The sequence below is a fragment of the Parasteatoda tepidariorum genome, chromosome X1 (assembly GCF_043381705.1).
Source record: "Parasteatoda tepidariorum isolate YZ-2023 chromosome X1, CAS_Ptep_4.0, whole genome shotgun sequence".
Lineage (NCBI taxonomy): Eukaryota > Metazoa > Arthropoda > Arachnida > Araneae > Theridiidae > Parasteatoda > Parasteatoda tepidariorum.
In genome coordinates, this window is record NC_092214.1 from 25,099,387 (window position 1) to 25,171,475 (window position 72,089).

Genomic DNA, 72,089 nt, shown 5'->3' on the forward strand with positions numbered 1-72,089 from the left:
ATGCAGATAGTGTGCATATTGAAGGATTTAAAAAAATATAATAGTTTTTATCCCTATTCTGTAAAAAAAAGAAAAAATTAATGTATACTAAATTTTATATTAAATAACTATTTCATAATTTAAGGTTTCCAGAAACTTTTGGAATTTTTACGGAAAAGAAAGATATGAAATAGCGATTAACACAAACTAATATTACATGGACATAGGAAAGCTATAAAAAACTTCTTCTTCTTTATCGACACTATGGCCTTGGGGAGGCCAGGTCTGTCTCAATTGGTTGTTTAGTCTAATAAGATTCTGTTTTTCAGTTTTTAAATCATCTTTTTCATATATATATATATATATATATTTTAACTTCAGATCAGCAAGACAAACATATGGGGATAATGCTATAGGCTATGTGCAAGTTAAGCGAGAAAGTGATATCTGCATTGTTAAAGGGAAAATGACTCCTGAGCATAAAATAAAAACCAAAGCATATGCAATAACTTTGACATGTGATGAATCTTCTGGGGTCATAAACTCATTAGTGTGCGATAACTGTGCGGCCAGCGCAGGAGGATGCAAGCACATGATAGCATTTCTTTTCTGGGTTCACCGAAAATGTTCGCTACCATCTCCAACAGAAATAGAATGCTATTGGAAAAAATCTAAACTTTCATCAGTTGGTTCATCCCAAAAATTTATTCATGCTTCTAGTTTAGGTAAAAAAGATATCAAAGATCTTCCCCCAAAGTGTCCTTCTATTTTAGAAGCAATACACTTCGATTTTAAAATATATTTTTAAAAAAACAAACGACGTTCAACTAGGCACGTAAACAAGCGTTAAATCACCAAGGAGAAAAAGTGTAAACAAACGCGAGTCAGGCTCGAATGGCGTCACTTTCTTAAAAGTCACGTGACTTCCTTTTTAAACTGAAAACGAAAGTACACGATTTTTAATTGCTCTTAATTAAAAAAGTAGCATTTTTTGGGAGGTAAAAAGATGTTTTTCAGGACTTTTCCATCATTCTGAATTCATTAAGAACATAAAAAAAATTGACTGAAAAAATTGACTGAACATAAAAAAAATTGACAAAAAAAATTGAAAATATGTAGTATGGGTGATGATTAGGGCTTATGAGTTTCCAATTATGTTTTTCTTCAAAAAAAAAATTCGGATAATTTTTTATTATTTTGTCTGAGATTGACCAAGTTTTAAATTTATAAACTAATTAGGAGGAAAATAGCAGAATCTGGAGAATTCAACAATAAATAAATAAATACATCTAAAAGCATATTTTGCCTTCATGTACGTGAAAACTGTTTTCTTTTTATTATATAATTGAAAAACCACCTTGAGTATTTTTTTTTCTTGTTGCAAAATTTTTACTATTATTATCATTACTATTAATTTTCCAAATAAGTCAATAACCAACCTGATATACAGAAAGAAAAATAGTTAGCATTTTCCTCAAATTTTAATATAAACTTTTGAGATTTATAAAATTCGGCCACATATAATATTACAATGTCTAAGTATACACTGTAAATTTTAAAAACGGGAAAAAGCAGTTTTCTCAGAAAAAAAAAACTGTTCAAAAGAAGATTACAGATTTCATCCGTTTTTAACCGTCACCCGTGAAATGTAAAAAATTCCCGTTTTTTGTACGGACTTAGCCCGTATAATTAATTGATGATTTAAAGTTGTTTTGTTGATAAAAATGGTTTTTCTCTGTTTTACATCCTAGTTGTAGTTCATATACGTCGCACTAGAGCTGCGCAATGGGCTATTGGCGACGGTCTGGGAAACATCACTGAGGATGATCCGAAGGCATGCCATCACAATTTTGATCCTCTGCAAAGCGGGTGGCACCCCCGATTCGGTAGCCCAACTACCTGCACGCGAAGTCGAGCACTTTACGGTAGAACAGTTAAATGATAATCAATACCGCACACCCTCGGTCCCTACGCAGATTGATCCAAGTGGTCCCCCACCCGCACACTGACAGCAGCTAGTGATGCTTGACATCGGTGATCTGCTGGGAACCGTGTCTTAACAATTAGTCCACTGCGGGACTTTACACCCTAATCATAAATCGATTAAAACCGACAGTTCAAACTCTTGTTTTTGTAGTTCAATTTTGCTTACCGTATTATGATATTATTATTTTCAACACTTGCTCTTAATTTTCAGCAATTATTTCGTGACTTTGAACATCTTATAAAGTAGACTGCAAATCGATGCCTGTTAAAATTACAGAGTTTGTTTGCTAAAATGACAGTACTTATCTCCCGTTTCTAAATAATAGTATTTTTCTGTGACATCAACTGACAGTTTCCCCCCCTAAATTTTAAGTTTTTTTGCAGTGTGACACACCATGTTACAAAAGTATAGAAAAATTGGGGGGAGGGGGCAAAGAATGCAAATTGTTGCTGTGTCACAAAACCCTATATATCGTAATGTTGGTGATCCTAACCAGAACTGATCGTTACTACTGATGCTTGTATTTGTAGAAATATAATGAATATCACTCACACTCAATACCAGCTAAACTCCAAATAATAGCCCGTATTTCATTCAAATATTAATCTATAGTTTTGAAAATTGGTCACATATTGCAACAACGTCTATATACATTTTATAAAGTTGCAAAATTATAGACGGTGGATAAGAGGCCTAATTGTAATGCCAAGAAACCCAATATCTTGTAATGTCAATCTATCATCCACTCAATGCAGGCTATTGTAATATATGGCCTTGAGCCCCGATGGCTCGGGGGATAGAGCGTTCGTCTTCCATTGAAGTGAACCGGGTTCGAATCCCAGCGATTGCTGGTCATTGCGAATTCGGCATCCGACTTGCACCGACTACAGTGCTGATGTTAAATATCCGCAGTGGTAGATGGATCATGGGTTAGAGTCTTCGTGTCCTCTGGCTAACTGTGGGAGGTTCTCATGGTCTTCCTTTCCTTGTAACGCAAATGCGGTTAGTTCCATCAAAAAGTCCTCCACGAGGGCAAATTTCTACCAATACTTGATCCAGGAGTTCCCTTGTCTTCTGGATTGGGTTCAAAATTACAAGGCTACGGAGTTGAATATTAAAAATCGTAAACCCCAAAATGGTTCAGCTGTTCAACGACGGTCATAAAATATATGATCCTATACAACACAGATAATAATTGGACCTGTATTACAGCATATATAATACGTGGCACACAATATTGGTTATATCATTTTTTATTTTAAAACCGGAATTGAACAGTTAACTCATTTTCGGAACTATGAGCATTAATGTTTAAAAACCATAAACTTCGAATTTTGAATCCACCCCAGAAGACAAAGGAACTCTCTGATCAAAAATTTCATTTTATAATCGTCTGTACACAGCCAACCATATTTTGAGTTAAAGACTACCAATGTTCAACGCCTTTACCTTGGTTTTTTGAATCCATTACAGAGCACAAGGGAACTCTTGTATCAAGTATCGGGAGAAATTTGCCTTCGTAGAAGACTTTTTGATGGAACTAACCCGCATTTGCGCTACATGGAAAGGGAATCCACGAAAATCTCCCACTGTTACCCCTACCGATAAGGGGACTCTAACCCATGATCTGACCACTGAGGATATTTTATGTCAGCACAGTAGTGGGTGCTAGTCGGGTGTGGAATTAGACCAGCCATCGCTGGTATTCGAACCTGGATCACCTAATTGGATGGCGAGCGACCATGGCCTTAGATCAAGCATTGGAAAAAATCAACTTTCGTGGAGAACTTGTCGATGAAACTAACCCGTTTTGACACGGAGAAGGAAAACTTAAACGCGAAGCCCAACTGCAAGAGCATTCTATCTAAGGATATTCTGAGTAAAAACTGAGGATATTTGACATCATCCCTATCGTTTATGTGACACAAGTGGCTTACATAATGTGTGGTCTTATGTGATATGTGACCCTATATAATAACACTCTTCCTGCACTGCAAGCGATTATATCATGTAGCCCTGTAATATATAACCCTATACAATATGTGACCTATATTGCTAGAAATGTAGCCTTATTTATTATGTGTCTAGATAGATTATGTGTCTAGATAGATTATGTAGCTTTATATAATTAGTGGATTATATAACAAATGATCCTATAAAATATGAGACCCTCTAATATGTGTTCCACAATGCAGGCAACATTGATCATTATATAATGTGGATCAACAAAAGATTATATAGTTATCTATATGACCCTGTGAAGAAAATTTTTGTTGAAAATGATGATTTATTACTAATTATTCTACTTTAGAGTTATATAGGCAAACAAATACTAAAAATCCTAAACTGCTTTAATGAAGAATCAAATATAATAAATATTTTTAATTTTTGAAAATATGGAGCTTCATAAAAACTAAAATTATTCTTCATTTTTAATGAACATATGAATTACTAAAACAAATAAAGTTTGAAAATGGCACGAAGATGGTGGCTGCAGGGTCGAGTCCCACCGCACACCTCCTTCTGTCAAGAAATCAAGGAAATAAGTTTCGCCAAGGAAAGTTTAAGGGATTCATGTATTGGCTATTTATTTATCGCTTAAGCTCCTTTTCTTAGCCTTACGCATACAAATGTGCTGGCCGAAAAGAAAGTGTGAGAAATAGTAAAGAAATTTAATAAAATCAAAACATTTAGAAACCATGTAACGGTTTTCGAATTCCATGCTAATGAGTTAGGCAGATGTAGAGAGAATACCTAAAAATAGATTTTACTCTATACACAAGTCAAGGTTATTGAATAGACAGATTAACGATCATATTTATGATTTTTATTTATTGAGAAAAGCATTGAATGAATGTTAGTTAGTAAGAATTTTAGTTTGATAAAATTTTAGTTTTTAATCGATAGGAAATATGTTCTGCATATATTTGTGCGACCGACCTGTAATATATGCCTGTATATAATAGCCTGTATAATGTGTGGCCCTTTATAATATTTGAGCTATATAATATTTGGCCTATTTAATGTGTGGCCGTGTATAATTTGTCCTAGATAATAGGCTATACTTTCTCAACAATATCAAACTATAATTTTGAAATTTGACCACATATATTGCAGCAACATCTATATTCACCACACAAAGTTGTAGAATTATAAACAAATCAGGGGATTGAACAAGGGGTCTAGTTGTAATGTCAATAAACTGAAGGTTGCCCTCAATTGCTTGGATTTGCTGAATTTTGGAATTGGTTACTTTTTTCTGATGCAGTTACGCTTACCTTATTTACTGTTCGATATAATGGCCTTTATTTTTTCTAATCACTATTCTAATAATTTTGAAATTTGGCTACCTATGTCGTAATAACATTTTTAATTTTAATCGACAGTAGTGTCGCCATCTATGGAAGCATTTGTGTATCATAACGACTTAGCATCTGCAGTCAAGGTTTTAATTTTTTTTCTGCAATTTTTCATTCTAAAAGAAAAATATTTTATTTTATTATTTTTATTCTCATCTGCATGCTTATTTTCCAGAACTAAAAGAGATTGAATTTAGACTTTATGTAAAAATATTTTTTTCCTCTCAGAAATGTGAATTAATATACCTTATATGTGGAAAACTGGTATTTTCCCTAGGTATAAACCTATTGTTTTGAAATTAAGTCACATAAAATTTAATAATATCAAAATATACTAGATTAAGATAGAAAGTGATAAACATGTTAGGGAGTGAAAAATGGGTTAAAATTTTTTGTGTGCTTAAGACACAAATTGATTTAGCGTGTTTTGCATACACTTTATATTTTAGGTATTTTAGAAGAAGTTTGAATTTTTCTAAAAATGTTCTGTAAATATTTATTGATACTTCTTGAAGCTTCAATCATTAGATTAAATTTTATTCAGAATAATCACTTCTTTTTGCATACTGTACATATAATTATAAATTAAAGTCTTAATTCGAGTTAAAGACATTCAAATGAATTGTTTTTCAGTTTTAATTTATGGTTTAGGGCGAGGATAAAAGCGAACCAAAGAGCATTCTTGAAACTCAGGATACTTTGAAATTTATAGCAATAATCTTTTTTTTTTTGCTTTTGAATTTTGAAAGTTTAATCAATCTTTAGCATTATTGAAAATGTTGTTTTCAAAAACACTTTTTTGATTAACATTTCCAACCTTTAATTTTTTTTACTGTCACATATGCTGAAGATCCTTTTCGTAAAAATTAAGCGAAATTTGGATTAAGCTTTTATTACTGTCTTAATTTAGAAATTCGCCACGATATCGTATATATTTTTGTCTCTTGTCTATTTGTATAGATGGCAGCACTAAAGATGTCTATAAAAGCTTGCAATCAAAAAGGAGTTAGTTTTTTTTTTTTTTTTTTAAATATAATAAAGACTTAGAATAACAACTGCCTTCAAGTTTAATTAACACGTGAACAGTTGTTGATATACCAATGTGCTGGATAGCGCTAATTTGACTCTTGATGTCAAAAAAAAAAGCTTCTAATTTCTTAGTAGGATACAATTCGAAGCAAAAACCCTGTAGTGCTGCCATCTATTTAATGCTTTATGCACCACTGGAAAACGAGATAAACATAGGCTCAATAGCATTAGAATTTGCAATTTTTTTCTTCATGTTTTTACACGATACAAAAGTATTAAAAATTCTGATAAATTTTATAAGACATAATTCAATAAAATTAATTATGGTGCATTCATTTTTCTTTTAAATTCATATTCATATATTTTTTTCTGACAATTTCTTCTTATCAAATAATGAGAACTAAATGCTCAAAAAGTGCTCTTTAAAATTACTATTGGTTTGATTCTAACTGATTTTTATACTGATTTGATTAAACTGATTAAGAAAATAGATAATTTCTGCGTTATATTATATATTTTATATTGTACATTTTGAGTAATTAGATGTATTTCAAATTATTTTGATTTTTTGATTTTTGAGTTAAGTAAAATAGATTTTTTGAGTTAAGTAAAATTTTAGTTTATTACCCTCGAAAGAAAAATTGGTCAAAATTGGGTAGACAAATAAGATAATAAAAAATAAGGTATAAATAGTATTCCGTGTTTACAAACAATCCACCATTATTTACAGAAACGTTCCTATACTTTAAGGTCCCATTAAAAATAAATTTATAAACTGTATTTATTGAAAAAAAAATTATGAAAAAAATGGAACATTAAAATCCACAGCAGAGCTAGAAAGAAACGATGTAAAAAAAAATTCATAATACTACATCATTTATGAAAAAAAGTCAGTTTATTTGTCATCAGTTGTCATCAGTTTATTTTTAGTTTATTTCATTAGAGATACTTGATTCAATATGCTATTCTTATTCAAATCTATCCCACTAATCCTATCTAATTCTCTAAAAAATGGTGCACTTTACTTCAAAACACTTTGATAGAATTTGTTTATGTTATGCTACATACCAACTTGAAAAACATAATATGTAATAAAATGCGTTTAAGTTTGAATTGAGTCGCAGTACTGAGTAATCACTATAAAGGACTGGAGTTTAATCTTTAGTGATGGATTAAAGTCGATCCATCTTTACATCGATGGGTACCATCTCGGCTGACGAGCAAAAGTCACCGGTGCTCAATCATGATTCAATACCGTTATCTTGCTGTTGGTTTTCAGATTGTGGAGTTTTAACCTCCATATTGGCCTACCAGGCTGTTGCGGGAATGCTTTAGTTTCAGTTATTTCATGTAAACTTTTGAAAATTGTAATAGAAATATGATTCAGACTTTAGACACAGAAAATGCTTTTACATGGTTCTACAGGGTTCAAATGGTTATTATTGACCAGAAAAAGTGCTTCAGTTGTATCAGTGATAAGTTTTTAACAACTTTATAATTTATTTAACTAAATCTACACAAGGACATTCGAATGTAATTAATTTTCATTTAAATTGCTTTTTGACCAGTTTGTAGTAAAATCCTTTCTTGTTCAGCAATTCGTTATGAGTTCCTTTCTCTACAACTTTTCCATGATCTATTACAGCAATGCAATCAGCTCCTTGTATAGTGGATAATCTGTGAGCAATAACAATGCATGTTCTGCCAGCTCGTGCTTGATCAAGTGCTTCTTGAACGATCTGGAATTGAAATAAAATATTTTGAAAAGAAAAAAACTCGAATAGGTTTTTTGTAAAATTTTTTAATTCCTATATTAATGATGGCTTGCTATTATTATTTTTAATTTCAAAACTTTAAATAAAGCAAAGGAAATTCTTTCTCAGTAATACGAGGTGTGTTATGAATATGAATTTTTAATCTTTTTTAATTCAAGAAGAACATAAACGGAATATTGTCTCCTACGAAGTAGCTCACTTGGGAAGCAATACAGCATCGGTGAGGTTCCTCTACTCCTAATGCTAGTGCTGGAACTCTGATACTGGAATAGACTTAATCTGGAACGTTACAGCTTTTTAAATGTTTTGCAGTGTCCCAAAATGACAACTCTTGAGATGAATTTTGAATCTTTGAAAAAGTCAAAAGGAGTTAAGTCAGGTGAGTAAAAAGGTTAATAATTCCACAGGAATCAGTTTATTGGCCTAAAATTCATTTATTGACATTACTGAAGGATAAAACGCTGTCTTCGTAGGGCTGCTGAGCTTTTGAAAAAGTTACCATTTCACTGAGCCGGAGTCTGAAGCAAAAACTGATAGCACTCACGTTTAAAACCTACTACAAAAACTGATTTCACAATAAAGATGACTTCGGACAACCAGGTTGACAGCTCGCTCATTTTGCGATGTTGTTGGCATGGCGGGTACTAGCTAAAACCAGCCACCAAGCAATCAACGTGACCACCAAAACCAAACCACTATCTTCACTTAAATATAAATAGAGCAATCTGTGTCCAAGTGATTAGCCTCTTAATCCTCAAGATAAATATGATTTAATTAAAAAAAAACATATCTTGAAATATAAATTGATTGATTGTTGGAAATATGCCAGTACTGAACCTAATGGGATAATGCCGAGTATGTATTTAAATAATGAAGAAATCGTTTACCTTCAAAACGGAAAAAAATAATTTATATCATTAAATTAATACGATTCTTTTACTACATTGAGAAACATGATGGGGATTTAAAATTAAGGGAAGTAATTTTAAATTTATTATATTTGTAACTTTAGAAAAGATAAAAAGTTAATCAGATTTAGAAACAGGAATAAAACTTTTATCGCGTAAAACATTATCGTCTGCTCTTTCTTTACAGTCGAGGCACTGTATCTAACCATACTGGAATTTTGACTTGGCCTAATATATAGCTTATACCATTTTTTATTACCAGATACTGTCTTACTGACAAGATTCCATTTTCATCCGACAAGGCCTTATAACGGGAAAAAGGAGCTGTGAATAAAATGATAAATTTTGAACTTATCAAAGACAAATTTTCATGCATTTAAAAACTACAGATTGTATTTAGAAGTGTAAGAATGGAAAATTTTCTTATTAAATTTTTCGAAACATTGGTTGTAAAATAATGAGCGTATACACTGTCTTTCATTAATTACTAAATTACATGGCGATTGTCCGCAACTAGTTTCATTTCTGATAAATGTCAGTAGTAGTTCAGTCATAAATACTGCGTCCAGACTTATAATAATAAACATATATTTATAATAAACATCAATTCCCGGTGCAGGGTTTCTTTTGGTACACTTTTTTGAGCTTGAGTGGCTGCTTGTTGGATTTCTGATGTACTTTTTATTACTAAGCTTTTACTCTTATGCCTTTTTTCTTAGACTTATTTAAGAATGAGTCTTCTACCCCAATAGTTCAAGAACCGGCACATTTCAAAATACTTTTTAAAGTCACGGAAAGACATTCTGCCAGTTTTAAAAATAATTCCGCAACATTTCCAAAATGGTAGAACGCCGTTTTGTTGTTGCTAAATAACCCCAAAAAATTTATTCTTTATTTTTACCTTTTCACTTTCCGTATCGAGAGCGGATGTTGCTTCATCCAGCAGAAGTATCTTTGGATTTCTAACTATTGCTCTAGCTATTGCAACACGTTGTTTTTGTCCACCTGACAGCTGCGTTCCTCTTTCTCCAACCATTGTTTGATATCCCTGAAAAATATATCGTATTATATGAATAATAATATGGATAAATATGGAGCAAAAATTATGCTATTGCGTACCTTCCTTTTAGTAAACAGTAAAAAGCTGAATTTCAGCTGGGAGAGTGAGAGGTGAGAAACTTAATAACAGCTATTTGGAAATTGTTTCCGATGTTTTTTTCAACGCCGAATCATATGAGACAAAATTAAGACGATGAAACTAATAGTTTAGAAGTTATAAGGGTTTTGTGAATAAAAAGTATAATGATTGATTAGTATCTATTTAAGTATATGACATTACTATCCAGATAAATGAGGAAATTTTTCTTATGAATATTTAGTCTAAATAGAATGAGGCCAAATAAGAGTTGACAGAACAAATATTAGGTTGTTAAAAAAGTCCTTCAACACCCTTGGAGCATCCCTTGCTGAAAGATATCGTTTATAGCAATAATGAAAGAAAACCCGAAGTTCAGTTTTACCCATAGTCATTTAGAGATTATAGATGAAAGTTTAAATTAAGAACACGAAAGGAACAGCAACACGAAATGAAAATTCCTAAAAGTTGAAATTTTCGTGTTGCAACACTAAAAGTTCAAGTGTTGCAGGAGTTTTTAACAACCTAATACTTTAAAAGCTATTAATTTTATTCAAATATCCTTCAATTCAAAAACAGAACATAAAAACCCTTTCGACTTTTGAACTTTTCAATGCTAATTGCTTGCAGTTGGTTTGATTCAACTCAGTGTAAAAAACAAATAGGAAATAATACTTCACTTGCCTAGATAGTAATGTAAAATGTGTAAATAGGTACGAGTCAAACATTGAATTTATAGTAAAATCTTTACCACTTCTAATCTTTTAGTCCTATCGTCTCGTATTTAGTATAATTTTATTTTTATGAAAAATACATTGAAAACAAACATTATTTGTATAAAATGATACTGATAATAATACTAAACTACTGTTATTAACCTTATTCGCAAATAACAGTAGTTTAGTTTATTCCCCCTTCTACTGCCCCTGAATTCTGACTGACATTGTCAACTTTTTTCCACGTACTATGAGGAGGATACTCAGCAGTTTAGGGTAAATATGGTTTAAATAGATATTTATAATTACTTACTTTAGGAAGTTGTTTTATAAAATCGTGGATGTTAGCAATTCGAGCAGCCTTCTCAATATCAGCCTGATTGACTTTGCCTTCTATTCCATAAATAATATTATCCTTTATTGAACAATTAAATAAAGTTGGTTCTTGACTTACAAGAGACATCTGGCTTCGTAGATATTTCAGATTCATAATTTTTATGTCAAATTCATCAATCATCTGAAATATTAAATACCGCATTGTTGAAATTATTTCACATGAGAAATGTTTAACATTTGGTAGATTCTTTTTTAAAAAATATTTTGAAATTCTACTTTATTATTTAGCCTTAAGGCTCAAATTGTTTTTAAATTTTTTTGTAAGTATTGAAATCCTAAATTATAATTATAAATTAAATGAACTCGTTTGTTAGATAGATTATGTAAAAGTTCAAAACCTTTTAAACTTTCTTTTGAGTATAGATTAATCACGGATTTTTTCCCTTCTCTTTTTGTCCAATCTGTATAACTCTATAATGAATCAAATGTTTAGATGATCCATAACATGTATTATGTTCTAAATTTAATTTTTCGTTGACTGCTTAGACTTTGGTTTTTCAAAATAAAGTATCAAATTTTTTTTAAATTTAAATTTTATTTTATTCTTCTTTTTAAGTGTTAAAAATGGAATATCGTGATAGTTTAATTCAGAAAAAATATATGAAAAAGGAAGAATTCATTAATCATAATCGTCAAACACCAAAGAGGATAATTTTTTATTAAAGGTGAGAAGTAACCCAACCAGGCCAAAAAATACAAAATAATTTTGTGCGAAAATCAAATTTTCATAAATTTCTAAAAAATCTATTAATATTAATTTTACTGTATACGCACTCAAACTATCAGTAAAAATATAAACACTCAAAAAAATTTTCTACAACAGCCTAATGCATTTTTATTTAATCATATTTATCCTTACTATCTAGTACCGTTTTATATATATATGAAATAATCCCCTTTTTTTATTTCATCGAACTTTTTATGCGTCAACTTTTAAAAAGCTGGAAAAACTGAACAAAACTATATACTTAGAAAGACTGAAGGGGCCAGTCTGGTCCTTCCCAAATTGTTTGTTCGTAGATCAATTAAGCATCCAAAAATTTAAAATACAATCACTAATTTTAGAAAAAATAATAAAAAAATAGATTTTAGAGACTCGGTCATCCATCAAAATTCCATGGCATATTATGCGATTTGATTAACGAAAATATTTGATAAAACAGAACACTAACTTTTCATTTATACTTATACATTAGTTTTTAAGTTAATTGAGTTTCCTTTTCTCTATAAACTGTAATTGGAGATGTTTGAAATACTCTTGCTTTTAAAAGAAACTGGGGTACCTTTTATCTACTAAAGGTTACCCTACACTCAAACCTACTTCGGGTTATGGGGTACCTACCAAACTACCAAAGGGGCCACTCTGGCCTTCCCAATCATTCTAGGAATAAAAGTTCTATATATACTTTCCCATAAGGCTAGCACATGATTAAATAGGCACATAAATTGATTCAAATTATGAAAAATCAGAAATGCTCAATATTTTCTGCGAATTATTTTTTTTTCTAAATTACAGAGCTATAAAAAATTAGAAGGGCCAAAATTGTTAAGCATAAAGTTGCTGAAGTGAATTTTTTCTATTAGATCTGTTTCATCTTTCGCTTCGATTATATTTTTAGAAAACAAATAATGGATAAATATATATAAAAAAAATAATAAATTTAAAAAAATGCAGAAAATACATTATTAAAAACTTACAACTTTTCCTGTTTCTGGATCATAAAATCTTTCAAGAAGAGAAATAATTGTACTTTTGCCACATCCACTTGTTCCAACTAATGCTAACGTTTTTCCTGGATCAACAGTTAAATTGATTCCTCTGAGAATAAGAATATTCCTCCGACTTGGATAACGAAACGAAACATTTATTAATTTTACTTTACCTTTAATTTCCTGTAAATATAGAAATTTTTAAAATTAGTTTTGTTTTTAATGTAATAGGAAACAACATACTGTGAAATTTAAGAGTTTTAGCATCAGTTAACGTTAAAAAAAATGTGAAAAAAGTAATATAAACCACAAATTTAGTAGCGAACTCAGTTACTGCAGATTTCATTACAGAAAAACGGATTTAAAGCAGAAAAGTGAAAAAATAAACAGAAAAAAATATTGTTTAAATTGTTTATTTGAAGTGAGTTTGAGGAGTGTAAATATTTAATTCATGGCAATCCAAAATTAACAGAGATAAACTATAAAATTATCTGCATAAAAATTGTTTTTAAATTATTGTATCCCTAAAATAAGCTTAACCTATCTAAAATATTGAGGTAATATAAATTTTGCAATGTTTTCTGAAGCTTATTCATTTTTCGTAAAAGTCAATACATGCTTATACATCGAAAGCTTAAATGTAAATAAAACTTACAGGTTTAATTCCTCCTTTGCTATCACTATCAATAGGTGGCTCTAAACTCATCAAATGAAAAATTAGCCCTGCAGATAACTTAGCTTTAGCATAATCTGGGAGATAAGAGAACCACTGTCCAACTGAAACAGCACTAAAAGCCATGGCAAAGAATACTCTAAAAATAATAGAAATGGATAATATGTTATAATTTGTATGAAAAATGTGTTTTAATGTTGCAGAAGGGTGATGAAAAGAATCAAGTGGATGTAAACCGTCCATAGATATGGGGTTACGAGTCATGTTGTGAGAGACTCTGTAAGATAGTGGTCAGTTGAGTTTTGTCCAAATTAAACAAACATATGCCATTCATTTTGAGCCATTGCACTGTAAAAAATTACTGTTCTTTTCTCAGATTTTCTCTGTATATTTGATGGTTTAAAGCAGTTATGTTGACAAAGTAGTTTTTTTCTGTTTCTCATTCTAAACATAAAAGGGATTAAATCCGTCAGCTCGAATTCCAGTTTTTGCCATGCAGTTTCGCTTACTGTACGATAATTCTACCTTTTTTCAAATCATTTTACTATTATTTTCTTTATTTGCTCTTATTTTTCAGCAATTAGTTTATAGTTTTGAACATCGTGTAAGTAAAATTGCGATTTTATTTTATTATTAAATTGATACTCAACCTTATAAGTTCCCTGTAACAAATAGTTTTTTCCTTACCGAGAGTGAACAACACAATAAAATTTTCAAAAGAAAAAAAAAAGGGGGGGGGGGATATTGTATTTTTCGATATTTTATCCCTTTAAGAACAATGTATCAAAATACTGAAATGATTTTCGTAATAAAGTCAAAGTTACAGTATAATTTTTGGAGCTCGTTGAGGCGATGCAGGACGCGTTGTAACATGTTCAGTGAACTTGTGCGTTCAGTTTATAAATGGATTTTCTCACTTTTATGAGAAAATTTTAGTAAAATACTGTCATTTTAGCTATTTAATTTAAATAATTTGTTCAAACTGTCTAAAAAGGAGATAAAATGGTACTTTTAATATAAATTGTTGAAATTGTTACTTATTCAGCTGAAATCATTTTTAATGAATGTTGCAAATGTTTATTGACAGTTATATAGCAATTAGAATTAAATGTAGGGCCAGCAGCCATAGAATAGGCTCGACCACACAATTTCAACTGTTACTCTAAAAACATTTGAGCCATCATATGAAAATCGATTGGGAAGAAGAAGAAGAAGCCACATTAGTACTTGTTAAAGTAACAGTACGTCTGCTTAGAAACAGAAGCCTTTTTTGAAATAACAGTGCTCTCTGTGAAATAAACTGTTCTATACTGGCATAGCAGCAGGCAGTTTATTTTTCGTAAATTTAACAGATTTTTTTTTACAGTGTGAGTATCTTCAAGGATCAAACCTATGGGGTCACCGATGTGCTCATAAAGTGCGAAGCTGGTGGATGCACCAGAGGATCTTGTGGTGTAATCAAAGTACTCGGTTCAAGTACCAAAGTTACAGTGCACCTGCCTAACCTGTAAACTTCTGTACCACGCTTGAAGTATAACGAACTAAACTTAATTCGAATTCATGAAATGTATATATACCATTGCAAAAGTTCATTCTCTTTTGTGCTTTGTTTTGAACTTTTTTTTTTTGTTAGACGTCTTTGATCTTGTATTACTACAATCCTGGATGCTTATGATTTTGTTGTTTAAATTTCATTAAAGTTAAGTTTAAATTTAGCACTTCTCCTTTTTCATCTTTTACGATTGATCTATTTAAAATTCGGGCTAAAATACATGAAACCAATCTAGCCAAAACATCATAGCGAAAATCGTCGTCGCCTCAGCAGAACATCAAAAGCACACAAGGCATGGTTGAACGCGTCTGGGAATAATTTTTACGCTCTGTTATATAATATTGAAAAAGTTATCACTTTAATGTGAGATTCTTAAGTTAAGTGAAAGCGAATAGTGATAAAGTATCGTAAAAATTACTTGTGATTTTATTGTTTTTTTTGTGTGAATAAAAGTGTTGATTCTCGGAAATGGATAAGCTAGTAACACAATTTGCACCCATTTTTAAAACTATAACTATGACACGTCAGAAACGAAAACGGTCAGATGCCTATATTTCTTTACGAAACTAAAAAGAAAAAAAATATGACCGAAATTGTAATGAATCGTGATATAACATCATAAGAAGACACAGCTTAGCGTTCAATTATGTTGATATAAAAAAAAAGCGAAACATAAATTACAAACAAAATGTTGACTAATTCAAATTTTCATGTTAGTCAGATTAACGAGATTCTACTGTATAGCTTATTTAAATTCATAATGGACCGGGATAGCCAGGTCGGTAGGGAGCTGGGCCCATGTCCGAGATTTCGTGGGCTCGAACCCCGCCGGCCGAAGACCGTGTAGTAAAGTGATTGATGCACGTTAAAACTGTCGCAAAAGTCCTCCATGTTCCCATAACAAATCAATACCACTGAGGGTACCGGATTGGAGATCGATCGTTCTCTGATTCAGGTCAAAATTACGGTCTGTGGATGAATGAATGGGTCCGGCCTATAAAACGGGTGCGACGTATGGTGTGACAGAAGTCGAATTCTTGGTCATAGATGGCGCCACTGAAAAGCAAGAAACGCACACTCTGCCTTAAATTTGCCTGGGTTCACCAAACAGGTTTGCCCTTTGTGGCAAGTAGCATTAGAAACAACAACAACAAATTCATAATACCTGTAAACATTAACTGGAACCATGGCATTTCGGGCAACCAAATATGCACCGAATCGAAATGCTGCAGCATAGGTGAAAAACATTATTGCTTGTGAAAACGCATAACAAAGAGCATATACATTCGCATTCTTCTTGTTTTCTCTGAAAATAAATTAACATTACAGTTCATTAGGAATGTCACAATTGGAGAAGTATAATTTTTGAAATATTGTATACGTTTATTACACAAATTTATTACACTCGTAATAGAGATCGTATTTTCATTATTGGGACTACTCTTCAGTAATTTAATTTGAAAATATTTTGTAAGGGGCCCAGAAAATTTGGTGGGCCTTGGGTCTGAATTTGCCTTGATCGGTCCCTGGAACTATATCCAATTTTTCTCTTAATTAAACATCATGATCTCCAAATCTATAAACAACTTCTACTCTACCAACATAATGCACAACACTGTTTATTTTTTTTTTAATCTATTTTTTTTAAAAACTTGACTAGTACAAAATTGTTAACACTTTTTGAGTCAGTGTGCCCAAGAAGTTTAAATTTATTTCGATCATTCTGATATAATTGAGTAAAAGTTAACATAAAAATGGGTAAAAAACGGTATCATTTATAACATATTATCATCAGTTGAAATATATAATAAGTTAATAAAAGAGAAATAAGAAAATTTGTAAGTTGCTTTTGCAACTTAAAAAACTACGTTTACGAACTTCTTCTAAAGTATTCACAGTTTGAGTAAGCAACGGCACATGGAAGTGTACAGCAGCGTTGTCAGGTTACAATATCTCACATAAGAGATAAAAAGTTATTCAAGATGTTTACACTAGCCTCACTCTCAGCTTTTTCGAATTATAAATCCTTTCGATTCGGCCAGTGCTTCAAACTAGAACAGAGCCTACTCTTTTGTCCATAAAAATACACTGTTAAAAATTGTAAATCTTGTGGAACCATAGTATGACGCCCGGTGACTGAGTGGTAGCGCTTCGCGGTCCTGTGCCACAGGTCCTGGGTTCGATCCTCGGGCCGGGCAAGGTTGACTCAACCTTTCATCCCTTTAGTGGGTCAATAAATGAGTACCAAGCATTCTTGGGAACTTAACACTGGGGGGTTTCGCGTTCGGCTGACCTCCTGACAGGAACATCTGCTCCCACACCCCAGAGCCCAAGGTCAAGAAAACTGAGATGGGCGCAGTAGGCCCTGGCCCTCTATGGGCTGTCGCGTCACTGAGTTTAGTTTTAGGAACCATAGTATAATTTAAATTTGTGACAACAATATAAGATGAGAAAATGAAGCATATTACAGTATACTCCAGATGTCTCAAAGGTGGAGGAAAGCTAAAAACTTTTCGAGACAACGAGTTTCCGAGATAACAAGTTCAGAACTAAATATGTTCTAAAAAGTTGAAAAATATATCATAAAATAGTACTCTAAAAAGTAAAGTGATGAAACATAAGAATAACTATTATTAAATATGTATGTAATGATGATAGTTGACTAGTGTAATTGCAACAATATTAATTACATTTTTAAAAGTAAGAAAAAAATAATTATGCATTAAATAGAAAATAATTGGTTTACAATGAACTTGCATTGTGATTTTTGCAAAGAAAATTATTTTCCATTTTGAAAAAAAAATTCGACATAGCAAGATTTTGAGAAGAATCCCTTCGACATAGAATTTCAGATTTATATTAGGTGGATACGTAATGCCAAGGGGAAAAATATTTTTTTGACATAATTTTCAAGATATCGAAGTTCGAGATATCAAGAGTATACTGTACTTTGTACTCCAATCTTCTTCTCTCTTAAGTTCACGATACTATAGTTCAGAGAGTGGAAAAAAGAGCAACAGTAAAAAATGAAAGTATTGTGAGTTTACGTAAGAATAAAAACTATGTTGTGTCTCCAAACATCGAAATTTATAATTTTGTATACATGAATTCGCATTGATTTAATTGTATATTTATCAATTAAAGTCTTAACAGGATGTATATATTGCATTATTCAAGAAATTCATTTTAAAAGGCGTATTAGTATGCATACACACCTGGACTAAAGACATAAATGAAAATAACCAATTAGCGGGTAAAGCAAGCTCTAATTGCGGGGAGTTAATCTGGGGATTGGTGAGGGCAACGAGCAGGGGTGGCCCCGCTAATTTAGATAATAATATTATTAAATTGTGCAATTGTACCTCACATACAATAAAAATTTTCACATCATATTGAGAGTTGTTTCTACAAAACTTCAAGAGAAACTTTGCATATGAATTATTTTTTGAAGTATTTTTTATTTTTTTACATTCAAATAAATATTTAATTCAATGGCTGGAATCAAATCGGTTATAAGAAATTCATATAATTGTTGAGCAGTGGTTTCTTTTATCGAGCTTTTCTTCCGAAATTCTATGATTCAATATAAATAGAAACTTAATTGAGTCTAATTTCTCCTTAAGTTTCTAATAAATTTTTGCAATATAATGTTCAAGTTTGAGCCAATTTTTAAGACAGTGTACTGTCAGGCGAATATCTTCCGAACACTTTAGAAGTTTAGGAACTTATAAAACCAGACAAACTAAAATAAATATAGAGGCAAAGATGAGAGATTAAAATAAATATGAAGATTTCCTTAATTTTTAGAATATAATACTTATTTCTTAGAAACTCTTTTTTAGGCCAGTTCCCAGTTAAAAGTAATAACTTAACGTGAAAATAATTTTGGTCTTATAAAGGACTTGCTATATTCCCCCCCCCCATCTCAGTTTTAAACGGCCATCTAGAATTTACTAATGGGAAGAAGGGGTTCTTTCTTAAGAAATATAACTTTATATGATTGACTGTCGATAATTAACTATAGTGTTCGGAGAAATATTATTCCAAGACGTCTAATAACTGAACTTACTTGAATGGAACCAAAAGTTTCTCTACATATCTTTCGTAAAATGTTTTCTCTAGAGTTAAACTTTGAACAGTTTTGATATTTTCGATGGCTTCACATGCGACCTGAAAAGTATATACATAATTTCATGTAAAATAAATTTCATTCATGTAAATTAAATGTTATTCAATGTAATGTAATGGTCAATTGAATGTTAATTTATGTGCGCTTACTTATTTAATTATGTGTCATTTCAGTAATATACTTAGATTTAAGCTAGTTCTGGAAGTTGCTTAAATGAAGGCAGCATTTTTTTCTTAAGAAATATAACTTATCGACACTTAATAAAAGCAAGTTTATAGATGCAAAATGAACTTAAAATTACTTTTGTGAATCATGAAAAGATGCTTTAAAAATGACAAACATATCTATATAATTTTGTTTCTATGTGCTTGTAGTGTAGCGATACGTAACTTACGTAACGCATTTCGAAGTGATACGCAAGGTAAGAATTCGCAATTACAATCCTTACTAATTTTTTTAAACTAAGAAAGAAAATTCTACTTTTTTATCTATTTTTACAAAAAGTTTTACAATGAAACATGTGTATGAATTTCTGTATATGGGTGATTCTTTGGAAACATGACAATTCGGAACAAAAAATTTCGTCAAATTTAAAGTCTTCAAAACAATCTAAATTTATTTAGTTACATTTATTGATATCTTTCAGATTGCAGTGTTGTTTATAAACATTTGCTCAAGAAAAAAATAAAATGGAAATTCACCAATTTTTTGAATGCCAGGAAAATTACATATTAGCTTAGAAGTTAAAAAAAACAGTGATTTTAAGCTAATAGTAAGTAACTCAACTTAAGCCTTTGCATTAGATGGACCGTGAATTGCTTAAATTAATTCTTTTATCCACTGTAGAAAAAATCAAAAATGTTTTTGATGCTGATATGTACAGAACAAAATTGTGTATAATAATCAATCATTAAATAAAAAAAATAACTTCGATTACATTCAAGCATATTACAAACTTACATGAACTTGGTATTAGGTTAATATTTGCTTTCCCTTTACATTCGAATGTTTAAAAAATTTTCTGATAACTGTTTCAATGTCCCGGTATTCATAAGCCAGGAAAATTACAGCCAGGATAATGATAATTTGCCATTATATAGCATTTAATTTTACTTTAATTTAACATTTCGACCTAAGATGTTTACATTCCGCAGAAAGCAACAGGATTTATTGAAATTACTCAGGTAAATCAAGTAAAATAGTTTATGTTATTAATGATTTCAAGTAGACAGGAAAATGACAACATAAAAACCTACTCACCTTGAAACATTTTTTGAAATAGATTTTGAACCAGAAAGTTGGTACTTTATTCTTGCAATAAGATATGCTCAGATAGGATGGAATTCTAATCATTCTTTTAACATAAGATATTGATTGCTGGCGCTATCTATTTTGGTTATAAATCACTAAATAAAAGTAGCCAGGAAAATGACAGACTTTTCTTGTGACTAACAAATTATTGACAGAAAAAAATTATTTTCCACAAAGTTTTTATAAATAATACCCTCCGCATATATTCTAGAAATGCTTACAACGGTTGAGATAAAAAAATTAGATATTGAAAGATTTATGGAATGTTTTGAAGCTAGTTATTATTGGAAATATTGTTTGTGACATACCAGGAAAATAACATTTTGAAATTCAATTAAATTTTTTAAATAGATAAAACAGCCAATGCTAGTAAATGTCATTTTAAAATACTAACAGCAATGCTACTTATTAAAATTTTAAAGAATAGTTCTTTTCGTAGTATAGTATTAGATCTTGGAGCAAGAGACTGTAAATTGTCATATTTCGTGAGAATCAGTCGTATTCCAGAATAATAAGTAAATCTTTTTCACTGTGGGTCAAACGTAACTGATTCAAATATGCTTCATTTATTTTGTCACCCTTTAAAATAAGTAGTGATAGAGTTGGAAACAGTTGGAACGAAGCTATGATTTAATCTGATTGCTATTTGCTTCGAAAAATCTGGGATAACTCTGAGGAACAAATTTTTTGTTGCATTTATTCAAATACTTGATCTTTCTTGATTCTTGTGTGGGGATTCCAAATCTGAAATTTTATTTGCTCCTCAAGCTGCATTTTTTAAATGAGATTTTTAGTTTGTAGTTTTTAGATTTTTAGTTTTTTAAATGAGTTTTTTTTCTATTATACATGTTTAAAAATGTTATAAATAACAGGAGTCACGTAAATATTGAGACAAACCTCTAGGCTAGTTAATGCAGATAATCAGGATTAAAAATACATAAGATCATATGCCTTGAAATGTCATCGCATGTGGTTAGGGACGCTTGCCTATTATAACCTATTTAGACACACACAAGGAAACAGTACATAATAGGGAAGCGGCCCCAGTGCAGTCGGACGATATTTCCGGGATTGGGTTAATATGCAATTTAAATCCTAATGATGTGCTCTAACTCCCCTAAAAGTTTATCGGTACATTTATGCGACCCCTTGTTATATATAACGTTTTTAACTTTGTACATTACAACAAAATATACAGAAAAAATGCCATTTAAAGAAAAAAAACAAAAAAAAAACACCGTAGCTTGGGGAGAGAAACTAATTGCAGATTTGAAATCAGAGATACGAAAGTAGCTATAGTAGCTAAGTAGCTAAGATCTCTAAAATCTCATGCATGAAAAAAAAACAATATATATATATATANTATATATATATATTCATATATTCTCTAGTGTAACAACGGAGATAAACATTAAATTTCAACCAAATTTAAAATTACGCTTACAACATATATAGATCTTTTTGATCAATATATTAATTTAAGAAACAAAAATATTTTGATTTAACAAAACAAATATATACTGATGTATAAAAATATATTGATTTATTATATATTTTCATATCAATATATTTTTATATCAATATATTTTTATATCAATATATAAAAATATATTGATTTAACAAAAGGAAACTAAACTATACTTTGTGAGAAAATTAGTCTTTAAAAAAATATGTGATGTGCCACTTACATTTCCAGCATCAGCCATCAGTTCAGCATCTCTTTTTTGATTTCCTTTTAGTGTTTTCATTTGAAGCACCCCAGAGAGTAGTAAAAGAGGAACTGCAAGCATTAATGCAAGAGCTAGTTTCCATCCGAATATAAAAGCTATGACAATACTTGATAGTAACGTTACTATTGCAGATAATACTGATCCAATTCTAATACCACCAGCCTAAAATTGTTTGCTTCTGTGAGTTTTTGTACATAAAATAGATGTAAGGCTCAGTTTTAGTACTGTTTTTAAGAAGGAATTATTTTAAATGCTTACACTTTTAACCATAGGAACATCTGTCGAAAGTCTCGTAGAAATTTTCCCAGTAGAATGTTTGGCATCATCAAACCATCCAATATCTTGCCTGAGAATGTTTATAAACGTCTTAGTCCTCAATCTTTTAGTTAATTTTTCCCCAGCATAACAGAATCCTATTGTCTTCATAAATAGAAGTGGAGTTGTTATTATTCATTTTTAAGTTACAAATGAAATTTTTGAAAAAATTAAAAAAAAAATTTTTTTGCTTTTTTTTTACTTTTTGTTTTCTTTTAAATTAAATTTGTTACTAGACAATATATAAAAATATAAAGAGAAAATGATAATCTTGAAGCAGTTCTGAATAGATTCCCTGTAATGCCATCAATAATTGGAGAAGTTTTTATTTTAAAAGCAGAGCTTTTTTTCTAAAAGTTCTAGAATTATGTATGAGGAAAATTCAACATTTTTCCGCTTTGAGGAATCTTAGTTCTTACATTGTATTTTGAAGATCCAGATTATTACTATTATTATATTTTTTTTTTTGTGTTTGAGTTTACTTTGGGAGGAATATTTTCTTATATTTGTTTCTGGAGAAAAAATTATCATGAAATGTTTTTTTAACTCAATCTAATTGATTCAAATTTGTCACTCTTACACAACAACTGTTTAAGTAAATTTTTAGAAATTGAAAAAAAACTTTTTAATTATTTAAATTTAAAACGCAAGAAAATTTCTTTATATTTTCAGTTCTTCATAAATGCCCATCAAGTCGCAAAACAAAAATATATAAATAAATAAAACAATAATTCACCTCTAATTATGCCTCTAATATATAGTCGCTAATTTCCTTAATAAGTTTAATTATAAACAATAGAGCGCAAAAATACGACGAAAAAGTTAGCTAACAAAAAAGCTGTGCTGTCAAGTTAAAAAGTCCTGCAAATCAAAAGATAGTTTAAAATTTCATATTGAAGTTGTGTACTTAAGATAAATATTAGGCAAGAAAGTGTTAAAAAACAATAGACAAGAAACCCTCAAAATTACATATTTATTATATTGATTATTTTTTTTTTCAAGGTGTTTAAAAGCACAAAATAAGGGACTTTTAAATTTAGCTATTGTGATGCCACAATTGGCATTACATATTTCCTAGCTTTTAAAATATCTTTAATTACTTAAACTTATTTTTTTAATCATTCTTAGTTGAATTATATTTAAATTAAATCAACGATTTAATCTTTATAAAAGCGAACATAAAATGTTTTATTCTTTTCTTATCGATCAATGTAACTGCTAACTTTATATTTCAATTATAACGCAGACTCATTAATTCACTGTCACACCTAATCGAAAACAAAAATCTATTTATAACTCTTTCTTTTTAAATTTCTTACCACAAATATGCTTCAGTTACATAGTTATATTAATTTTCACAGTCTTGTTGGCGATTCACGATCGCCAAAATAGTTTCAAAGTTAATATTGATTATGGGTGGTTGGCTTTATTTTGGCTATGTTATATTTCAATAATTTGCCAACCTTGGATCTCTTCTCCATGCTCCTGTGTCCGTTGGGAACAAATTCCTTGACTTTCAATTTCAAATTTGTGGCGACTGGGGGTGCCCTTTTGGGCCTCCCAGTCCCAACCGTTGAATATCATTTTTAATTAAAAATTCTCGCAGTGGAGAATGAATCTTGATCCCTTTAAGGGATTTCTTTTCTTTGTTATTTTTATATTTTAAATATGGCCGTTTTTTAATACACTAACATTTGCTTAATAAATCAAACTTTTACTTAAATGAATTTATTAATTTTTTTAGACAATTATCATTTTATTACATCCAAATAAAGATGTTTAGGTAACGGCCAAAAGCAAATGATGATTCTTCAACTGTCAGTATAATATTAGTATTGGCGATCAACACCATCATAGCTATTTACTACATTATTTATTATATTATTTGTTTATCATATTATTTATTTATTATGCTATTTATTTATTATATTATTTGTTTAATATATTATTCATTCATTATATTATTCTTTAACTTTCTTCTTGAACTCAAATTCTCTTTTCCTAGAAATAAAAATGTCACGCAAAAAATCCATTAATTAAACATTTATAAAATAGTTGAATAGAATTAAAATAAAATATAGTGACAGTGGCTTACCCTAAATGTATAACCTAAGCATGCTACTATAGCAAGCACTAAAAACATCATGGACCAAAAGAATGCTGATTGTCTTAAAGCTTCTCCAGTCATAGTAAAAGTCTATAAGATGAATATTTTTATTGAATAAAAATAAATTGCAAAAAGTTGCTTTTAAACTATAAGGCTTAATTTACTTACATTGAAAATTTCACTATAGAATATTGCATAGGCCGGCATTACAATACCAGTTATCACTGCTGCGAATAAACCAAACACTATTTCCATCCACTCTTGTTTGCTTTTTCTGAGAATTTCCCATCCTGTAGGAATTTCAATATTTTCCTGCAAAATTTGTAGTTTAACTTAACGCAACATTTTTTTTAATATTATTACGGAACTATTTAAAATTAGATTATTTATTTCACGTCATATTGAAGCATTCGGGCTACAATTTATCCTATATTTTGTCCTACTTCAATTAAGATTTACTCTTTCTAATCTATTCCAGTTACTAATCTTACTGGAAAATTTTTTAATCTCAATTGTATCGTTCAAAAAATACAGTGTGTTACAATACAATATGCAATCTGTTGTGTAAAATTTTTCTCATAAAAAAACATTTGATCTTATTCTAAACATTTTATTTATGTTAAAATGTTTTTAAAAAATTGTGTTTATTATACGTTTTATTCTATATTTTGGAAAGTTTTATAACATCAATTACGGTATATTAAAACAGAATATAGTAATATTATAATTCTGTAATACGTTTAAAGCAAGACTCGTTAAAATACTTTTTGACGATATTTACTTATAGATATTCGGTACTTATAATATCTGCATGAAATTTTTCTGAAGTAAGCATAACAGATATGAAAATAAATAAATAAAAAGGAAACTAATAGTTATAAAATTTTATTAGGAATAAATATATTTATAAAATATTTTATGTTTGTTCAATCACTTAATTTGACTTTAATTACGAATTGCAGACTAAAAGTTTTTATGTACACGCATTCAAGGTTTTATCTTTATATTTTTAAATATTTGTTTTATTGTTTTTCCATGATGGAGTATGATAATAATCTAGTTCGAAGTTTAAATTCCTTAATTTTCAAATGAAAACGGAGCTTATCAATTTTGTGTTATGGCATCTAACCATTTTCTTATAAAATATCTAAAAAATTCAACTACATTGATTATATTGAGATACATCTAAAATAAGAATTGAAAAATAAAAATAGAAATTTTCTGTTTTTTAATTTAATTACATCTAACTAAACGAAATAATAATTTTATAAAGGATTTCTTATAAAATATTTTTACCAATAATTAAGTTTATGAAAAAGTTAGCAGACATAAGAATCATTCGAAATCATAACAGTGTTACAAATTAACTGAAATTCTTACTTCTTTAACTTCGCTTTCAAGTCGACTAAGTAATCTAAAACTTTCTGGAATAGCCCGTACTGAACTAGAACGTTTCTTAGCCAATCTCATCGAATATTCAGCGGCACTTTTACTTTCTGAAAGACAATGGAAAACTTTTACTTCGTGCATTCCCTAATTAAAATGTAATCTTAAGATAAAGTATCAGATGACTCATAAAGCTTGTTCTAGATTTTAAAAAAAATTAAATATTTTTATCATTTTTATATTGCCCAACTGAAATTTTAAATTACCGTGCGGAAATAGGCATAACATATTTCCTAACATTTAAAAACCAAATTATTATCTTATTTAATATTTTTTTAATAAATAAAAATCATTAATATAATCTGAAATCTTTTTATACCACAACCTTGAATTGAGTGCGGTATAAAATCCTTTTTTAGAGATTTCCTCTATATCTGCCTAACACATTAGCATTAGAATTCGAAAACCGTTAAATGGTTGTTAATGTTTTCATTTAATAAAATTCGCTAAAATTTCATTAATATTATTTCTCACGCTTTTTTTCCGCCAACACAATTGAATGCGTAAGGCTAAGAAAAAGAGCTTTGGCGATAGATTAAAATCGACTAATTGCCAATACATGGATTCCTTAGCTTTCCTTGGCGAAAACTGTGCTAACATATGTCTTACACTTGCATTTTTGATTTCTTGGTGGACGGAGTTGACCTGTGAGGAACAGCCCGGTAGCCACACCCTCCGGGCAAGTTTCTAAATTTATTAATTTATATGTACACAAAAGTGAATCATTTTTTTACTTTAGAGCTCTATATGATTCCATATTTCAGAAATAAAATATTTTTATTATTATCAAACTAAAGCAGTTCCTATTGTTTATTATCTACATCACTCTGGCATAATATATGGAGAACTGAAAATGCATCAATCAGCATCTTCTCCAATTAATGGTAAATCATCAACTTCTTCGATCAACAAACATTTTCGTAACGTATATAATATGTTTCATCCATACACGGAGAAAAATATTAGTTTAAAACTACCGTACCGTATGGTAATGACATTTCTGGCAAAAAAATATATAGACAATTCTGGTTAATAAAACCAAAATATCCAGAATTAAAATCATTCATTTGATAATTTTTCAGTTCATATGGTAACGGTTTACCAGAAATTTTGGTTTTCAAAATTACAGTTCTTATAACCGCCCGTTTAGTAAAAAATATAAAACTGAAAAGTAAATTTCACCAAATAGTTTTTATAACATGCTCTAAGATATAACGATAATATTACCAAATTTACCATATTTTATCGCATAATATAAAATATCATTTTATTCTTAATTTTACCAAAATTATTCCAAAAGCGTTTCGGTAAATTTTACCGAGTTTTTTTGTGTTACTATTGAGCCAAAAACACTATAAAGTTTATCATATTCTGGTAGTTTTGATCATACTTTTTTCCCTTAGTGTAGATAGCGTATTTTTTATAATTGTCTCTCAATGCCTAGTTCATTTTTTAAACCCTTTTTGCATAAAATTTGCGCGATTTTTCCCAAAGGAATGTCGTAAAGATTTTAACAACAGGCTGTACAGAAAAAATTTTACTTGGTCAATTCTTTTGTCTAAATTCAGCGCGGCAAAGTCGTGGAATTTTCAGCGATGTGCGATTTTCTAAGTCCCGAAGCAAATAATGTTTGTTGCCTGGAATTCATATTTTTCGTATGTTATTTTCAAATAAAGAATTTTTTTTTTTATAAATTCTTTTTTGAAAGATTGCTATTGGCTTTATAATAGGTATATAATTGTCTACAGATTTATATTTTATACTTTATAATTGGCTTTATAATAGGTTTTAAAGGAAGCTACAGATTTAAATTTAGATTGATCATTTTGATATTTGAAAGGAGCACATAGACTCAAGGTCAAGCAATGTTTTTCAAGGCTGCCATGCCATAAACTGCCATGCCATAAAAATCATGTGATTTTGATCCAGGTAAAATGACAGTGCTTGAGCAAACCCTCAGCTTTATTCTAGTCGTGTTAGCGACGTTTTAAACTGCGCAAACAGAGCTAGGACTAGACAAATTTAATTTCTATCATAGAATTAAATTTTTAGCAAATTTAGTTATCTAGCTATGGAGAATCATCAAAAGTGTATTTGATGGAAGAAAATCCTTTTTGGATATTTGAAATCAACGTAAAACTTATATTTCAAATTGGTTTAAAATGATACAAAATACAAATGATATTTTGGTACAAAACAGAAAAATAAAAAAAAAATGAATGCCTGTGTAATTACTGCCAGTTTGTTCAACACGAAATTTTCGATTATTTTGCTAGAAATTGTGTAAATGCTTTCAAATATTTACCTAATCCTACAATTGAAGAATTAGAAATTGAAAGTTCGACAAAAAGAAATTAAAAAATTAAAAAAAAAAAAAAAAGCGAAATGTACCTTGCTCCGAAGAATGAATCTCGCCTTCGTCAGCAAATACTTGATTAATGACTAACTGATAGTATATACCATGTTTTTCCATTAATTCTTCGTGTGTTCCTTGCTCTTTTATTTCACCATTTTCCATAGCACAAATAACATCAGCATTTTTTATTGTTGACAACCTGTGAGCAATAACAACTGTTGTTCTTCCTTGCTGGGCCTATCAGTGAGCAAAAGTTTATGATATTTATTTTAAAAATAAAAATGAATTTTTAAGCAAATTACTAGTTTTGAATTTCATTTCTGAATAAAAATTAAATAGCGTGCTATGAACTATAGAAATCAGTAAAAATAAATTTCCCAAAGAGGAGTTATTTGAGTTTATCTATTATTGTAGTAAATATTATTTTTAATAGAAAACTCACATTTAAAAAAAAAATTCAATTGAAAATAACTTTTTTAAGTCGAAGTACTAATCTGCATTCAATACATTCAACAAAACTATTTTTATTACTAGTGAATTTTGCATTTAACTAACTTAAAAGTCCGTGCTAGTATTTTATTGGTAGGCAATTAAAATAACCAAAACCAAAAGAAAAATGTGCAACAATGAGTAATCTTAGTTATAATAATAATAAGAAGAATAATGATAATAATAATAATAATGTTATAATAATGTAATTGAAACAAAGAATTAAAAAGATTTGGTTAAAGCAACAAAATCCAAAATTATATATTTTCCGTAATTTTTACATTAATATCAAAACACAGTTTTAGCGAAAAATACTTTTAGTGTATTAATAATATACAGGTCCTTTATTTTGGCATCAAAATATTATTTTATTTAGTTTCTAAGAATAAATATTTAGCTTTAACTGCATAGAAAGTATGAGCAATAATATAAGGCTTTGTTTTGCTCATCTAATCGGAAATAAAAACAAAGAAGGGGAAGGAGAAATAAAATTGTGTTCTACTAACGAAAAATATAAAAAAACATTACTTTTTGGCATGTTGATGTTTTAGTAGAAAAATTGATAAGAATATTTTACTTATTAAGAAAGCATTCACGGAATTTATTTTCTTTAAACTGCCGAAAATGAATGCATTCAGTTTAAAATCTAGCAGCAATTGTTTCAATTAAAAAAAACTGGAGATTGAACTTTTATAGCAACCATTTTATGTTTCTTTCAGTATATATCTTATATTATTTCACTAAAATTTTCTGATCAAAAAAAAAAATTCCGTTTTTCTTTAAGCCATTTTAAATGCAGAGAAAATCTATAAATTTTATCTACAAATTTAAAACTACATTACTTTTCATTACTTTAATTAAAAACTTTAAAATGTGTTTATTCTAAAGCTAGTTGTGTATACACTATCTAGCCATTAATGACCGGACACCCCTTGAACGGCAGGTGGACTCGTCCTGGTGGAATAAATACGGAACCTGTGGTGGGGGAAAGACCACTCTCAAGCAGGCGACGGCCATACGAGCGTTAACAGTGAAAATGAGTGGACGACGAGAGCTGAATGAGGCGGAAAGGGGCATGATCATAGGCGCCCACCGATTTGGTCATTCCATACGTGCCATCTCCGACAAGTTTCAGGTACCACAGTCAACAGTTGGTGACGTCGTGTTGAAATGGGAACGAGAGGGAGTGAAAAACCGCAGTCCCGACCCGGCAAGCCCAAAATAATGTCCGACAGGGATCGACGATCTCTTCGACGTGTAGTGAAGGCAAACCGACAAATGTCGTTGGACACTGTCGCTACCAACTTCCGGGCTGCATCTGGCAGTGTTGCCAGTGCACGTACCATTCGTCGGGAGCTGATTGCACAAGGATTCCATGGACGAGCAGCAGCACATAAGCCAAACATCTCTCCATCAAACGCCCGCCACCGATTTCAGTGGTGCAGAGCACGTCGCCAGTGGACAGTAGAGCAATGGAAAAGCGTTATGTGGAGTGATGAGTCACGCTACATGTTGTGGCACTCTGATGGACGGGTGTGGACCTGGCGAATGCCCGGAGAACGGTACCTACCGGAGTGCATTGTCCCCACTGTGAAGTTCGGCGGTGGAGGAATTATGGTGTGGTCCTGTTTCTCATGGTTTGGCCTTGGACCCTTGGTGTTAGTGCGTGGAACCCTGAACGCAGAAGGGTATAGAGACATCCTGGACAATTCGGCGCTTCCCACCCTGTGGCAACAGTTCGGTAATGGCCCGTTTGTGTTTCAACACGATAACGCTGCCATTCATAAAGCACATGCCATCACGGACTGGTTTGATGAAATGGGGGTGCAAGAGCTTGACTGGCCATCCCAAAGTCCCGACATCAATCCAATTGAGCATCTCTGGGATGAGTTGGAGCGCCGGTTGAGGGCCAGACCACAACGCCCCAAAACCACCACTCAACTCTTCGCCATGTTACAGGAGGAATGGCGGGCAATACCTGCCGCCGTGTACCAACACCTAGTGGATAGCCTTCCTAGAAGGGTTAAAGCTGTGATTTAGGCGCGTGGCGGCCCTACGCCCTACTGACTTGATACTAGCACCTCATGTATCCGAAATGAGGGGTGTCCGGTCATTAATGGCCAGATAGTGTATACTATAAAAATATTTGCAATAGAAGAATGTGCAGTCTTTTGTTACTTTATCTAGAGCTTGTTGAACGATTGCTTCACTTTCTGCATCCAACGCTGAAGTAGCTTCATCTAAAAGAAGTATTCTTGGATCGCGGACTAACGCACGAGCAATTGCTATTCGTTGTTTTTGTCCACCTGATAGCTGAGCACCTCTTTCACCAACATAAGTGTCATAGCCCTTAAAAATAAATTGACATGAAAAAATTAGAAAGTCAAAAACTTATCGATCACTACAATTATAAATCATTCTTAAATATTTCTTGTTGTTGTCGTCGTCATCCTCTAAGGCAGAGGGGAGCGATTGTTCTTTTTATCTAGTGGCGCCATCTATGACTGAGAATTCGACTTCCGCCACGCTCACACGCCACACCAGTTCATAGGATGAATCCATTAGTGCATCCATTTATTCATCCACAGATAGTAATTTTTACCTGGATCAGAGAACGATCAATCTCCAATTCAGTACCCCCAATAGTATTGATTGTTTATGGGATCATGGAGGACCTTGTGACTCGATAGATTTATCGTACACCAGTCACCATTTCCTACACGGGGAGTCTTCGACCTACTGGATTCGAATCCCCGTTCTCACAAATGGGAGTTCAGCGTTTGCCAACCAGGCTATCCCGGTCTTAAATATTTCTTAAAATATGAATATAAAACAGTGAATGTTGTTTATTACTCCACTGAAGTAATTATTGAATACTTAAAAAATAAAGAACATCCAAAACATATTTCTCATTATGTTATAGTATTATTAACATAATTAGGTAGAACGATAACAGCAGAAGAAAAAAATTCTCTAAGTATTCTCCACATAAAATGGGAAAAAATCAAATCATTCATTTATGTCTTTTATTTGCAGAAAAAGATCACTCATACAATTATGAATGAAGAAACAATAGTATTTAAACTTACAATAAATTTTGAAAGGCTTCGTTTATTGCATTTCAATGTTTGTACTTGTATTTTACGTTGCCTGGAAAATGCCAATAAAAAATTAAATTTTTTAGTAAAAAGTGAGCCAGTATTTCTGAAAAAATCCCATTTAATGCTGCAGACCTAATTGCTGCGGGATTTTAAATTTAATCTTGCATTATCTGTGAATTAAAATCCCTAAATGCTTTGAACTTAAAATAGTAATAAAACTACAAAACTGTAAATAGAAAAAGTGCTTATTCAATTGAACAAAGTGCCAAAACGGAAATTTAGCTTCGTACGCAAAATTAATTTTATTTTTATTAACTCGTTCACTGAGTCTACTTTATTTTTTTAATCGTCGTTGAACAGAACAGCTGACCCAATTTTGTGTTTACAACAACCAATGTTAAACTTCGTAACCTTGTAATTTTGAACCTAATCCAGAGGAGAAGGGAGCTCCTGGATCAAGTATTGGGAGAAATTTGCTTTCGCGGTGAACTTTTTGGTGGAACTAACCCGCATTTGCGTTACATGGAGAGGAAAACCACGAAAATCTCCCAGGGTTAGCCTGATGGCAAGGGGACTCTAACTCATGATCCGCCGAGGATTTATACAGAAGATAATACTGATCATTATATATAGAGGATAATGACTGGTGATAATAACTGAGGATGATATACTGAGGATATTTTACGTCAGCACTGTGGTCAGTGCGAGCCGAGAGCAGAATTCGTATTGAGCAGTCAATGCTGGGATTCGAACCTGGGTTATCTCCTTAGGAGGCAATTCCCTGAATCCTCGCAACTCTAGAGAGTTAATTATGACAAATTGCTTATTATGAAACAAGCTGTTTTCTGTAGTCTTACAATGTCTGTTTCACAAATTAATAAAAATTTTGAACTGCCTAAAGATAATTGGGAAACAAATTGTAAATTCGCGCATTTTTAACCATTCTATAAAAAATAATTTTTGAAAAGAACACGATGTTGAAGGTTTAGATGGAAAGTTTAGATGCTGAAAAGCAGAACATGCAAAAACTATTATTCATTTTTAGTAGTATTGGAAAAAAAAATTATCTCAACTGCAACTTTCAAGGGCAGCAAAGCAAAAATAGATTAACAAAAAAATTACACTTACTTTTGGAAGTTGAATAATGAAATCGTGAGCATTAGCCATCTTTGCAGCAGCAACGACTTCAGAAAAAGAAACACCCTGGTGACCATATTCAATATTTTCAAAAATGGATCCGTCAAAAAGTATAGGTTCTTGACTAACTAATCCAATTTTTGACCGTAACCAATGAACATTTAAGGATTGGAGATCATAATTACCCAAAGTTATCTATATAAAATAAATGTAAACTAATACAACATCGAAAAATCATTTCAGAGAAGGTAATGATATAAAAATGAAATGTGCATGCTTAAATTAATAAATGAGAACACATGCATGTTAATATTTAACTCAAACGCATTGCTTTCTAAGCCTAAGAACACAATTAATTAATATAAACTACTACAAACAATAAAAATAATATTTCTTAGAAATTTATAAATAGAAATTATAATACTAGAAGCTTTTAAAAATGTATTTCGTTTAAGTTAATAGAAAATACATACCATTCCGTGATTCGGATCATAAAATCGTAATATCAAATTCACAATTGTTGACTTTCCACTTCCACTTGCTCCACATAAAGCAATAGTTTGACCTTCCTTTACTGTAAGGCTAAAGTTTTTTAACACCTGCAGAACATTTGAATGCTTGTTATTTAGTCAAAATGTAATTTTTAAGAGATTTTTAAGGATTAAGATATTTTTCGAAATAAATTGATGTTTACATATGAAATATAGTGAACTTTTTTCATTTATTTTATAATTTTTTAAAAATAGCAAACTACTTATTTTTTGCCTCACTCGAGCTTTTCAGAACAGCAGAATGAGTTTAAAATCAATTTCCAGGGGTTTAAATGTCACAATAATTGCACAAGCATATTTTTTTTAATCTGAAACACTTTAAATTGCAAGTAAATGAGAAGTTTTACCACATATTTCTATTTTCATTCCTTTTTCCCAGTAGTCATATGAAAATATTTAATGCTTTTTCCAATATAATAATTAGAAGGCTGTGGAAGGAAAAGGAAAAGCTAAATATGCTTTTAATTATTGATATTTAATTTCCCCCAAAAATTTATATTTGTCACCATTAGCATTATTCAAATCGGTTTTCGTTTGTTTAAATTAAATTAAGAGAACATTTTTAACAATATTTTTATTAATAAATTTATATTTCGTGAAAAATGCAAACTGAAATCCAAGAATGTAATACAAAAAAATAAAAATAATAGTAATAAAATTACAATAAAATAAATAATAAAGTAATATACAAATGCAAAACATTGTAAGAATGAGTGCGAAGTGTCCTCCCTTATATTACCGATATGAATGATTTAACCTAACAAGTTTTGCGCAAAAAATACCTACTAATAATTTTAATTACCTAATAATGTTAAAGTTCTTAAAAATCAAAAAAGAATTTGGATATGTTCAAATAATTGACACATAACTTTAATGTGGCATATGTTTGGAATAAATTTCACATTACAAATAATAATTACAAATAATTAAAGAATTCATACGGAGACCCCCCCCTCATATTTGCGACTTGTATACTCTGAATCTAGCCTGTTTTGGTATAAAAATTTCTTTTTTCTTTTTTACTTTTTAATTATAAGTTCGGGATACATCCGAGTATTTCAAACGCATTGAAGCTAAATGTTTAATAGTAGTTAAAATTCAAATGATTTCAACATTGCAAAAAATTATATATATATATAAAATGCATAAAAAGTTTCTCCCTTATGTTACCGATATATATGCTCTAAACTTAGTATATTTTGGATTAAAAAGTTTCATCTTAAAACTTTTCTTTAATTATTTCTTGACACGAGTAGGTATTTCAAAACAAACTGACATACATTTTTTAATACGAAACAAATTTCAAATGAATTTGAGATTCCTAAAAATTAAGTGTTCTAATATCATTCAATATGTATGCCCTGAAAGTACCATATTTTGGACAAAACATGTTCGTCTCAGAACTTTTCAATCGATATTGTTTGACTTATAAAGGCATTTAAAAGCAACTTGACGCTTACTTTTCATAATGAAAGAAGTTTCAATAGAATTCTACATATTAGGAATTTTAAAAAAATTGCAAAGTGTCCTTTCTTGGGCATGATTTATCCTTGGATTAGACAAAACAAGCTTTTTTAGAAAATGTTCAATAAATATTTCTTAACATATATGGGCATTTTAAAACAAATTGACATTTATTCTTTCATATGAATTAAGTTTCAAATGAATTTTGTATTGCAAATTGTCCTTCCTTATATTAGTGTTGTGTATGATTAGAATGCACCAAATTTTGAACTAAACAATTACTTCTTAAAAATTTTCAATAAATAATTTGCTGACAATTTTGCTGTTTAAGTTTTTTGTGAAGAAAAATGTAGCATATTTAAAAATTTATCAAGTGATAAATTAGGATCATAATTTATTTTATTCATTATTATCATTTTTATAATCTAATGAAACTTAGCCCATATTCTCACCTTTTTCTATTTATATACATAATTCAACTTATTTATATTAATATATATCTATTCTATTCTATTCTTATATTTCCACAATATATTTCTATTAATGCAGCCTATTATACATTATTATGATGCTACATGATACTCTATCATTAAAAGTTTGTTAAGAGCAATAAACACTTAGAAAACGAAGATCAAAAACTTAACCTAAAATCCAAGATGGCGAGTGCTTGTAAATTATACATACTTACTTTAACTCCTTTCCTTGTCGGATAGTTAAAATGCACGTCATGAAATTCTATGTCTGCTGTATAAGCATCTGGCTTTATTCCTTCTTTTGAATATGGGTCAATTTTGGGTACCTATAAAATATTTTGATTAAGCAATTAAAGAAAAAATAAATTTTAAAATTGATTTTTTACATTAATGAATAAGAGTGAAATATATAGTAGAAGATGTCATGATATTGACAACGTAACAATTAAGTGAAATTGATTGCTTGAAATATTTTTAAACTATAATTGATGACATTTAGAAAAAAATTTAAATGCATGATATAAAGCTGTAAGGAAATGGAATTATACTTTAGAAAATAAATAATCTGGACAAAAATAGAAAAATGATGAAATAAAAATCTTTTATTGGGTTCACCGGGAAATTCTCTACAAGAAAGTATACACCCTATTATGCAATGATGCAACAGGTGCCTTCATAACAAAGTTGTAAGGATTTACTCATGTGTATGTCAGATGTGTCGATGGATCTGTCACTAGTTTGAATGCATGCATGCATTGCTCTTCTTGTGCTATATATGTTGTCTCCTTGATCTAGAACATTACAATTGAGTTAGAAAGAGCTGGGATGGCTCAGGGGATAGAGCGTTCGCCTTCCAATGAAGTGAACCGGGTTCGAATCCCAGTGATGGCTGGTCGATCCGAATCCCACACCAGGCTTGCACCGACCACAGTGTTGATGTAAAATATCCTCAGTGGTAGACGGATCATGAGATAGAGTGCCCTTGCCGTCATGCTAACGGAGAGAGATTTTCGTGGTTTTCCTCTCCATGTAACGCTATTGAGGATTAGTTCCATCAAAAAGTTCTTAACGAAAGCAAATTTCTCCCAATACTTGATCCAGAAGTTCCCTTGTCTTATGGATTGGGTTCAAAAATACAAAGTTACAGAGTTGAACAATTGTAGTCGCAAACCCTAAATTGGGTCGGTTGTTTAACGACGGTTATAAAATATAAGAAATAAAATTAAGTTATAAGGTTTCTACCACTTTCTATTAATAAAGACCAGTTTGCATTGTTGTAAAATGAAGCTTGTACTTTCGCAGTCAGAATTTTCCGGTAGACCAAATATTATTGATATATATATTAATTATATACAAGGTATATTTGTTAGAATTAAAACGTTAGTTTACGTTAAGAAATAGGCAATATAGAAAATATTCAAATTCAGCTTTTAATAAATGTATTTATTTTTTGTTAACATAGTTATCTTATATTTAATCTTATAGTTAACAAATATTTTCTGACTTCAATTAAGATAGACGTAGTATTATATTAATCTTATGGTACAAGCTGTTAGTTTAATTCAATTATAAAGTTCTAATAAAATAAAGCAACACACTGTTTCAATGATATCAAATATTTTTTCACCCGAGCCTTTTGCAGTTGCAACACTAGTTAAATGTGGCATGGCATTTCCAAGAGAAAAAGATCCTATCATAACAGCAAAGAAAACCTAAAAATATAATTTTATTAACAACAACCGATGTCAAATTTTACATACGAAATATGTTATTCTTATTAAGAATAGTAATTTTTATCAAAAAAATAATAAAACGTATGTTGAATAAAGAATTGATGTCTGAAACGCTTAAAATTAAAATTTTCATCACATATGGCTTACCAGAACAGAGCTTTGAATGAAAAGAAAAAAAAAGTAAATGGAATCTGAATTTTCTAAATGAAAGTTTAGTTTTACAAATTATTTTTAGATAACAACGTATGTTACTTTTAGTTATTAAGTATTTTAATGTATATAAATTTGCGCCCTACACATAATATAAGATTGTAAGAATATATGACTTTTTTATTAGTGTAATACACCCAATTTGTAAAACAATGTAACTTTTCATTGCTTTCATTTAAAACAATTATATGGTTTATAGTCCATTTGCTTTATGAAGAAAAATGTTTATTTTTTTAAAACTTTTTTCGGTTTGATGGGTTGAAAACTATGTGAATTGCAATTTTGTTATATTTTTTAAGAATTTATTGCACTTTCCTTTATATTTCGTTTTTCTGTTCATTTCAATTCTTCATAAATAATTTTTTTAAATTTTTTCCTCATATTTATTAGGTAAATAAACAAAAAAATATTAAATTTTATGATTGGAAAATGGCAAAATTTCCTCCAGCGTCAACAAACAAACTATAAATGAAAAGTCTTTATTAATAGGACTTTTTTCATTAGCCCATTATTAAAAAAGTAGTTCTTAAACAAGCAACAGTGCCACTATAAAAAATTTAAGAAATCCATCTTAAACGGAAATGAGAATTTAGAAGAATACCGTTAAATTTTTAATAATTAAAAGCAGAATAAAGTCAGGCTATTAATTTTATTTTGTGACCATAATTTGTAAATAATAAATATAAAAATTTGTTTAATATAGATAATTACTGTGTTAAATACGACTAGTTTTAAATACGTCTTTAAAGAAAATAGTAAGCATATATTACAGCATAAAAAGTTGATAATTAGAAAACCTACACATGAAGTGTTTAAGTAGTTTCTGAGTAGTCTCCAGTTCTGAGTAGTTTCCATTCATTAAATTAAGAAAAATTACAATGAGGAAAAGGTAAGGTCGAAACTTCATGAATATAGAAAAATTTACCCTGTTTCTGGGAACACTTAATGCACAGTAATTTTTACCGAAGTGCTTTGCTAATGACTGTTTGTAAAACTGACAATATAATATGGTTTTATTACTATGATTTTTGGTAGCATGATTTTGGAATTGTGGTAATTTAATCATGATACCGTAGAGCACCGGAAAAAAACCATTTATTTATTAAATTTATTTTTCAGGTTTATATTTTTCTAATTGTAGGGTAATAAAAACTATAATTTTGAAGACCAGAATTTTGGGTAAGTCGTTACCATAAGTATGGAAAAATTTCCAAATGAATGGTTTAAATTCCGTATATTTTGGTTTTGCTACCAGAATTATGTTTTTTTTTTTACTTACTTGTCTTTTTTTACCAGAAATGTCATAATCATACAATTACGGTAGTTTTGTCGTTTCCCCCCCCGAGTAGTTTCAGATATCAATGTATTTTAAAAGAAACATTTAAAATAAATGACTAATTTTTTTCATTTTTTTCTTGACAAGACATAAAAATTTATTTAACAAAAACAGAATCAAAATAGAAATAAACGGAAACAGAATTCCGATATTTTTGGCTTATAGCCTTCGGATATCTCACGTTTAGCGAAGTTAATGAAATTACTGCTCATTTTCAAAATTAAAGAAGCTTTAATTGTGAATGCTTTTTTTAAAAATTATACTCACAGAGAAAACATCTCCTGCTGTCATGCTATTGTCAAGAACCAACTTGGCACCATACCTATGAATTTACAGTCAAATAAAAAGAATGTTAAACATTTTTCTCTAGAATCTAAAAAGTTTTCAAGATATTTCTGGAATTTCAAATACTTCAATAATTATGAAATTTTAGAATGTTTCATCTCATAAGTTGAATAAGCAAAAATTAAAATGTTTTATTACTAAAAGGGATTTCTCTTACATTAGTAGAAGTAATTAAAATGTGGAAAATGAGGAGGCAAAGAAAGATAATTTGAGAGCAGCAAATGAATTACCGTTTAACAAGCGAATTAGGAATTATTTTTATGAGTTTTAATTAGATAAATTTAAGTATTGGTTTAATATTTTACACTCTGATTTTGACACCTTCATAAATGTGATTAGAAATACAGGGCATTCGAAAAAAATATTTAAAAATAATAACTTTAAGCTATGCAATAATTCTTTATAATATATATATATATATATATATATATAGCGATTAACTGTCTCTATTAGAGATGGGTAAGTACCAATTTCTACCAATAATACCTATTAATTAAGTACCAATTTCTTTTGGTGTCAGTTATAGGTTAATACTGATACAACTGAGACATCCATTACAAGAACCAAATACTTAGAATATCAGATATATATCAAGCTTAATTTATAAGAGGGATAAAAAGTTAAAAAGTAAAAATTTTTTTAACATTATTTTCGGTTGTTGATTTGTATGGAATACGAAATCACAAACATTTTTAACATATTTAACATGTTTACACGTCCAGTATACCAGTCAGGTCAACGTGAAATGTTATGATAATTGAAACATGGTACTCTTATATTATCTACAAAATTTTCTTTTTTTATCAGTCCTAAAAACGTATATTTCCCTTAACTATATTTTTACCATAAAAGTTTTTTATGAGCGTTTAAAAAAATAAATTATTTCTTTTAATGATTACTTTTATAACAAGATAGTAAAAATACAAATAATGAAGTAGAAATAGTAAAATGCGACTCACCAAAATGCGAGAGCGTAGGATCCATATAAAACTAAAAATGTAAATCCAAATGCGGATCCTACGTATTTATACTTTTTCAATGCAATATTCATACCATCCAGTAAAGCATCATGGTATCTACAAAAAAAAAATCCGCACTTTATACACTGATGAAAATAATTTTCCATGCACTACAACCAACCTAAACAGCGATTATTTTAATAACGGTTTTACATTTCTGTTTACTTCAAAGAAATGGATTTCATAAATAAGTATAATTTGTGTAAAACAATAAGTATTAAATACCCATTATCATACCTAGTAATGCTTTTACTTATACCTTGCTACTTTTTAGAGTTAGTATACTTTTGTTGTTTTTGCTTTACATTTTTAGGGACAAAGTACAAGTGTTTTTAACGAACAGAAAAACGTAAATTTATAATAAAGAATACATTAGTTTTTTTCTGGAGTTTTTTCTTTTTTTTTCCAAATGTCTGAAAAAAAGATTTTTGAGATAATTTTTTTAAAATTTATAAATTTAGTGTATACTATATTCTTCAACAGCTAACTTTCTTTCCATGAATCACCAATGAAAAAAGGGTGACTTTTTTGAGAAATTTTCTGACATTGAGTGATTGATTATTCGAGTTGTATCTGTACTATCTTTTCCTTTGGAACACTCATAATCTATTTCCTAAGAATCAGCTGTGATATATGATGTAAATACCTGCGATGTTGAAAGGGAATAGTTCAGTACAAAAGGTTTTAAAGTCACGTTCTGTATTTCTTTTTTATAAGGGCCACGCGTTTTTTTTTCTTGGAAAATAGTTAAGTTCACGTTATAAAACCGATGCGTTGTCAGACTTCGAAAGTCTCGGAAGATTTCTTTGTGATTTCTGGGTATACATAAAGGCTTATATTTCGCTTTTATATTCGTCTATATTATTCAAACTTTGCCACATTTATTATTTTAAAATACTTGAGAACGAGAGTAAAGTGTAAAATTCTAAGCAAATTAGTTTGGGTAAAAAAAGGGCCGAATTGTAATGTCCATCTTTTTTTTTGTCCCTTGCATTTGCATGAAGCATTTGCATTTACATTTACATTTTACTTTAATATTAACCAATTATCAAGGGGACCGGAAAGTAATGTCTTTTCGGTGAATTTGATATTTGCTATCAAGAGTTCATTTTTAATTAATAATGTACTCATTCTTGCTAGCAACAACCTTTCAATGCCGGATTCAAAATGAATCGGAAAAAAAAAATGAATTGCTTTTTAAGACTAACGAATATTTAATTCTCCGAAACGAATTACTTTCCGGTCCCCCTAATATCATCAAACTTGGCGACATTTATTATTGCAACATACCTAAGCATGAGGCCAAGCCGCTGATTTACAGAAGAATTAGTTGGAGCACAAGGGGCTTAATTGTACTGCCAATGTTCCCTTTATAATAGCAGGATATAGCTCATGTTTAATTGTAGATAATGGACCTAATATTCTCTTGATATTAGCCTATAATTTTGAAACATAGTCATACATGTTGTTGCAAAGTATTAAACTACCGCACCAAGCCCTAAATTTATAAACGAATTACGGGCCAAATAATGGGGCTTAACGGGATGCGCCCTATGCAAATCCTCGGAAATGACTCAGAAGCTTGATTCCCGTAAAACAGCCAAATCACCACGTAACCCGTGGTATTTCATGAATCAGCCTAACTCCTAATCCCGAGAATGCAGGTTTGAATCCCTGGGTGCACTGTCGTAGTATATGTGAATAAAAGGGCTAGTTATTTTTTTTCTTCTTTTTTTTATTAGAGAATAAAAAATCTTCTTTATTCCTTTTTGTTTTACCCCGTATGGTATTTTTTAAAGTTTTGGCTTAAATTATGCTCTCAATATAAATTTTTATACCTTCTTTATTAAACTACAATTTTGAAACTTGATGAGTGATAATATGTTTTGCTCCAAGCAAATTCGCAAAATGACGTAGAAGCTTTATTTCCGTTAAGCAGAATTTTAATTTATAAATTAGTTTTCTGTTTACTTCATAGATGGCAGCTTTTTCTTACTTCAATCTCATTAAAACGTTAATGTAAATGAGCCTACTTACATAATTTACACGCCTGTAACATAGCAAATATAATAAAAGTGATATAATTGTCTTTCTAAGATCACTTTTTCATTTTTTAGACAATGTACAAAGAGTTTATAATGTATTTTTTTTAAACATGATTTTACTTAAAAGGTTTTGAATTATTTTTGATTTCGATAATAATGAATGTAGTACCTTTTAATTTCCCTGTCTTGACCATTAAATGCAGTTACAGTTCTGATGCTGGACAAAACTTCTTCAGCTATACCGCCAGCTATAGCATATTTTTTCTGTTCTCGAGATGAGGAGGTGGAAACCATCTATATTTTTAAATAAAGGAACAAAAATATTTAATTAACTTAAGAATAAATGATATAAACTAATGTTTTAAAAAGAAATTTTTCTAAAATATGAATAAAATTTAAAATAAATTGTAAAAAAAAAATCTTTAGAGAGTTAGCTGCTTGATGGAATTAAAGCGTAATAGTAGTAGTTGTTTACCTTTCCAATGAAGGCTGACGATAATGCCAATAATGGGGTTAGGGACATAATGACTAATGTTAATTGCCATCCTTTTATGAACCCGACAATGAAACCAGCTACAAATGTTGATGCGTATTGAATTAACATACTGAATTTGTCACCAATACCTTCTCGCACACGTTCTAAATCACTAAAAAAAGACAAAAAACATCGTCTTATATATGCTTATGTATAAACATGTTTTCTTTATCAAAGTAACAACTAAATAAAAAGTAAAATCAAAGGGAAATGAAATAGGTTACATTTTTATAAAAACGTATAATATGAGGAATTGTTGATAAAATGCACAGCTCAGTCTTATTGGATATCCGTTTGAAAGGATTATTAACCTATATAAATATTATTAGAAATTATCATGAAGACACTGCTAATTAGCTTAATACGGAGTGACCCGTAGGTAGTTTTAAACATCTTTATTATCTCAAGAGTTTATTTATTATTACATTATTTTTTATAAATGCCAGCCCATGGACTATTAGATCATTAGTCAACGGGCTCTCCAATATTTATCAACAATGCAATCAAGGTTTGAAAAATCTTAAAATTTTTATTTTTACTAATACATATAAAGAAAATTTATGAACGTACACATTATTAATTTGTCGAAAAAGGACATTAACAACATTATATCATCACTTTTGAAACAGCGTATTAAGTATTATAAAAAAATAGCATTAGGTATTATTAACAAGAAAAAAGCGATTGTTGAAACAAAAGTTGAATCAATTTAAACTTTTATATTTAATATTTTCTTATGCAGTGTGATGGGAGTAATTTTCTTTAACAAAAATGAACCGGAGCAGAGAATAAGGAAGTATGAGCTAAGATTACTTTATAAATTCTTAAAAATTGTTTCATTATTATTACTTAATGCTTACTGATTTTTTTTCAAAAGCATTTTCTCATCAAATATAATCTATTTCTTTTTTTACTTCCATCTTTTGTGCCGTTATCGGTACGAATTTTAGCTAAATTTGACTTGTGATCAGTAGGAAGTTTATGATATTTTAAATAAAGTATTTGCATGTTCATTTTGAATTTTTACATGTCCCGGGTGTGTTGGACAATTTGATATCCGTAATCTAGGTCTAATTAACATCAATCAGAATGGAAGACACGTTATGATTAGCAGCAGTCTTTGTTTGTCTAGAATTATACGAAACACAATTAGATCAGATACAACAAAAATTCTCTTCTCTGTTTCTTCTGTTTTTAAATTTTGCTCAGACAAATACCAAAATATCATTTCAGAAATTAGAATTAGGATGATATTGATTTAAATGTTATTTTCAAATGATATTTACTCCATTGCCGTACTTACTCATTTAATTTTGCTGTTAAATCTCCACTTTGATGGCTGTCAAACCATGCTATTTCATGTCGTAAAACTTGGTAGAAATATTTCTGCCTCATCTCATATACTTGTCTTTCACATGCCATCATCCATAATAAAATCTAAAAGAACCATGGTTGTATTTTTTTTCTAGATAATTTGTCATTAAAAAATATTAAAAAATGGAATTATTAAAAAAGTAATGCATAATTACCTGAGTTACAGAGGCAATAAACACAGCTATTCCAATATATACATAGTATAATGAATACATAGTCATCATTTCTTCAAAGACTAAAGCTTGTGACTTTTCATATGCACTTGATTCCATGAACGAGTCTAAGCATAAAAAAAAAACATTTTTGAAGGTAAACATTTTATTTTAATTATAGTGATTTTATTAGTTACATTTAATGTGTATATTAATAAATAATTTTTTTTAATTACTTATGCAAAAAATTATCAACTAAGCAGCCTTTAACGCACTCATTGTTACTCTGTAGTTATTATGAAGGTTATCATAATCTATAATTATGATTCATTAAGTGAAAACACAACGAGGCTTGCATAAAAGACACTTAACTTATGAATATGTTAAAAAATTGAGTAGTTAAAACAACCCTCATGCATAGCCGAGGTTCGCTCTGAACAAAACATAAAATACTACAAAATAATTAAGTGTTATTACACAGTATATTATTTTTTAAAATAAAAATATATATTATCCGACTACACTGTTAGTAATTTTAAATCTTGTTGAACCATTCAATTATTCATAGTTAAACCTTACTAATATGTAAGTTAATCTGTTTCCAATTTGATGCCATGGTACAATCGGTTTAAATTGAGCACGAATATGGAAAATTTTGCACTTTATGATGTTTGCAACAAATTTCCATGGATTATAGTTCACTGTCCATAGGTGTTCAAAGATCAAGAAATTTTTTTGAGAGTGTGTCAAAAAACTTTCATATGTATACACGAAGGATAGATAGAGAGATTTATATATTACCTGAGTTATTTGAAAATGATTTGTTCACATATGAAGTTGAAAATGATGTAGGTGATTGTGTTAAAAACGTATTTGTCATCGATCCAAACACTATGGCCAGCAATGGCCATCCTGCTCCATTGATAACAGCAGAAAGTGAGCCAAGTATCATGAAGAAGATGTCAAGTGGCTTACTGTACCGAAACTGAAAATAAAAATTAAAATTATCATAATAATTCAAGAACCTCAGCACGTTAAGAATCCAAGAATAAAATAAATCTAGAAGTAATTGTTCGAAAAAGACTTGGTTACCGAAGTACATTCATAATTTATGTTGTGACATATTTTAGTTAATATTTAATAGCTGGATTTAAAATATAATATTATTGTGCGATGTTTCTATGTTTAATTATAAAACATGAAAGTAAACCAGAGCTTCCTGAACTTTTCCAATATTTGAATTCATTTCATGCAATGTTCATGTTTGCAACATTTCTTAGTTCGAAACTGAAATTGCTGGTTGAAAAAAGTATGCGTTGTTCAATTTTTAAGTTTAATCTACACACTTAATGATTTCGTATTTGCATCAACAATAAAATGTAAATAATTTTCACAAATAGTGTCAAAAAATAGTAAATTTAAAAATGTATCTCCAGTTTGTGACATCAATTTTAAGAATAAAGAAGAGAAAATTAAAATTTAAGTTTAATAAATAATTTTATATAATTTTAATTTATTTAAGGAATTTTAATTTATCAAGGCAAGATGACAGTTAGATTAAATATTCAAGAAATAGTTTTGAAAAAAGTAGCCATTGTGACTAGTTTTCCCTAATTTATTATTTTTCTAAAAAGGCTTTAAAAAATTTCTTAAAATGTTTCTTTTCAATACTTTTGAAGGCCCATAAAATTACAATAAAATAGTTTATTTTATTTTTGTAACGTTTAATAAAGGTTAAATGAATATGATAAATACATGGTAAGAATGAAAGGCTCAGTCAATAAACTGAAATTTTACTAACACCCGAAACTTGTTAACTTTACTAGCACCCGAAAAAGAAATAACCTAATACGTTTTGGATTGAAAAACAATTTAGGAATTAGTATCTAGTTGACAGACTCAGAATGTGTAAAATATTTATACTATTTTATTATAAATCTTACTTTTAAAATTTAGATACAGAAAGGAATTAACGTTAAACTATTCGTACAGAGCAGCGGTGGTTCAGGAGAAATAGAGTCCTCGCTTCCTAATGACCCAGGTTCGATACACGTTCTAGGTTGCATCAACCACAGTGAAGACATAAAATAACGCTTGTAGTAGATGGATCATGGGTTAGATTCCTTTCGTCCTCAGGATAATCATGGATGGTTTTCGTAATTTTCCTATCCATGTAACTTGAATGCGGATAAGTCCCATCAAAAAATTCTCTACGAAGACCAAGTGCTTGATCCAGGATTTCCCGTGTCTTCTGGATTTGGTTCAAAATTACAAGGTTACAGAGTGGAACATTGATAGCCGTAGAGCAACAAAAAAAAAGAAGAAAAAAAAGAAAAGAAAATGGGTTGGCTGTTCAATGCCATTTCGGATAAATATCTATTTATAATTATCCAGATTGCATAAAAATAAATAAGAATATTTAAATTCATGTTAAACAGTTTCCGAAACGTATTATAAAAATTATTCAGAACCAAGTTATATTTTTCGTTTTTAACAAATTATTGTCTTTAACAATTATTATTATTATTTTTGAAAGCAAAAGTCTCAATTTCTTACCAATTGCCATATAGAAATCTTAGCTTCTGAGGATTTCTTTCCTTTTTTGGTTTTAGATTTCTTTCTGTAAAAAAATTCTTCATTAAGAATGACAAAACAGAAAACTTGAATACTAAAAACCGCCATGTAATTACAAGTATTTTTAATTCAAATCAAAATGTGATGGTTTATAATGTGTTATGCATTTTGGTACATACGTCTACTTTTTTTTTTTTTTTAAATTTCAATGTCACTAAAACAAGCAACTGCAAAAGTTTTATAAATCGTAAATTGATAAAAAGTAATAAGAGTGAGATAAAATAGTATACATTCCAATAAAATATTTAAAAAAGTTTTAACACCTGAAAATCGGATATTTGCCATTTTTCCGATGGGAATCTTTCCTTGAAGGAATTTTGGACCGTTTTGTTAAATATAATTTCAGTCCAGTTATACGATACACCCTTTTACAACAAAACCAAATTCTTTTTGATGCTATGAATAATTGTTTATCTTTAAATGGTTAAGTTATTTTATCTAACGACTCAAAGAAAAGGGTTAGCTTTCAAAACGAATGATCAGGTTAGAATTATAGCCGTAGAATTGTGCCATTACCTATTTCCTAGATTTTAAATTTCCTTTATTACAAAAATTTATAATTATTTTAAATTCTTCCTTATCCCGTCCTATTAAATTAAATCCACCATTTAATTTTTATCCCATTTCATAAAAAGCGAATATAAATACTTTTATTTATTTTTTAATAATAAATGTAGTGGCTAACTTAATATTTTAAAATTAAGTGCATAACTAATTGTGATTCAATGTCACGACAAAACAAAAGCAAAACCTATTTTTTTATCTTACTTTAAGCTGTTTTTCTTTAATCATAAAAATGCTTCAGTTACAGGGCTATATTAAATTCTGCCTTTTTGTTGATTAATTTGTGATTATTTAAAATGTAATGATATTAAGGCAGAGTTGGCTTTATTTTTGGCAGTATCATTTCTTTAAGATTATTAAGATTATTTCTTTTATATTTTGGAAAACTTTACTCTATGAATGCATGTAGCGTAACTGTAAGTAAGATATCTTAAATTGAAAAATGGCTTAAATAACTCCAAATAACTGTATCCATTTTACCGCAAAATCCATTTTTACCGTAAAATATATTATACCGTGACTTTTACAATAATATTTATTTAATTAGAGTGATTCAGTGATTTTACGGTAATTATTACAGTAAAAATAACGATATATCAGCTTTTTGTTCAGTAACATGTTCCGGCAAAAATGTACTTTACTGTAAAATTTACCGGAACTCTGAGTGTCAATACTTTTTACAGTTATTTGATTGAGAATTCTTTACAGTTTATGCAAAATACTCATGAATTTGCAGGTGGCTTAAATTGAATGATGGCTTAAGTAATTTAAACGATACCAATTAATTTTTCTTCTACTTATGATCACGTGCTCAAGTGCATGCCTAAAGTTACCTATTTTTCACATGATCACTTCCTGCATAGTTGTTTTTCAAATTCATTTTTATTTTTATTTAAAACATTGATTTTAGCTTTCGATAATACATATTTGGACAAAATTAATTTTTTTTACATTAAATAAACAGCATTACCTTTTCTTTTCTTCCGATGTATATATAGTTCCATAATTCTTGTAATTATCATCTTGAAACACAAGATTTTGGGATTCTTCTTTAACGCCCATTAAAGCAAAAAATATGTAAACATTTCTTGACGGTAAACTTTTCTTAACTTTAATAGAAATCAAACTAATATTGAAGAACAATCAGTGCTTATCATATTTTTTAACAATACAAAAGATTGTCTATCTGATTCTTGCTTGTATTCCTTTACGTAAAAGAATTTATTAAGCATTCCCTTTCGTATCTAATCTCTTATATTGTTTAAGAAAAAAGATAATTTTTTTATTATTGTAATAGTTTGTGCGTTAATTTATCTTTAAAGTGCTTAATTATGTCTTAAGATGTGATTATTAAAATGTTGGATAGTCAACTGATTACTTTACTATCTGTGATAAAAAGATTTATTGTGAAAGAAATTATTCTAAATCGGTAAATAATGACTGTCATTTTTTAATCGCGTTCAGTCTTTCAGTTCACTAGGAATGAAAAGCGTTTATATTAAACGGAACTCGTAATAGAGTTAAAAAATTAATTTTGTTCATCCACATTTATAGTAACCGGGTTTTTAATGTAACAATTTGCATACGAGTATAATAACGTAACAGTATAATAACCGTAAGGGGACACCAAAAAGTTCGGTCATTTTTACCGAAGCTGATATTGATAAAATTAACAATAAAATATGATGTTTTAATATGCGATAAATTTTTGTAATTTTATCATGATATCTTAGAGCATGGCCTAAAAATTCATTTGTTCGGTAAAATTTACTTTTCAGTTTTCTATTTTTTACTAAATGTGTGGTAATAAGAACTACAATTTTGAAAACTTGAATTTCCAATGAACCGTTGCCGAATGAAAGGAAAAATTAACAAATAAATGGTTTAAATACAGTTTATTTATTTATTTTTTTAACCAAAATTGAGATTTTTTTTTACCAGAAATCTAATTTCCATTTAGTATGGTAATTTTTCACGGAAGTTTTCATATTGTACGTCCCTTACGTACTGTTGAAAACTTTTAAGACACCTTGTAATCTCCGTAAAATTTTGTTTACGTTACTATTGAAGTAAGTTTGTTCATGTTACTATTGAAACAAATCCTAGGGTGACCATGAAACGTCATTCAAAGTGCAGGGTCTAAATGATGTTTTAAAAAAGCATATCACAATGAAATTGACAATTAAGTTAAAGTTACAAGTTTGAATACTACTACTGTCTGATACGGTTGATGAATAAACGGTTCTATGAAGGATAGTCTTATCGTATTATGAATAGTTTCAAAATTCTGAAGAAGAAAAATTTAATATTAGCGATAAATATTTAACATTAGTGATAAATATTTTATTCAAGGTTGTCTTAGTTTATCTACATTGTTTTGTTATTTTATATACAATTTTAGTGCACATGCTCTCTCTTTCTGATATAATTATTGTAAAACAAGGTAGGTTAATAAACTTTTGAATGTTTGTTTTTAACACTGTCTTATAAAAGTTTACAAATCACAAATTTTGTGCAAAGAATGTGCTAAAAAAGAGAATTACTGTAGAATGTCGGCAGCTACTCAAAAAATATATTATGCGTCACATGAGGGTTGATTAACAAGAAAAAGAGCTTGATTAGCTCTTATGACTGCTGAAAATGAGGGAGAAGAAACATCTTATGGATCTGGTATGGATACATTATAGTTAGTTGCGAAATGTTATATATTTATATGAATTATTGATCAAAAAATTTTTACGCGTAATTTACTCGGAACTGTGCTTCTCTTGTTCACTGTATCATTAACTGGTGCAATTTTCAACCAATTTACTTCACACCGACGGGACCTTGTAGGGATAAGGGAACTGACCTTGCATCAGAAAGGCTCTGGGAATATCCATGCCTGATTTGAACTCAGAACCTTTCTGATGCAAGACCAGTTTTCCGACCCCTACGCAGGCAGGTCGGCATAGACAGCAACATAACAATGAACAAACAACCGTCATGTTGCAAAGCACAAAAAAATGTATAAGTATAAAAAAATTACATATTTAAAAGACAATTTTGTCAAGACCTTAAAAATAGCTAAAAAGACAGCAGAATTTTTTCCCCAGTTGCCCGCCCATATACTTTCAATACTCGGACAATTTAAATCAATTTTCTTTTTAAAAATTTTTTTTGTAGAAAAGAAAATGTACATCTCTTTAAGAGAACTTCAATTTAGTTCAGTTTCAATTGTTTTTTTAAAACTAAAGTCATTGAATAAATTTTTTTTAAATGATTTTTCAATATTCATTTATATTTGTTTGTGTAAAAACAGTCATTCATAACTATGATATACTTTTGATAGTGATTGCCTGAAAGATTAAGCATATAATCTGGTTGTTATTAAACTCAGTTAAAAGTTTCCGATGATTTTTTTAAAGCTCTAAATTTCTTAAGCAAGTTCGATAACTTTTCAAAAAAACTGCCTTAGCTAAGTTTTCTCAAAAATGTAAACTTTTTAAGCATGGAATTGTAATTAGGAAAATAAGTTATTGTGATATACGGGTGGTTTGTTTTGAACCCTAAATTTAAACACTAATCCTAGTTTAAAAAAATAAATAAACAAATAAACGAAAAAACAAAAACAAAAAAACGTTTTTTAAGAAGTCACTCAAATGATTCTCCAAACATGTAAGAATAATAATGAAACTGAAAGTCAGAATATAATTGGTATTGTTTAATCAAGAAGATATTTTTCATATTGAATTTGGCGGGCTTTCGGCATTTTATGTAAAGCAACATTTTCAAATTTTTCAAGATCCTGTAAATAATGAGTTATTCTTATATATTGTTCGGCATCAAATGGAGAATCCTGAATTTTTTAAAGTACTTATATGGAAACGATACTTAAAAATAGTTTGAGGCAAAAATGTCGCCTTTGGAAAAAGTAAAGTGATCATTACTCACTCAAGTCTTTATTTATCGGTTATTCATCAGTTTTAGAAACCTTTGTTTGTGATTTTGCTCTTGCATATTTAATAACTCTGTGATTTTAAAAGTGATTAGTGGCATTTTGTTTTTCATTATTTGTGACAAATTTTATAAATAATAGAAGCATTCGTTTTTCATAACAAGTTTATTTAAAATTCAAAGTAAAAAAATGAGATAAATAATATTTACAGGAATAAATATACATTTCTCAAAATATCTGCATTATTTATGCATGTAGTTTAGTTAATGTTGATGCTGATTTTATTTTATATTTTTATTTAATGTTATGTTGATAATGTTTTTATTTTACCTCATGCTTATGCTGATTTTGCTTAATGCATTTATATTTTTCATTATTTGTTTCAAATTTCATAAATAATAGAAACATTCATTTTTGATGACAAGTTTATTTAAAATTCAAAGTAAAAAATGATATAAATAATATTTACAAGAATAAATATACATTTCTCAAAATATCGACGTTATTTATATTGTTTTTTAATAAGCTTGTAGTAGAATCCTTTTTTATTCACAAGTTCTTTGTGAGTTCCAATTTCTACGACTTTTCCGTGGTCAATCACAGCTATACAATCAGCTCCTTGGACTGTAGATAATCTATGGGCTATAACAATGCAAGTTCTTCCTTCACGTGCTTTATCAAGAGCTAGTTGAACAATCTAAACAGAAACAATTGTACAGAATGTATCATAAAAATAGAATCAACAATAACAAATTTACAACGAAAAATATTCGAATTTTTTTCCTTTATTTTTATTCATTTTATTCAAGTGCAAAAAGCCGAAAGTCTGGGATTCAGAAAACCTGAAAATGTAAATGAAAAGAGGCGACTACAAAGCATTCTGCACGATTTTAAATTTATTTAATAAATGTATTAATGCTTAAAGATTCCTTCTAATCTTACAGAAAAATAAAATATGGTTTTAACAGAAAAATAAGACGAATGGTTATTTTAATACTAATTTTATTGCAGAGCATATTTGAAATTTAACAGCATAGTAAACAACCATTTCGTAAGACGCAAAAGAAGAAATTTTAATAATTGGCAAACCAAGATTGAGGAATCAGCGTTGCAATAATTACTACAAGTGAAGCAAGATGGGAAAAGGATAGTACATTCATCCGAAGAGCCAATTATTTGCAAATACTAGTTTTTAACACGCGGTGTTGCGTAACCACCACACTTATTATATATTTTAAGAATCCAATTCAAAGTTTAAAAAAAAAGCCTCATAAATTAATATTTTAGTGAGAAGAAAAGGCAAAAACATTGTCTAAATCTGACGAATCATTGGATTAATCATAGTTTAGTGAATGATGATGGCAAGATAGAAAACATTAAAACATGTTTGATTGCTGAAGGAAACTAAAAGTGATTATTAGAAACCTTTCATATTTCCTCTCAGCAATTTTATTTGCTATTATATCAAGAATCTAGCCTTTCTCAATAGCAATTCATCAGATTTTCATCGCCTTTTTAAGTTTTTACTAATTAAAGTATTAATTCACTACCACCAGTATGTATAGTTTTCGACCGCGCTTTTGTACCCCTCTTAAATTACCCCTCTTAATTTCGTATTACAAAAATACATAGTAATAGTGGTAATTGTGTAACACTCAGTATATTTAGAATTTAACGAGAAACAATAAATTCTTAAAGTAAGCACATCGCAGTATTGGTAAAACAATTGAGCCAGCTGACAAAGTTGTAAAATGATACAAAAAAAAAAATGTAGAATGTACATGATACAAAGTTGTAAAATGTACATGATACAAAATCCATAATTTCCAATTTATAAGGAAAAAAAAATTTCTTGTTGCTTTGGTACTTCTTCCTTGTATTTACCCTACATCTCTTTGTCACATTTTTAGACGAATTTGTACTAAAAAAGAGGGTAACTTTGCTTTGAAAGGAATCTTTTCAACTCAGTTTAAATGGAAGTAACATTTTTAAACTGAAGTGACCTTATATAAATACCAATCAATCTCTTTACGCATCGACTCTCGGTGAATTTGAATGTTTGAAATATATTAATTCTTTTAATATATGTCTTTAAACTAATTCAGACTTTGAACTATTTCAGTATATTGAAAATATGATTCAAAATTTCTCACCTTTTCACTTTCAGTATCTAAAGCTGATGTTGCTTCATCAAGCAATAGTATCTTTGGATTCCTAACTATAGCACGTGCTATAGCTACACGTTGCTTTTGTCCACCAGACAGTTGTGTTCCTCTTTCTCCCACCATTGTCTGATATCCCTGTTTGGAATTAATTATCGATATCAATATTTGTATCATACACAGATTTTATAAGTAAAAAAAGTTTTAGATAATGCAAATTTACTAACCAAAGGCAGACCTATTATGAATTCATGAACATTAGCAATTCGAGCAGCATTTTCAATTTCAACTTGACTGACTTTATCTTCAATTCCATAAACTATGTTATCTCGTATTGAACAATTAAACAAAGTTGGCTCTTGACTTACTAATGACATTTGACTTCGGAGGTATTTCAGATTTATAGTCTTGATATCAAAATCATCTACTAACTGAAATAGTTAATTAATTAAGATAAGTATAAATATAATTACTTAAAAGGTATGAATAAAAATTAATGTTTAGATCTACATGCTTTAAAAATTCTTTTAGTGCAACCATCTAATTTTTTTGACTCACGAATGTAGAATATTTATGCAGACAACTAAATTGCAGGAAAGATTTTGGAGAATATAGCTAACATTTATAATGAAGCGTTTGATTGTTTTAAAGTTATGATGAAATCCTATACAAAGTATACAGGGTGCAATGTACACGTCTCTCTAAAAATGTATTTTTAGAATCCTTATAAAAAGTATTCCCTTTCGAAATTGCAAAATGATACCTAGGTGAGAAAAAAAAACAAAAGAGCTACAATAATCTGTCGAAAACTTTGAAATGTTCACATTTCAACTAATTCCTGTTTCCTCTGGTAATTAAAGCAGTTTGAGGTTTTCAGTCCCAGCTTCGTCAGTAGTGATTCGTTGGACTTTGTACGCAATTTTTCCCTTCTCGTAAATATTGATTCGCGGCCCTTAACGCCTATACTTTCACTTCAATTTTGATAAAGGTTCTAAAAACCAATATTAAAGGTTGACATTAAGGAACACCCTGTATAATATATTTCGGGGTAGAAATAGTATGCTATGTTATGTTTAGCTAAGTTTCAGCTCCTGTGTTTCAAATAAGCTTTCTGTATAGTTATTTAATACTATATTCAACATTGATGTTTAAAGCGCTATAAATACAAGGAAAATAAAATGTTTATTTTTAAACAAATACTATATTTTCGATTGTATGAGTAGTCAATTTTTTTAATTTTTGAAAATAACAAAATTTATTCTATATAAATGTATGATATCGAAATTCCGTCAACTTAAAGAGAAAGAAGAAGAAAAAAATCGAAAGTTTTTTCATTATCATTGCTAGTTTATTAAAAAATTATTTATATCTTATATATCATTAAAACATAATTTAAAACATATATCAAATTCAAGAGGAAAAAATGTGTTTTTTATTGCACGATTATAAGTAAAGTATAAAACATGAAGGTACTACAGTTTTCTGTACAATATTAAACATGAGTAAAAAAAAGCAATCTACAAACGGCATTTAAATAAATTGGAAGCTTGGTTTCATGAAACAGTTTGTAAAGTCTGAATAAATTACGAAAGAAAAAAAATTAACCTTACCACTTTCCCTGTTTCCGGGTCATAAAATCGCTCCAAAAGAGATATGAGTGTACTTTTTCCACAGCCGCTAGTTCCAACTAAAGCAAGAGTTTGTCCAGGTTCAACAGTTAAATTTATACCACGAAGAATAAGAATATTTTTTCGACTTGGATAACGAAAGAAAACATCTTTAAATGTAACCTTCCCTTTAATTTCCTAAAAACAAATCATATAAATGAGTTACAATATTCATAGGCGTTAACCATTGTTATTTTAAAATTTTTGTCTTATAGTATAATAGAGAAATATTAATTCTACACGTTTCTGACCAGTAGCTCGTTAACTCACCTTTTTATGCCCAACCATTGTTGACCAATGACGAGTCAGATCGTCATTGCACTTGCAATGTCAAGTTAACTCGTCCTCGGTCAACAAGTTAACTCGTCCTCGGTTTGGACATGAAATCATTATTCAGAATGTTTTACTTTACTTACATATTTAATTACGAAATAAGAGCCGGTGACAAGACATAGTTTTTGTGTAAAATTGTCAATTAACAAAGTCTTAATTATCAGAAGTTTCTGAAAAAAATTTAGTTTTCTCAATATTTGCTTAAGATAATACTATTTTTTGTTTAGTTTTCCACAACAGCTCTACAATGTTAGATATTTTTATGCATGATATTGTACAAGGTATCCTCAATAATATCACACCGCCAAATTTAAACCATATCATCGCACAAATTAAACCATTTTATCTCATCATTTCAAATTAAACATCTTGTGCATGTCACATTAGGGTTCAAATTGAACAGAATCATGGTTCAATCAACATATTATTTATAATTTTGCACGGTGTTATGATTCTAGGTAGAGATATTGTGGTTCACATTTGCGCCAATTTTTCTGAAATGCAAAATTCATTTACTTTATTTGTTTTTATAGTTTTTATTACGTCAAACAACATATTGTTTTGAACGAAATTTTAGTTTACTCAAGTTTGATCTTTTAAATAATAAGTTAAGTTAATAAAACTTCCAATCATTAAAAATTCAAAGTCTAACTCAGTATTTAATTTTTAAATATGGATAAAACATGTTAAAGGAAATTGAAACTGACTTTGTTTATATCTAGTTGCACTACTAGAAATTATACTTAAATTATTTTCAGTATTGAGAATATTATACTAAGTAAATTCATCGTAATTATTATATAACTGCATTATAATTTCATTGAATTAGGTGCTATAGTTTTCGTAATGCATATTTTAGTTTCTGTTTTGAAATATTTTCCCAATTATTTTTATTTCGAAGTTTTATTAATATTTATTTTTTTAATTTCTTTCAGATGAAATGCTGATTTTAAAAATTGATTTAGCAAATATTTTGTATTTCTCATAACAATATTTAAGAAATGTTTTAAATCAAAAGAAAAAGAAGCAGTCAATTAATTTATTATTTATAAAAAATTTACTTCAACCTAATAATACACAAAATAGACTTACAGGTTTTATTCCTCCTTTGCTACTACTGTCAATTGATGGTTCCATATTTATCAAATTGAATATGAGTCCCGCAGATAATTTTGCCTTCGCATAATCAGGTAGGTAAGAAGACCATTGTCCTACCGAAACGGCACTGAAAGCCATGGCGAAAAATACTCTAAAAGAAAGGAAAATATTGCTTGTAATTTCATTATTTTTCATTATTTCCCATTCCTTATTCCCTCTCGTTATTTTTAAAGATTAAAAAATGAATGAATACAGCCCTTAAAATTATACAGAGCTCGTATAAAAATAATATTACTACTGTCAATTGATAGTTCCATATTTATCAAATTGAATATGAGTCCCGCAGATAATTTTGCCTTCGCATAATCAGGTAGGTAAGAAGACCATTGTCCTACCGAAACGGCACTAAAAGCCATGGCGAAAAATACTCTAAAAGAAAGGAAAATATTGCTCGTAATTTCATTATTTTTCATTATTTCCCCTTCCTCATTCCCTCTCGTTATTTTTAAAGAATAAAAAATGAATGAATACAACCCTTAAAATTATACAGAGCTCGTAAAAAAATAATATTGAATATTCGTTTAACGATAACTTTTCAAGACGTTTGGTAAAGAGGAATTTTCAATGAAATTGCATTTATCAAAAATATTTCGAATATTTAGTGTTTGTTCTGTTTAGTGTCCAGATAAGCTATTATTGAGTCCACTTTAATGTTTCTATTTTAGTTTTTCTTCAGCCTTTCTGCTTAAATGTAGAGAGAAATGCAAAGAAAAATGCATGGCAGAAATTGGTGGGAGGTAATAAGCACGAAAATTAAAATGGCGAAAAATTAAAAAAAGACCATGGTCTTTTTCTTCCCCTTTTATGAAGATTTAGTGAAGGTGAAGATTTAATATACATTTTTACAAGTATGTTCCTCTTAACAAGATGATTCAATGCTGTAAATAAGCTTTCTGTAATAAATGATCATTTAAAAAAGATAGTAAGGGTAAATATTAAAGCTTAAGGGAAATCATTTGAAAGTCTTAAAGTTTCATCATGCATTGCCAAAAATGAGAAAGAAGTTAAAATACTATTACAAAAATGGTTTACAGTGAAATGACAAGGTGGTTTTCATATGGGTGCTAGTTAATTACATTACCATAAATACGACTAGAAGGTGTTTATACACCACGCATTGAACAAAATGCTTATTTATAAAACAAAATACAAAATAATTTAAAAAAATACTATGAATTGAAGTTAGAAAATTAGATGCATTTTATGAGATTTCATAATTAAAGAAGACTTTATACACAGGTACGTACAGAATACTGAATAATAACAATTTTGCTATTGCTCTGAAAACAAACAGAGAGCAAAATTCGACGGAATTAAATATGTATAAAACTAACTTATGTATACATGTATACATATGTATAAAACCATTTTGAGCATAGATTTAATTAAAGAAAATTATAGAAAAAAATTGATTCCATTATTACCTGTATACATCCACAGCTACCATGTCATTTCTAGCTACTAAAAATGCTCCCAATCGAAACGCTGCTGCATAGGTGAAAAACATTATTGCTTGTGACATTGCAAAGGCTAAGGCATAAACTTTGGCATTTTTCTTATTTTCCCTGAAAAATAAGATTTACTTTAAGAATATATTTTTTTGCAAAGTATCGATGTAATTGAGGGTTAAAAATGATGAGTAAAACAGAATTAATACAATATCAATCTTGTATTATACACGACGGAAAAAATTCTGGTAAAGTTACCGTACTGTATGGTAATGACATTTCTGGTAAAAACTACATAACTTTGGTAAATAAAAACAAAATATATAGTATTTTTTGTTCATTTGATAATTTTTCCATTTATGTGGTAATGGTTTACCGGAAAACCTGTTTTTAAAATTATCATTCTTATTACTATACACTTAATAAAAAATACAAACCAAAAAAGTAAATTTAACCGAATAAATAGTTTTTAAGCCGTGCTCTAATTATCACGACATTTATTTAATTTTTTTAGATATTGTTAAACCATGCATTATTGCTAATTTTACCAAAATAGTTACCAAAGTACTTCTGTAAAAATTACTGAGCTTTTATATGCTTCCATAGAGCAAGAAACATGGTAAATTTTACCATATTCTAATAGTTTAGACTGTGCCTTTTTACCTGATGTGTAACACAGGGATTAAAATAAGATACTCACATAAATGGGATTAAAAGATGGCCCACATATCTTTCATAAAACGTTTCTTCGAGCGTAAGACTTTGGACTGTTTTTATATTTTCAACTGTTTCACATGCAACCTAAAATTAATGCAAAATTATACGAAAACAGTTTACTTTGTTTCTAAAAACTTCAGTTTTAAATCTGTATAATTTAAAAGAAGTATTTGTAAAAAAGCAATATCAACGTATTAGATATTCATAAAAAGACTTCTTTTTAAATTAAAATCTTAAAAAAATGCAATTTTTCGAATAAAAAGAATTTATGAAAAATGTATTCAAGCCATCATTTCTATGTAGAAAGATTTTAGGATAATTTATGCTTGAATAAATTTTATTTTATTGCTTCCTTTTTTTTACTTGAAATATTTCCTTTGTATATTCATATTTAGGTGAACCACAAATTACTTATCTGTAACACAGTTAAAAATATGTATTGTATGTTTAGCTTGATGAGTAGTCATCAGAAAGTGTAAGAGTTTGTTGAAACTATCAATGAACGTCCGAGTTTTGTCTAAAAAAATTGCGTCCCATTAGAAAGAGTTTAACAACTTCTTAAAAGAATGGTTCCATTTTTTATAAAAGTGTAAAATTTTGAAATTAATTTAAATTTGTTTGCACATTATGTATTTTTTCTTTAAGTTGTATGAAGTAAAGTTTTAAAAATAAACTGTAAAAAAATTCGGTAAAGTCATGCATACTTTCTAGAAACATTCCAGACTTTCATGGGTTCCCATTAAACTCTTGAAGAAAGCAAGTTTCCTTGATATATAGTGGAGTATCGCTTATACGACGCCGAAGGGACCACCGAAAAACGTTGTATAAACGATATCGTCGTATAATCGATTTTTACATCTAAAACTGAAACTAACTCTGTTTTCAGTTAATTTCAATGTTTAGCGTGTTGATTTACATAAATTTCTAAATTAGACAAAGCAAAACAAGTAAATAACCAAAGAAGAAAAATTGCAGTGAGCAATTTGAATGTATGTTACCTTTAATTATATTTTCCTGCTATTAGTCTCTACAATGCTTTGAATAGCGAGTTGAACTTACTGCTTTCTATGATGCAATTTTAGATTTCTAATCACTGCCAAATCTAATGGCTGAAGAGCACTTGTGCAATTTGCAGGAAGAACGAGAGCTTTTACATTTTCCAAAATAATTAGTATCGATGGGTGCGCTGGACATTGGTCGATGAATAGCAAAATGTTTCGTTTTTGCCTCTTCATAGCATTGTCTAGTTTTTCAGTCATCTAGTAAAAATTACGGTCGTCATCCAAGCATTCCTGTTGGCACCCTTTTCTGTATCATTCATGTTGGCAAATTCCGCCCTTTTTTAAAATACTCAAGAAAAAATAAAAAATTATATAAACGTGAACAAAATCTAAAAACCAACGGATAACCGATTCTATTCGTCGTATAAAAGATGCTCCATATATATACATATATATATATATATATATATATATATATGATTATAAGAAACGTATAAAAATTTATTTATGTATTTATATGATAATTATTGTCTTGTCTTTAGATTGTAGTTAGATTATAAACTTACATCTCCAGCATCAGCCATTAGTTCTGCATCTCTTTTTTGGTTTCCTTTCATTGTTTTCATTTGAAGTGCACCACAGATTAGAAGAATTGGAATAGCTACAAGCAAGGCCAAAGCAAGTTTCCATCCAAAAATAAAAGCTATAGTTATACTTGCTGCTAAAGTTACAAGAGCAGAAATTACAGTTCCAATCCGGATTCCAGCAGCCTAAAATTTATCAATTTATTAAGTTATAATTTCCTACATAACTTTCAGATCTAATAAATAGAATTAATCAATCAATAAAAAAAAGATGTGTGGCATGAAATGAAATGCTATGGAATAATTAAAGCATGAGATAAACATTGAACACTTGAATTTGTTTTCTTGAGAAATTATAATAATTTTTGATTTAATCACTTTCGGTACTAAAAAAAAAGTTTTTTGTATTTAATTGAGCGGGTCTCATTTGAGATTGATCTTTATTTTTTGCAAAAAAATACTAAATTGCAGAAAAAATATCAAAGAATTGAGGGTTTTTTCAAACTTTCTTTAGTATTCAAACTTGTTTTGTGCTTGATATTTTATATATATATATATATAAATATANATTGATATATATATATATATATATATATACAGGGTTATACATAATTCCCTCCCGGGGGGAACTAGACTATCGCATTGATGTATGCCGTGTGACCAAGGGTTCACGTATAGAACACCTGTAATGTATGCAAGTGAAACTTGAATAGTTGCGGAATAATTTCATGTTTCTTTTTTTCATATTCGTATTCTTTTTTTTACTATAACACTTCGAAACCCCGGAAGGAATTATGAATAACCCTGTGTATACACAAAAAAACATTAGATAACATTAAAAGTTAAAAATAAATGAATAAATAAATGATAAACGAAAAGATGATTTAATCGGAATCTGTTCACTCTTTCAAGGATATGCTATTTACTCTGTTTTCAAAATAAATAAATAAATAATAACATTCCCCTGGTGCAGTGTGGTACACCGGTTAATACACAAGTCGTTCTTATTATTTTACTTTTTGATAAAACAGTGGTAAGTGATGTTGTCAGCAATAATTGTCCTTTATTTATTGAAGTTTAATAGCTTGTGAAACATTTCATTGAGCATTTATTAATTAAATGAGAACTAAAATTATGATAACCGCTTTATTAAGTCAAAAATCAGAGTAAATATTTTGAAACCTGTTTTTTAAAGAAAACAAAATTACAAAATTCACTAAAATATCTTTATTAAAGATTAAATTTTTATTATAACTTGAAAGACCCAATAATCGCAAAAGAGTTAAGGAAGTTAAATTTACACATAGGATATATTATACATAGGATATTAAAGAGTTATAAAATAGGTTAAACTGATTTTATTCCAAATATTTATAGGGTTCAAAATTTCAAAAGAATTTTTTGTAAGTCCAAAAATATATTTCTCTCAAATGGTTTTTATACGTTCGAGAATATATATGCTATTATGTTTTCTTAACAATGGCTCTGAATACTTACGCTTTTTATCATAGGCACATCAGTTGCAAGTCTGGTAGAAATTTTCCCTGATGTATGCCGACTATCATCAAACCAACCAATATTTTGTCGAATTATATTCGTAAAGGCCTTATATCTTAATTTCATAGTTAATTGTTCCCCAGCAAAAGAGTACCCTATAGCCTAAATAAAAAACTAAATTGATCAAATACAATTAACTTCATAAATGTAAGATTTAACACCAAATACACTTAAAAAATCTATTTACATAAAAAATCATATTCACATAAAAAAGTAATTATGAAAAAATTTCTATTTTTAGGTAAACGTTTAAGTTGCAAAGGAATTATACTTTTGGGATTATTGGAATTATACTTATTATAGACAGTTGAAAACAAAATAAAAGTTTATTACTTTTTATTTCAGTTATAAAATGGTAATATTTTATGCCAAACCGTTTTATAACAAAGCGTCTAGTGATCTTGTAAAAAAATGACGTTAATATTTTCTTTTTGTTTTTTATTGCATGCACTTTTATAAGGAGTTTCAACTAAAAGAGCTAAAAGCTAAATTAGTAGTGTGTTACACTCTACACGTTATAGAGGATATTATTTTAAAATATAATAAACATTTCATTTTTATTTATACATCTGGGAAAAAAATGTACGGAAAACAAGAGCGAAAATGTTACCACTCAAAAAAAGTATTTGAATGTTGAAATAAAAGCAACGACGTATAAAATTTTATTTAAATGAAAGGAAAGATAGATAAAACTTTTGTATTTTTTCAATTTTTACTTATTTAAATTGAAAAAAAAAGAGTAAGATTGGTGAAATAGGTTAAGGTTAAATCAGTTATATTTCTTCGGCAGTGAATCGTTTCCCTTACATTTTTTGAGCAGATAATATAATTTTAATGTATCGTAATTTATGTCGCGGGGTACTTATTTTCGAATAATTTTAATTTGGAAGAAACGTTTCTACAATTCTAATTCATATATTATATAAACAATAAAATGAGACGTTATAAAGTGTTTACAGCTGTTACTAACTCTTAGTCTATAATCAGTTTCTAATTATGTTTTTATTAATTCAATAGAAAGAAGAAAATTTTTAATCTCACTAAACAGATATATTTATTTCAGTTATTTTAAAGTAATTGAAAAAAAATAATATTTCAGCCTATTAAGAAAGTAAAAATTGTCTTTTTAGTATTGTCTGCATTTTTGACAATTAAGAAAATTAGTAGTTGTCACGAAGTTGGTTTCTTTTAGTGCACTCTTCCTTGATATTTTTTTAATAATTATCTCGCTTGCCTCTATCCAATTCTTAGCCTATTTTGGTGACAAATTTGGCGTGATAAATGATATAGAAATTTTCCCAATAAATAATACATATGTTTTCAACTTACTCTAAAAAAATGACCTAACATTGTTACAACTGCCAATACTAAAAACATCATGGACCAAAAGAATGCAGACTTCCTTAGAGCATTTCCCGTCAAGGTAAATGTCTAGAAAACAATAAGAAATACTTAAAATCAAATATATGTTACAGAATATAAAGAATTTATCTCAAAATATATAACTGACTCACTCTAAAAATTTCACTGTAAAAAATTGCATACGTGGGCATAACTACACCAGTCACAATTGAAGCTAGAGAACCGACAACAATTTCTTTCCACTCTTGCTTACTTTGCTTCAGAATCTGAAAGCCTGAAGGTATATCCACATTTTCCTGAAAATGGAATATGTATAATCATTTAACTAATTGTTCATGAAATCCTGCAGTCTTAGAAGTATAATTCTATTTATTTTACCTCCTTTACTTCACTTTCTAACCGACTAATCAGTCTATGACTTTCATGAATAGCTCTAGCAGCACTTGAGCGTTTTCTCCTCATTACAGGAATATCGAATTCAGCACCAACTTTAACATCTATAAAAGAGATACGTAATATTCCCCTGAGGGTTTATATAGTTGTTGTCATAACTATTTAAACTCTCAAAATTAAAAATGTACAAATAATAAAATGTAATGTTACTTTATCTAATAATTTTTTAATGAAGGGTCGTAATATTGAATGTTGCCTAGTTCAAACCAACATATAGTCCATTTTGGTTGACGGATATCCATGAAACTTGGATCATGGGAAAAAAATAACTGCAGTAAAAAAAATTCAATTCAAACTTTGATCATCAAGTTATAAAAAGAACGCGCTTATACGTAAAACACAAATTGAATGCAGAAAACTATATAATCATTGCACATTTTTGGTTTGTGCTTCATTTTTGTCGCCTTTGAGTATGCTTGAGTTTTTGTCGCCTTTGAGTATGCTTGAGTATGCATGCTTATATGCTCTAACATAAAGAGGGAATTGTATCTTCATTTAATGCAGTAACATGACGCTTTGTACTTGCATTCAATTTTATTTGGAAATAGCCTTTTTTTTTTATTGCAGCACTTCTCTAAGTCCCCAAAGTCTTCTCTAAGTCTTTCACCAAAAAGCTCTTATTACCAAAAATTACCTAATGAATTATTCAAATACCGTATATTTGGTTATACTAACCAGATTTGTGTTTTTTTAAATTTTTCTTAAACCCAGAAATGCCATTACCAGGCAGTACAGTAGTTTTACGAGAAATTCTCCATTAAATAATTTAAGTTAGTTTAAATAAGTATTACTATATCATAGAAGCATCTTCCATAGAAGCAGTCCCCAAAGTCTTCTCTAAGTCTTTCATCAAAAACTTCTCTTAGCCTTTTCAAATTTAGAGCCTGTCTCGCATGAGTCCTTTTATAAGATCTATCAAACATGGACATTCTTGCTGACAAAACTGACAGATTACTGTCATTTTGATTGAACAGTTTTAAAAGCAACGTTTGTTCATTCATACTGGCATATTGCAGAATGATTTTACGCTTTTTGGCAATGACTACTAACTTTTTAATACACTTTATCGTGTAATGATCTTTCTCGTACATTTAAAGCGCCACCGATAGGTCGAAAAAGGAACTACTTTGCAATGCAAATTTTTCTTCCCCTGTACTATAGAACGTATATGTCAAGTTCACCGTCAACCATAACTAACAAGAATTGCCTAAACAAGATAACTTTCATCATAATCACACTGAGAAGAAAATTAGGATCAAAATTACTACTTATGGTAAAAATTTGCTATGTTTATGACTCTAAAGAAATACCAAAATGCTCTGAAATTTTTATCGAAGCACTTTGGTTATGATTTTGGTAAAATTAACAAACAAATAGGATTTATAATATGTGATAAAATTTGGTAATTGTGGAAAAATTTAGTAATTTTATCATAATACCTTAGAGTATGGCATAAACACCATTTATTTGGTTAAATTTACTTTTCAATTTTGTATTTTTTACTAAATGTGGGGTAATAAAAACTGTAATTTCCGAAATCAGAATTTTCAATAAATCGTTATTATAAGAACCGGAAAATTACCAAATGAATTATTTAAATACCGTATATTTTCGTTATACTAACCAGATTTTTGCTTTTTTAAATTTTTCTCAAAACCAGAAATGCCACTACCAGGCAGTACAGTAATTTTACGAGAAATTCTCCATTAAATAATTTAAGTTAGTTTAAATAAGTATTACTATATCATAGAAGCATCTTCCGTCTCATGAAATAACGTGTTTTAGAAATGACTGTCTATTTTTAGAACTGTTGTTAGTTCGTAATATTTATTTCATAATGTAAATTCGATAAGCACTCTCTACATTAAATAAGAAAATTGTATGAGATGTCAATAAGAAGACAAACCACAGGTTTTTGAAAATGAAAAGCGTTTTTGATCCTACTTTACTTTAAGTATTTAAAAAGTTACATCACTACCGAGTCACATACAATATATAATAACAATTCATTGATTAAGGTGACAAGATTTTATAAAATCGGTGACATTTTAAAAATTTTGTAAATATTTTAAACATGTCCGCTTTTTAGTCCAGACAATTCTTTTTTGCAACACAAAATACTGAGTGATCCGTAAAGAATACCTGAATTTATATTTTTAGAATACTTTTTGAAATCGAAAACAAAAAAAGTATAAATATTGGGGGAGGTAGTCACAAATGAATCTATAACCGACGTGAAAACATATTGTTTCAAAAGCTGACTAATCACAGTGCATGAAGACGAATATTATAAACAACAAGGCTGACTTCATTGCGGATGGAGACAGAGAAAAGTTGAAAGACGATTGATAGAAACACCTCCAAGTTTTAATTTACCAATTAAACCTGCTTTCATGTATTAGGGGGACCCGAAAGTAATGTGGTTTCGGCGCATTACTTTCGTTAGTCTTACAAACTAAGTCCTTTTTTTCCCGATCCATTTCGATTAAATTTTGATCCGGCCTTGAAGGGTTAGTTGCGAACGAGGGTGAATACATTATTGCTTAAAAATAAAATCTTAATGAGAAATATCAAATGCACCGAAACGACATTACTTTCCGGTCCCCCTAATACTTAAATATTCCAGGAATTTGATATCGACTTTTTTTTCACTTAAATATTACTTTGCTATCTCTCACGTGTATATTTTTTTTCGTTTTCATATTTAATAAGGACTCAAAAAATTCATATTAAGATCTTTCTTTATGGAATACGCTGTATAAGCTGGAAATGCAATAGTGCTGCTCTAAAGTTATTTTACCTCCCGTAACGCATGCATTAACTAAAAAATTGTTTTTTTTAAGAATGTAATGGCACTTTTTATGGAACACATAGTATAAAGTCTAAATAAAAGCTTTGATTCGATTTTAAATCATTCTAAAAATAAAAGATTAAGTAAAAATCAAAAGTTGAGAAGAATGAAAAAAACCACACTTAGTCTTTTGTATTTTTCTTAGCTTTAAAAAACAACAGTATTATTTATTACAAAGTATTATAAGGAAACCCGTTAGTAATTATTTTTAATAGACTTCAAAAATCAATTAAAAGTAAAAGCATTTAAAAATATTGCATTTTTGAAAGCAATAAATAATAAAAATACAAAAAAATATGTAACATTAAAAATTTTAAAATAAATATTGGAAATAATATTAATAATAATAATAATGAATATAAATATAAATAGACAAATGAATAATAATTAATCTACTATAAATGGACAAATAAATAATAAGTGCACGTAAAAACAAAAAGATAAATAAATGATAAATGCACATAAAAACACAAATAAATGATAACAGATATCTAACAATACTAATAAGAAATAATAATTCATATAATAATACAAATAATAATGATTTTTCAAATTAAATAAATCATAATATTTTTAAAATATAATAAACAAGCCTTAATATATAAGTTTGTCATACCCTGTTCCGATGAGCATACATCATTTTCTTCGGCAAATATCTGATTTGTAACTAATTGGTAGTAGATACCACGTTTTGCCATCAATTCATCATGAGTCCCTTTTTCCTTAATTTCTCCATTTTCCATTGCGCATATAACATCCGCATTTCTTATAGTTGAAAGACGGTGAGCAATAACCACAGTAGTTCTCCCTTCTTGGGCCTAAAAAATTATAATTTTAAAGGTTTTACAGTTTAAAATGAAGGAAATATTAGATTTTAATTAAGGGGTAATAAAAATGCAAAATATAAGATTGAAAACTTCAAAGCTGGATTAATTTCTAGATGTACTGTTGGATAAATTTGAAAGCGTTTATAATAATTGCGTTTTTCTTTCGTTTAGTTTCCTCCAGCAATCAAACAAGGTTTTTGTGTTTTTTATCTTGTCTTCTTTGTTAATTAGATTTTAAGTATTTTATAGCGCTTATGTTTTGTTCCAGCCAAAATATTGAATATAAATTTGTGACCCCAACTTTTTACTCCTTTTTTGACAAGAATATGCAATAAAGAGGTGCTAATTGAACTTATTGTTGTGTTTAACTTAAAACATTTCTTCTGCAATAGAAGCTCCTTCATTTTCCTGAAAGTCCATTGCTTATTTTTTTAACGCCCTTGTACTAGTTTAATCAAAAGCTAATTCTAAATATTTCAAAATCTTTTGTTTCACAAAAACAATTATTGTTAATTATTTAATCAAATAAACTCGAAGAATATTTTTGATTGTAATTTTGGAAATCCTATTCCTTTAATTTTTAAATGCAAAACATATTTCGAAAATATTTAGTTATAGATTAGTAGAAAAATATTTTTTGTACCTTTGAACACATTAGTGACTTAGAAGATAACTTTTTAACAATAAACACTCTAGCTTGTAATCTAAAAGTTCAAAGTATATCATAATTTGAAAAAAAATAAGCATTCAAGAAACCATTATTAATTTTTTTTAAAGTTGAGCAAGAAAACTTGTTTGTTTAATTTGCATTTTGAATAAAGCTTTTTAATTAAAATATGATTAACATAAAAATTATTTCTATTTTATAATGCCCATTATCACTGTTTATTTAAAGAGTTATAACTATAAAAAATTGTGTTTTAGTTTATTATCAAAACAGAAATATTATTTCACTATTTAAAGCAAATTAGGTTTATTTTTCCGCAACCCAATATAAAAATTATTTGTAATTGTTTGAAACGGGTGGATAAATATATTTAAAACTTGTCTTATAAATCATCTTTCTTTAAACAAGATGAATATTTTAATGAAAGAAAAAAAATCTCTCTTACTTTATCGAGAGCTTGTTGTACTATAGCTTCACTTTCAGCATCAAGAGCTGAAGTAGCTTCATCCAAAAGTAAAATCCTCGGATCGCGAACTAAAGCTCTTGCAATGGCAATTCTTTGTTTTTGGCCACCAGATAATTGAGCACCCCTTTCTCCAACTAATGTATCATATCCCTGAAAGCATAATTTTTTGATGCATAGTTAAAATCAAATTAGTAGAGACGATAATATATTCATTTTGATGTTAAAGATGAATCTTTATGAATAAAATGAATGATAACATTATTTTCGCATGTAGAGATTTCTAAGAAATATGCTTTGAACACTTACTTTTGGAAGTTGTACAATGAAGTCATGAGCGTTTGCCATTTTTGCTGCAGCAACAATATCAGTAAATACCACGCCTTGATGACCATATTCAATATTTTTTGCTATTGTTCCAGAAAAAAGTACCGGCTCTTGACTCACTAATCCAATTTTAGATCGAAGCCAATGAACATTAAGAGATGGAAGTCCAAAATTTCCGAGCGTTACCTATAAATTGTTTATTAAAAAATAAGATATCGACTGATCAGAATGGATAATAGTAATAATTTAAAAATTTGTAATCTAGCATATTGTAAAGGAATAAAAATAATTTAAGTAGTAGGGCTAAAAAAATCAGAAGCATAATAAAATTCTTCTGCAACAATTTTTTTCCGTTACAGTGAATAAATTCATCTTTATTGAGGTAATTTCTGGAGCATCTTTCTTTGGCTCGTAGAAAGGCCAGCAAAGATATGTCTTATACAATAGTCAACTAAATGATAGCTTTTTCAATTACTATTAACCAATTAAAAATTTCATTTCTAAGTATAAGAGTTAATAAATAAATAATGTTTGAAACATTATTATCATCTTTAGAGACAATGTGACCGAATTATAGATTGAGTTAATCTTGAAATCAGGAAATAAATTTAAGTACTCAAAAGAAAAATAAATGAATCACTATTTATTATATAAGATGTCAAGGAATTCAACTCCAAATCAACTTTAATGCACATAACGAAAATGAAATGATTTCTTTTAATCAAATAGTAAAAAATCATACAAAAACGGTATACGCAAATTGCAAGATACAAATTTTTAATTTAATTATAAAGTATATGTTATGCATTAATTAATAAAAATATTACTCACAGTTCCCTTATTAGGGTCATAAAATCGTAAAATCAAATTAACAATAGTAGACTTTCCACTTCCACTCGGACCACAAAGAGCAATTGTTTGTCCCTCTTTGATTTTCAGTGAAAAATTTTTCAGGATCTAAATTTTAAAATAAGCATCAAATTAAAAATAATTCTGCAAAAAATTGACAAAAAATCAATAGTTCATTTATATAATTAAATCCCAAAATTGCATCTTAAAAGATTTTGCTACTTAAAAGATTTTACCTATAACTCAATGGACAACTAGTCTATTTGTCACTTTGGGATGTAGCTAATTTAAAAGTTAATCGATCATAAAACCAAAGCGTGAAGTATCCTTATTAAAACATCGTTTTTGCTAACCTTTCCTTATTTTTTATTTTCCTCAAAGATGTAATTATGGAAAACATTCACTTAAATTCAAGGCTTAAATCCAAGGAAATGATAAAATGTGTTGATAGAAAATTGAAATGAATTGTGAAGAAAAATATGGAAAGCAGATATATGACAACTATACAATTTACGAAAAAGTACAATTTAAACTCAGAAACAAGAAACTCTAATAGAACACGTCGAAGAGAGCTTAAATGTTTTGTCTCGTAAAAGAGAGAGTACTAAATATTAAATGAAATGACGAATCATTTGGCCAGTTTCTTTCTTTAAATTTCTCTAAATGGATTGCTCTGTTTGTTGTAAATTAGGCAGTCACATGTATGCTGCATATATTTACTACGTAGCTTGAACTTGTCATGCAATTCAACTTACATTTTTCAACTAGTATGATTCAACTAATATGATTCAATTTGACGCACTGAAGTTAAATCAAATTTGCATGATAGAAAGAATCGAAGTATGAATGTTATTATTCAACTTTAAACAGATTTTTTAAATGATTGCTGTGAACTAATTTTTCAAAAAAGTATAAAGATTTTCATGATTTTAATATGTATCAAATAAATTGAAAAATTTTTACAATTTAGTAAACATTTATACATAAAATATATGTATATATATATATATATTTGGTTAATAAAACCTAAATGTTTAGTATTTAAACCATTCATTTGACAATTTTTTCATTCAAATGGTGATAGTTTACTGGGAATTCTGGTTTTCAAAATTATAATTTTTATAATCCCACATTTAATAAAAACTACAAAACTGACTAATAAATGGTTTTGGCTAATAAATGGTTTTTATGCCATGATCTAAGATAAAAAATCTTAATCATGATAAAATTACCGAATTTTATTACACATTAGGAAACCATATTTTACTTTTAATGTTTCCAAAATCATTACCAAAGCGCTTCGGTAAAATTTACCGAACTTTTTGGTGTTTCTATAGAGCTAGAAATGGAAAAATCTACCATATTGTTTCAGTTTTGACCATACTTTCTTTCTCAGTGTAAGAATATTTTGCAGATATAATAAAGAAGCAGGGTGCTTCAAAATTTTGCCTTTGAATTTAGACGGATGATAAGAGGCATAAGAGGCATGGAAGTTTACAATATAACATTGGGTCGCAAACCACATTAACTGACAGAAAATCGCGAAAAAGCATGTATGTTCGGTATCTAGAGATGTATATCAGTTGAGGTTTGTGCTGCAAAAATTAAGCGCTTGTAAGTTATTCTGTTTGAAGAGCAGATGCAATTGTTTCAAACATGATTGTGCCTCTGCGCATTATACCCTTTAAATCAATATAACCTCAATATAACATACACAAGGAAGTGGCTTGGATGCGTGGAACCGTTTGCTTACATTGAGATCCGTGAACCTTCACCGGATCTCAATATATGTGACTTTTTCCTATGGGGTCATCGTAAACCACTTGTTAATGTGGCGCCTATAAACTTTCGTGGATTATCATTGGATTATCATATTTCGTGGCGCCTATAACATTTCGTGGATTTTCATTGCTTCGGCAGACGTCAAAAGCACACGTTGTATCTACATGCT

At 29.1% G+C, this 72,089-nt stretch overlaps 2 protein-coding genes across 4 annotated transcripts in view; both read right to left on the reverse strand.

Moving 5' to 3' along the window:
* Positions 1-7,774: 7,774 nt before the first annotated feature.
* Positions 7,775-48,983, reverse strand: LOC107456703 (ATP-dependent translocase ABCB1). Its single transcript, XM_043043988.2, has 27 exons — positions 48,746-48,983; positions 47,134-47,197; positions 45,379-45,562; positions 44,581-44,705; positions 44,355-44,488; positions 42,992-43,163; positions 42,686-42,810; positions 40,412-40,528; positions 39,375-39,429; positions 37,427-37,540; positions 36,044-36,154; positions 33,814-33,939; positions 33,332-33,535; positions 31,281-31,451; positions 28,649-28,850; positions 26,192-26,307; positions 24,980-25,123; positions 24,800-24,901; positions 22,648-22,809; positions 22,348-22,551; positions 19,289-19,389; positions 16,385-16,525; positions 13,650-13,806; positions 12,983-13,177; positions 11,202-11,405; positions 9,939-10,085; positions 7,775-8,093 (listed from the first exon to the last, which is right to left on the reverse strand). Exons 1-27 carry the CDS (start codon positions 48,835-48,837, stop codon positions 7,899-7,901), a joined length of 3,864 nt encoding a protein of 1,287 aa, XP_042899922.2. The 5' UTR covers positions 48,838-48,983; the 3' UTR covers positions 7,775-7,898.
* A 3,136-nt stretch (positions 48,984-52,119) lies between these two features.
* Positions 52,120-72,089, reverse strand: part of LOC139427037 (ATP-dependent translocase ABCB1-like) — a 37,161-nt gene continuing 17,191 nt past the window's right edge. For 2 of the 3 annotated variants that reach the window (XM_071187424.1, XM_071187423.1), the window contains exons 12-27: positions 70,121-70,246; positions 69,272-69,475; positions 68,945-69,115; positions 67,622-67,823; positions 64,080-64,198; positions 63,854-63,997; positions 63,669-63,770; positions 62,280-62,441; positions 60,765-60,968; positions 59,181-59,281; positions 58,457-58,597; positions 56,967-57,123; positions 55,485-55,679; positions 54,102-54,305; positions 53,866-54,012; positions 52,120-52,409 (exon numbers count right to left, since the gene is read on the reverse strand). In XM_071187424.1, coding sequence (XP_071043525.1) covers positions 52,215-52,409; positions 53,866-54,012; positions 54,102-54,305; positions 55,485-55,679; positions 56,967-57,123; positions 58,457-58,597; positions 59,181-59,281; positions 60,765-60,968; positions 62,280-62,441; positions 63,669-63,770; positions 63,854-63,997; positions 64,080-64,198; positions 67,622-67,823; positions 68,945-69,115; positions 69,272-69,475; positions 70,121-70,246 — 2,574 coding nt within the window. In that variant the 3' untranslated portion in view covers positions 52,120-52,214. Of the gene's footprint in view, positions 52,410-53,865; positions 54,013-54,101; positions 54,306-55,484; positions 55,680-56,966; positions 57,124-57,184; positions 57,402-58,456; positions 58,598-59,180; positions 59,282-60,764; positions 60,969-62,279; positions 62,442-63,668; positions 63,771-63,853; positions 63,998-64,079; positions 64,199-67,621; positions 67,824-68,944; positions 69,116-69,271; positions 69,476-70,120; positions 70,247-72,089 lie in introns of those variants that run through there. The other variant, XM_071187425.1, reaches the window with a different exon arrangement.

What these genes read in the sequence shown, in the direction of transcription:
- LOC107456703 (XM_043043988.2), bottom strand. Translation starts at nt 48,837, where the DNA reads ATGGGCGTTAAAGAAGAATCCCAAAATCTTGTGTTTCAAGATGATAAT. An exon ending in CGACAAGGAAAGGAGTTAAA is followed by an intron (nt 33,940 to 36,043) that starts GTAAGTATGTAT and finishes AATGTTCTGCAG; the next exon opens with GTGTTAAAAAACTTTAGCCT. An exon ending in GTTCCAGTTAATGTTTACAG is followed by an intron (nt 13,807 to 16,384) that starts GTATTATGAATT and finishes TATTATTTTTAG; the next exon opens with AGTATTCTTTGCCATGGCTT.